This window comes from Myotis yumanensis, unplaced genomic scaffold (genome assembly GCF_028538775.1).
Source record: "Myotis yumanensis isolate MYYU_CA2020_CCGP unplaced genomic scaffold, mMyoYum1.0.hap1 SCAF_7, whole genome shotgun sequence".
NCBI lineage: Eukaryota > Metazoa > Chordata > Mammalia > Chiroptera > Vespertilionidae > Myotis > Myotis yumanensis.
The window spans coordinates 47,546,008-47,618,096 of record NW_027223758.1 but is presented as its reverse complement, the minus strand read 5'-3'; the positions used below and the strand labels follow the sequence as shown (position 1 = coordinate 47,618,096).

Sequence of the window (72,089 nt, the reverse complement as noted above, 5' to 3'; positions counted from 1 at the left end):
GAAAAACTCTAGCTTCCAAAAGATCACAAAGTTAGAGTCAAACTTTGATGCACTCAAGAGTAATAATAATTCAAGTCACGGTGAATCTATATCATTCACTATAGTAGGTATAGATTTTATAGGCAAGATACGTATAAAGTTCATGAGAGAGTCTTAGTGAAGATCAGGAAGCCAACAATACAGCAAGGGCTCAGCCCTTCATGCTGGATTCTCTGAGACAAAGCATGGATTTGTCTATTAAACTACCCTTGCATTTTTTTTTCCTTTTCTAGATGATGCCTACTTTGTTTCAGCCTCGTGCCTTTGGAATTTCCTAGCTCACTTACCTGGAACCTGTTTCATCAGAGATCAACATGACTTGGCCCTCACTACTCAAATCATGTTTTATCAAGAAGGCCTTTCAAAAATTTCATCTATATCATGTCTCCTCCCCAAACTAACCACTATGTTTTCTATGTGCCCTCCATATAATTTATAAAAAATGATATTTATCTATTTAGGTATTAGTTCTCTTGTCTGCTTTCCCCAAACTAGACTTCAAATAATAAGAGAGTGGTCTTTCTGTGAGCTTTGCTCATTTTGTATCCCTGGTCCCTGTGGCAGTTCTGAGACATAGCTGGCATTCAGTGGAGGGTGATTATTCATATTCTTTAGATGGGACTGGACTTGGAATGCTACACTTGCTTTATGGTGACAGGGCTCTGGGTAATGGGGAAAGAGTTTCCAAATATAGGACTGGTCCTCAGTTTGAGACCAGAATGGACTGGGGATACATATAACATAACATGACCCAAAGCAGCAGTGAAGTGGCAGGCTAGTGGCCCAAATAGAGGCACAGATAACAGAGAAAAACTAAGATATGATGAATAAGCTCAGGTGACACCAATACTGGAAACTAATAAGAAAGTGAAATTCTGCAGAAAGAAGTGGCTACACCACAATGTGAGAAATAGAACACAACTAGGTCCAAAACCTACTCACAGAACCAGTCTAGAAAGCAAAATATATTTCCTTTTGTGGTAAATTACAAATCACACTTACTCAACAATCACTTTCATTCACTACCAAACTTTTATTAAAGCATAAAGTGTGTCAAAATAATGTCATTAGGTGCATCATTAGATCCTTGTGTCCTGATGTGGTGTATAGATCACACATACACACAGTCCTTATGTCAGTCATGTGGAAATTACATTTCCTGGTTATATTGCTGATATGTTACCCATTGAAGATCTTGTTTATATTAAATTTTATAAATATCTCCTTTAAAGGGAAGTTGAGGCAAATAGAATATGATAAGATTTAGCAGTATATACTGCTTTGTCTACAAAAACCATAACTACTCTATGTAAGTTTCATATACCCACATATGTGAGGAAGATCAACCTATCCAGGCAGAAGTGGTGCGTAAACTTAGAGTGCCTCTGTACATACTCATCAAAACACTGAATTCTATTTAAAATTTGGAAGTCACATTGTTTATGAGGATGGGAGATAAACATTTGTTTCTAAGAGAGGGTTCTGTAGAGGTTAAGGCACTGTATTAGGTATTCCATCGCTATTGTGTGGGGAGGTGAGAGTGAATGAACTCCTTCCCATTGCCTAAAGGACTTGGTATTCAACAGATGGAGTTATTAGCAAAATTTTTGTGATATGACACAGAAAATGCTAGTGTCCTAGAAAAGTATAGTGCCTATAAATGTAGGGAATACATATAAAAGATATCCCAGAAGCCTGTGGAGAAAGAGGAACATTCAACTCTGGCACTTGGAAGGGGAGGACTAATAATAAGAAGAAAAATCTAAAATTTTCTTAAGGTAGCAGAAACACACCCCTGTATCGAGTTCGGGGTAAATGAAACCAAGGAGAATAAACATTGAGAGAAGTGTTTAAGCTTAAATTTAGCTTTATACTAAAAGCCAAGACATTGTATTTTCTTTCTCAATAATAGATATTTGTTGAATATCAATCACACGCAATTTGCTATTTGAAGATCCCTAATAAATCATTTCTCTACTTTTTTCTCTTTGATATATTTCCTATGAATTCCTCGCTCTAGATGTAAAAGTGAAATACATCCAAAGAATGAAATAAAAAAGTAAAACATGAAACCCCAGGTGATATGTAGCTGATAGGGCAATGGAGGTGATGCATCATTTGTCAACGAGTGCCAAGAAGACTTCATCTACTCTATCCTTGAAAATATATTTAAAGGGCCTTTCTCTTCACTAACATCTGTAGCAATCTGCCAAGATTTCCCTGAGCCTTTCATTATGCTAATGTCATCATGTTGATGCATCTCATATTGAAAAGAACTTAATGACAAAGAAGTTTGGTAGTAATTCTGTGCATAACAATTTAAACTATATAAAACATTGCATTTAAAAAAAGTCTCTATGGTAAACATTTGGTAGCAAGTTCCTACATATATTAGATATGTGTTATATTATACTAGAGGCCCGATGCATGAAATTCCTGCAAGGGGCTCGGCCCCCACTGCTGCGGAAGGTTGTCTGGTCTAATTAGCATATTACACTTTTATTATTATAGATGCGTTGTACACATTTTATATACATGTATTATATATGTTTTGAGCCCGGCCGATGTGGCTAAGTGGTTGAGCGCTGATATGTGAACCAGGAGGGCACTGTTCCATTTCCAGGCAGGGCACATGTCCAGGTTGTGGGCTTGGTCCCCAGCTGGAGGTCTGCAGGAGGCAGCTGATCAATGATTCTTTCTCATCATTGATGTTTCTGTCTCTCTCTCCCTCTCACTTCCTCTCTGAGATAAATAGACATATATTTATATATGTTTTGGGACTTAACATTGTTTAACCATATTTCACTTTCTTTAAAGTTTAGGCTACAAATATACTCTAGTCCAGGAGCTCTAAAACAATAGACTACATTGATCACTTAATGAGCTCATGAAAAACCATTATCCTGGTGCTGCTCCCAGAGATAAGACAACTAAGGGAAGGTGGGGAACCTTAAAGAAACCCTCATGTCATTTTGAGCAGTCAGTACATTTACCAGGTTTTGAGAATTGTTTGTAGTCAATTACATGGAATGTGAAAGGATTAGGCAGGTTATTAGAGGATCTCAGGTAGGGAGTTATTTCCAAGATCAAAAGCAGAAAGAACAAAACTTAGAATCTGATGGTATTTTATCAATATTTAAAATTGGACTGTAATTTCATACGATATCACATTTAATAAAAATCTAGATAAGAGTATTTTGTATGTAGCTAAAGAAAATATGAGATGAGGAAAAATAGTTCGCATCATTGTTGAGAATGAAGGTTTTCATACATTTTTTATATGATGACGAAGCACATCCCCTCAAGTTGACAAGTATTTCAAGAGATGACAATGGCCAAGATTTGGAAGCTGCCCAAGTGCCATTAGTAGATGAATGGATAAAAAATTGGTGTTACATGTACACAATGGAATAATACTCAGCCATAAACAAGAAGGAAATCTTACCTTTTGTGACAGCATGGATAGTCCTAAAGAGCATTATGCTAAGTGAAATAAGCCAGTCAGAGAAAAATAAATACCATATGATTTCACTTATAGTGGAATCCTATGAACAAAATAAACAAACAAATAAAATAGAAACAGACTAAAGTCTATATAGAACAGACTGATGGTTATGGTGTGGAGGGTTGGGGGAATGGATGAAATAGGTAAAGGAATTAAGAAAAACAAAAAAAACACAAATAGACAAGACATCAGTATGATGATTACTAGAGGGAAGGCAGTGGGAGCAGGTTGGTGAGGGTAAAGGGCGGGGGGGGGATAAACTGTAATGATAGGAGACTAGACTATGGGCGGTGATTACACAATACAATCTACAGATAATGTGTTATAGAATAGTACACCTGAAATTATATAATTAACCAATATAACACCAACAAGTTCAATAAAATATATATTTTTAAAAAGAGATGACAATGGTCATTAAAAGCATCTAATTCTCCCTACCTGTATTATTTATTCCCCCAAATAAGTACTTTATAAATACTCCCATCTAGATTTTTCTGTTTAGTAACAATGAACTTTAATAGTTTGTCTAGTTTTCAAATTCAGTTGATATTAACATTTTGATTTCCATATCAGTCTCTTTTGAATACCAATGCAGTAAATTAAGCATGTAAACCAAATCAGCAATGAGTAAAATACCAAACTTTACTTTCTGTTCCTGCAAATCTTTGAACCAGACTCCGGATTTTCATGGCCCTAAAAATGCCCCCAAATTTCTCAAGCTACATTTTCCAGCTCATATTACCAATGTAATTTTTAAGATTTAAAATTCTCATTTATGTATTTCCAAATAGCTTTATTTTCCTATCACTTGACTTATATCTGTGCTTCATAATGATAAAAAATATGTTCTCTTTAAATCAGAATAAACATTTAGGCACATTTCAAATAATCTGATAAATTTAGAGATTGCTTGCTTACCCTAAATCTAGTAACAACATGGAATTGTTCCGTTATTCTCTGAAATTATCTAATGTGCTTTGTTCAGGGAAGTTTAGATTACTGAAGGGATCTCAAACTTAGTCTTACAGCTTAAACTAATTTTTTGACAAATGATAGCATTCATCATGATGGCAAATAACAGCCTCCAAAGGAAAAGCTAGAAAATGATCTGATCTGTCTGATTCTAGACGCACTGTGGCTCGGTCTGCAGCTGATGTCGGGTACCTGTGCTCAGGGGGATAACCTATGACTCCATGCTTTCCCAGGGCTGTGCACTCACTGTGGCTAAGACAGGGACAAGGTAGCATTTTCCACGTTTGTCTGGATGTTTCATTACAGTGTCCACTTGTAGCAGGATTGATGGTTCTGCAAGGGAGTGGAAAGATCAAGCTGCTTTATAATGCTATGTCAGTCAATTCTCAAACTTTAGTAACATTTTAATGGGAGATTTTGCCCTTGGATGGGTGCCCCCTATCAAATACAATAGAGAGAAGAATGCAGTTCTGCATGCAGCCTTCAGGATTCTGAGTAAAAAAAACAGGCATGGGCCATGCCTGCAAAGGCACTGCAAATGCACTGATCATCATTGACCCACTGAGACATTTAAGGCTGACATAATTCTGAAACATTAGATTAGTTGAAAGGATTTGTTCCATTAATTCTTAGACAGTTAACATTTCGTATATAAAAAAGGGTAATTAGCACCAAATTGTCTTGAATCCCACGAGAAGTTTTTGGCCTTAATACTGCCTAAAACTGTGCTACCCAAAGGTTACTGTTATTTATTGCTATGCCTTCCATCTTTAATAGGAATCTATTCAATAAAAACTACCAAGGAGACTTTTCTGCTGCTTTCTTTAACATCCAGAAATCAATGACTTGAAATAAGTCCATCAGTTAAAGGCTAAAATGTCCTTTCTGTAGATATACTTTTGCCCAAAATATAAATTGCCTTTATTTCCCCCCAAGAAGCAACAGTGGTGAATAATGATTTCATTTTAAGGGAAAAAGTTTTTAAGGACTAAGGATGGAATAATTACAGTGGGTTCAACCCATTTGGAATGAAAATAATATATATTAAATAATTGAGATAGAGTTGGAATTCTTAATATGCTGCAGGCTTTGTGACCAAAAATAATAAAAATTTAGTTAGTACATTCAATTTTCATCTGTATGCCTAAAGATTACAAATAACCCAATAAATTATTAAAATTTAAATTATACTGTATCAAGTAACTGTGACTATGTCTTCCTTATTTTAAAATACTGGAAGATAGAAACTTATTTGCTACTAGAGGAACAGTGCACGGGTCCCTTGGCATGGCCTGTGGGGATCGGGCTGAAACCGGCTCTCTGACATCTCCTGAGGAGTCCTGGATTGCAAGAGGATGGTTCTCAGGTGACGCACCCCAGAATTGGGTTCCCTCCTCTCTGGTTCTGGGTGTGACACCTGAGAACCGCAGCAGCCAAGTCTCCCCAGCTTGGCAGCCCCTGCATTGAGCATCTGCCCCCTGGTAGTCATTGCACATCATTGCTACCAGCTGGTCAGCTGGTCACTTAGCCTTTTATATATATAGACTAGAGGCCTGGTGCACAAATTCATGCACGGGTGGGGCCCCTCTGGGTGGCCTGTGGGGATCGGGCTGAAACCTGCAGTCCAACGCTGCCTGAAGCTTCTACCTGCTGTTCCCACTCATCCTGGCCCCACTGCACCTGCCACAGGCTCGCGCCCAATCAGTCCCGATCAGGAGAGGCTCGAATTGCTGCGGCAGCGTTCACCAGCTGTGAGCCCTGCTTCTGGCGCCCTCCAGGGGAGTGGCCTGTGGGATCAGGCTGAAACCAGCTCTCCGACATCCCCTGAGGAGTCCTAGATTGTGAGAGGGTGCAGGCCAGGCCAAAGGACTCCACCAGTACACTTTTGGGCCAGGGAGGGACTGCAGGAAGGCTCCAGGGTGTGTCTGGCCCATCTCGCTCAATCCAGATCAGCCGGACCCCAGCAGCAAGCTAACCTACCAGTCAGAGCGTCTGCCCCCTGGTGGTCAGTGCATGTCATAGTCACTGGTCGACCAGTCAACTGTCTGCCCCCTGGTGGTCTGTGCACAACATAGCGAGCAGTTGAGCAGCCTTAGCATATCATTAGCATGTTATGCTTTGATTGGTTGAATAGTCGACTGGTCACCAGACAACCAGACACTTAGCATATTAGGCTTTCATTATATAGGATTATATCTTTAGCTCTATTATAAATAATTTGTTTAATTCTACAAATTATTTATGAGTACCTACCATATGCTAGCCTGAGAATGTGCCACAATAAAAAATTATTTTAACTTTCATTTTATTTTGACAATGTTCCCTTTTAACAGGTACATAGTTAAAATAAAAATCTACTAAAATAGGTAAGAAATATGTAATACATACAATAACAGACTTTGTATAGACTTTTTCTTTAGAGCCAAATATTTCAGTCTTCCATAAAAAACTAAAGTTGCATAATTCTTATCTAAATATTTTTAAAAAAGGAAATTCAGTACAAAAGTAATGACCACATTACAAATACTAACTTTGATTCTTTGTTCTTCAACAATTTTACGTAATATGCAGTGTTTCAGACTATTGTAATATTTCATTTCGTTTTGTTTTTAGATAACATTAGGAAAAATATCAACTTAATCATAATGAATTTAGATTGTATTAAATTGATTCACCATGTATAGATTTATTTCTGACATAGTTCTCCATTATGATGTACTACTGCTTTCTTTTCTACCCAACACAACTAAGGAAAATGAAAATGATCCATTCCCATCTCTAATAAGTTGTTTCTACAGTAGACATTCAATAATCACGGGCTGAATTTAAAGTGTGTTTTTATCAAGGACAAGTCTCTTGATTTATAGAATATTACAGGTGCAGATACTTTATACATTATTAACTAAATTCTTTCCATTGTTCAGATTATTAAATTGCAGACTGAATGGTTTATAAAATTTGCTGATGGTCACCCATAAGAATAATGTTTTTGAGACTCATCAATGTTTTTCTTATGTCACTTGCTCATTCTTCATTTTGCTGAATGGTATTCCTCTGTGAGGATATTACACAGTTTATCTTTTCAGTTTCAGATAAGCATTTAAATTGTTGCCAGTGTTTGACTTTATGCATAGGTTTGATGCATTAGTTTACTAAGGTTGCTGTGGTAAAGTATCACAAACTATGTGCCTTAAAACCACAGAAATTAGAGTCCTACAATTTGAAATCAAGGTGATGACAGTATAACTGCTACTTTAAATGTAAATATATATTAAAAGTGGTTTCACCATTTTACATCTTCCCTACAAAAGTATAAGCATTTCAGTTGTCCTGTCTCATTGAAACCCTCAGGATGACTAGTCTATTTCAGTGTAGACAGTTTAGTGAGTGGATTGTAGTATCTCATTGTGGATTTAACTTGAGAATGATGATTTTCAACAATTTTATATGTGCTTAATACTAGTCATTCATATATTTTCCTGTGTGAAATTTCTGTTGAAATCATTGATCATTTTAGTTGTCTTATCTTATTACTAAATTGTAAAGGTATTCACGTTTTCAGAATTCATATATTATTATTTCTTTAATTCTGTGTCTTGAATATTCATTTTCTTAACATGCTCTTAGCAGAGTAGAGGTATTTCATGTCAATAAACTTTAATTTATTAAGTTTCTTCCTTTAATGTTTGTGAATTTTGTTTTCTAAGAAGTGTTTATTTACCCTACCTCTTAAGATTCTTATGTGTGTATCCTTTTAGATTTTGATAGATTTAGTGTAGATTAATTTTATTTGTATAGAGTGTGAGGTAAGAGGTAATATTGTCTTTTGTCTCTGTTGTTATATTTTTTTACAATTGAATCATTCTGATACCTGTATCAACACATTTTCATTCTGTGATTAGGGATTTCCTGCTGCACAATCTCTTCTCTTCCATTGATGTATATTGTCCCTGCCATCTTGATTACTATATAGCTTTATAGCAAGCATTGGAATCAGATCATTTATGTCCTCTGGCATTTTTCTTCTTTTTACAAATTATTATTTCTATTCTAAGTCATGTGCTTTGATTGTATCAGGCTTGTCCGGAATTAAACACACACACACACACACACACACACACACACACACACAACATGGAAAGAATTATAGCCTTAATAATATTGAAAGTATTGATCCATTAAGTGGAAAGTATTCCATGAAGTGGAATATTTCTTCACTCACTGCATTCTATAATTTCTCTCAGCAATATTTATAAGTTGCAATGTATAGGCCTTTCATTTAAAAATGAATCTATATTATTAAGTAAGTAGTTTATTTTTTTGATGATTGTGTATATGATATGTTTAGACTGCATTTTAATAAGATGAACTTCACATAACATAAAATTCTTAATTTTAACCATTTTAAGGTATGCAATTCTATGGATTTTTTGACATTCAAAATGTTCTGCAATCCTCAACATTTTCTAGTTCCAGAAAAATTTTATCACGTCATATGGGAATCCCATACTCATGAAATAGTGCTCACCCATTTCCCCTCCCTATAGTTCCTGACAAACTCTAATCTTTCTGACTCCATGACACATTATACACATGAATATGAATATATTTTTTCTTTTATCTAATGTCATTAATTTTCCACATTGTTTTACTATATATAGTCATTAAAAGTCTACTATGATAATGTAAACACATTTTCCTGTTAAAATTTTTCTACAGCAAAATAATAAATCATGATGAACATCAAGTAATTAAAATTATGTTCAAAATGTAATATCCAGCCTCTCTTTGCCTTGTGCTTCTATATATCTGCTAAGGCCCCATAACTTTCAATCACACCAGTTTCTTTGGTATGACGCTTCATTCTAAACATCACACTCTCTGTCTTATTCTTCAAAAAGAATGTTTACAAGTAACATTAGTACCATAGTTTATCTATTCAGTCTCTTATATTTGACATTTGACTAGCAGACAAAAGCTTTTGAAAAGTTTGAAATTTTCACTTTTCAAAACTTCCGTTTTCTATTTGTTTCCTTTTTAAAATATATATATATATATTTATTGATTTCAGAGAGGAAAGGAGAGGAAGAAAGAGATAGAAACATCAGTGATGAGAGGGAATCATCATTTATTGGCTGCCTCCTTCATGCCCCCTACTGGGGATTGAGCTGCAATCCCAGGCATGAACCTTTGACTGGAATGGATCCTGGGACCCTTCAGTCCACAGGCTTATGCTTTATTCATTGAGCCAAACCAGCTAGGGCTCTCTTTGTTTCTTAAATGAAAAAGTCAAAATGGGGAAATTATAAAAGATACCAAAGATGATTTTTTTTGCAGTTTTAGGTTAGTTTTTATATTACAAAACTTTGCTAAGACCATTTCTTTCTATATCTATTAAAACAATTAACTTACATGTCTTGTTTATCAGGTGGGTTTTTTGACAACTACATTATAAAGCACATAGCAAAACTATTTAATTCTGGTTACTAATGATAAACATGAAGCCATTTTTCTAAAATTACACAACAAGTCATCATACTATTGTGAGATGCATAAATTCCCAAATATCAGTTTTATATATAACTTCTGAAGAGATAAACATTTATATTTGAATTACATGTCCGTGTGTTCTTGTTTTTCTAACCCAAAAGAAATACAGCTGTTACATTGTTCTTTTCTATAAAGTCCTGTTCCCAAAATAAACTTGTCTAGAAGCAGCAAAGATCTTTCCCCAGACAGATTGCAACTTTCACCAATCCCCACTAGCATAGAAAATGGTAACATCTGCATTTAAATTACTTACTTATTCAACTCGTTTGTACAAAAGTGTATTAAACTTAAACTTCAGTTCTGGAAACTGCTCTGAACCTAGAGGACAACCCATTTCATATAGTTCCTCCAACAACTCGTCTCCAGTAGCTGTCAAACCAATAATCTACACAGTGTTGCATTGCAGCCTCATTCCAATGCAGCATCTTGGAGAGCCAAATAAGAAACTAGTCCATAAAGTAGGCTTTTCTAAAATGTAAAAAGCAAAATGTTATTACTATTTGAGACTATCTGCCATCCTTTCAAAACATCTTAGCGGAGCTGGTTCCCTCTGGCTCGGATGATTGTTTCACACCATCTGTTTGTTAAAAAGGGGCCTAATCATTAACATTTAGTAGCCACTTTGGAAACAATTTCAAAATATATTTTCCATAATTGCAGGCTCATTCGATCTCACTTCCTCAGTTGAGCAGCTTCTATGATAAATATACCGTATCTTCATGTCTGAAAAAATTGCTAATTACCAATTTAGTTATATTGAGCAAATATTGAGATGCTACTATGTGTGAAGAACTCTGCTATCGTATGAGAGGTTTAAAAAAAAAGAACAAATAAGACTTGGATCTTTATTAAAGAAACTTGCAAAGCAAATATTGTGGAGAGACATGATTATAATCAACAAGGAAGGAGAATGTCCTAACTGACATTGTAAAAAATATTATGCCCTGGCTGGATGGCTCAGTTGGTTGGAGCATGGTCCCGCAAACCAAAAAATATTAAGTTATTGCTATATTCTAGAGAAAAAGTGGTTTTGTAGATATGCAGATATCAAAGGAAACTTCTCATAGAGGAGAGTGTATTTCAGTTGACATGTAGTCAGAAGTATTTTAGTTAGTTTATAAGAAATAGATACCTAAATTTTAGAACACAAAAGCGGTGTAGAAATAGGTTTAGAAAAAAATGAGTTTAGAAAGTAACTGTCATCTACATGTAGAAGTGAAAATTGGGGGACAATGTTGTGAAAATTTTTGAATAAATTATTTTGTTGGATAATGGGAATGTGAAACCCACATAAAGAGACACCTGTATTTTGTTGAAAGTTGGTAAACACCACAGATTACTGTGATTATCCAACCTTTATTTCAAATATTAAAATAAAGATGCGAGAAGAAATCTTTCAGTAGGTGAGAGAAGAAATCTATAAAGAAGTTATAGGAACCAGGAAGACCTTAGTACTAGTGCAGTGGGTCTCAACCTTAGCTGCACATTAGAATCACCTGGGAATCTTTTTAAAATCCTGATTTCTGGGCCTCATCCTCCGGAAATTCTGCTTCTTTGTTATGGGGTGGGGCCACAACATTAATAACAAAGAAACAGAATTTCTGGAGGATGAGGCCCAGAAATCAGGATTTTTTTTTTAATATATTTTATTGATTTTTTACAGAGAGGAAGGGAGAGGGATAGAGAGTTAGAAACATCGATGAGAGAGAAACATCGATCAGCTGCCTCCTGCACACCTCCTACTGGGGATGTGCCCGCAACCCAGGTACATGCCCTTGACCGGAATCGAACCTGGGACCTTTCAGTCCGCAGGCCGACGCTCTATCCACTGAGCCAAACCGGTTTCGGCAGAAATCAGGATTTTAAAAAGATTCCTAGGTGATTCTAATGTGCGGCAAGGTTGAGAACCACTGTACTAGTGAGTTAAATAAAAGTCTGAACTAAAATAGTGATAACAGTAGGAATACATATGCATTATATGCTTTCCACTTATTGGTGTGTGTGTGCATGTGTGAGAGAGAGAGAAAGGGAGAGAGAGAGTTTGTGTGTGTGTGTGTGTGTGTGTGTGTAAATGACAATGTTAATGATTGCTCAGAAGTATCTATATAAACCATAAATACCCCATTTAACCAAAAGTGGTACAGGAATACTAAGAAAATGCTTGTTTTCCTGAAGAAAGTTTATCTTCTTTTATCTCTATGACTCACTTGTAAGAATGGGTTCCATCCATCTTTGAGTCATTCCTCTTATCACTTAAAATCAATATTCTCAGAATTGTAATTATCTCTTTTATTTAATTAAACCAAGTACTTTAGATCATAAAACCATATAATCATCCTTTCCTCTGCCCCTCCCATTCACATAATCTTAGTCATTTATAGCAAAGTTCAATCTATTTTTCTTTAAAAATGTCTCACAAATACAATGTCTTTCTTTTCCTTCATTCCAATGCAACTACCCTAATTCATATCCTCAGGAGTTTAATAGTTTTCCTATCTCTTTGCTCTACTTCTATAAAAATACATCTCACTCAATGTTACCATATCAATCTTCCAAAGCTAGGTCAATATGTGTGTGTTGAGGGGGAAGTGGGTATCAGTGCCACATTGTAATTGACACCCATAAACTTAGGTACCAGAGAAAGCAACCTAGCTCCAACTTCAAGTTCTGCTACTTTATAACTACACAATGACCTAGTAGATTAGTTTATCTTTACATCAGTCAGCATCAGACTGTCATATAAATGCTCCATAACACCAGACATAAACACTCAGTACAATACCTTCCATGCACTATTTCTTATGCAGGTGTTTCCAGAACAGCAACAATTTAGTTATCTTAGACTGGAGTGTCTGCAAACTATATATTTGACCCAGACCTGCTCCACATGTGTCTTTTGTTTTCTACTGCTGCCAATAATTTCAACGAATTTAGAGGCTTAAAAATAACACAAAGTTTTTACCTTACAGTTCTATAGATGAGAAGTCTTGTCCCTCTGGACTAAAAAGGTGTTGGCAGGCTCTGTGTTTCTCCAGAGGAGAATAACACTGTTGATCCTTCTGACTGCTGGCAGAATTTAGTTACTTGTAGTGGTAGGACTGAGATGCCCATTTCCTTCATGACTATGAGCTGACGGCCATTTCAAGCCCAATGTCAATGGAGAGAAGCAGTATATGCTCTTCATGAAGACAGAGGGAAGACAGTGGGTATTTGCTAACCAATTATATATTCTATATATTCTATCATACCGTTTGAAATATTCAGCAGATAATCTGTGTTAAGGGTTTAGCATTTTCCCTGATATATAGTGCACCAGTCAGAGTTCTCCAGAGACATAAAATCAACGGAATGTATGTAAATTACAGACATATTATTAAAAAAAAAATCTTCTATTTCTCTTCTAACATCCAATGAGGCACTTCTGACACCAGATGTGTGGGGGTTTATCCACAACAAGCAATTCTCTGACACCGGCTGGATGTCCTATAATTTAACACAATTCCAACACTATCTACCTGAGCAACCATCGGATTCTGTAGGTTAAGGCCCGGTTCTACAAGACAGCCCTCACTTAAGATGCTAATCCCAAATCCATATTGTCACCTTTGTTTCTGACTGACCAGTTATAAGTCAGAGCTTCCCACAACCCCTTCGTCTGGTTTGATCATTGGTGAGAACAGCTCACAGAACTAAGGAAACGTGTTTACTTGCTAACTTACAGGTTTGTTACAAAGGATATGAATCAAGCCAGATGAAGAGATAAAGGTTGAGTTTCAGAAGGGTTTGAGTACAGGACCCTCTGTCACCACAGAGTTGAAGGTTTGCTACCCTCCCAGCACAAGGATTTGTTCTTGCTCACCAACTCAGAAGCTCTCCAAACCTTATTCTTTTTTGGGATTTGATGGAGGCTCCATTAAATAAAAATGTTTGATTAAATTATTGGCAAGTGGTGATTAATACAACCTCCAGCCCTCTTCCTTCCCAGAGGTAGGAGGGTGGGCCTAAAAGTCCCAACCCTCTATAATTATATCTTTAGTTCCCTTGGCAAACAGCCCCCATTCTGTGCTTCTCTAGGGGCTTTCCAAAAAGTACCTCCTTAACATAAACTCAGGTGTGGTTGAAGGAAACCTGATAAGAATAACAAGACACCCATTTCACCTTTATCACTCTAAAGTTATTTCAAGGATGTAATTGTTTCTATACAGTTGATATTAATTACTTATTGGATAATACTTTATTCTATATAGAGTAACTGAGATAACTCAAACCAAATTTAGTCTTGGAAACAACTCACAGGTACCTAGCAAAATGTGGAGGTTTAATGTCAAGCATAAATTGGTATGTGCGTGACCCTGCTGTTAGGAGACTTCCCACAATGTGCCCTTTGCACTTCTATAGACCTGGCTTAGTGCACTCAAATAACAAGGTCTTCATTATTGTTTTCATCCAGATAGCTCTCAGGATCATTTTATGCTGCTGGAAATTTTGAAAATAAGATAATGCAGAAATCGAGTAGGTCTTCCTATTCCACCTGGTTGCCCCTTAGTAACAAAAAAGTTGTTCTTATACTTACTATAGAAAGCAAATTCCTTAAGCTTCAGGTTCCTCAGCTGCAGTGCTGCCTACTGCACATGGAGCCTCTATCTAGATTCATCACATTACTCCATGGGGCCGGGACATCAAGTACAAATACCAGTATCCTGCCGCTTCTGCTGCCAGCTATGCTGGGACTAGTACGGTTTTAATCTCAAACACAGGAATTCTGGTCTTTGTCAGCATCCATGGATCTGTGGCAGGTTAATTTACTAGAATTTATGGTTATTTTGTTGAGTGTTTGTTGATTTAGGAATTCTCTTCAGTGTCCAATTTATATAAGTTAGGTAAACATAAACATCCCCATAGCAGGCCATATAGATACCATTGTTACAAAATGTTTTTGCAAAAGTAATCTTTGTTTTGTAGCATAATAATCTGGTGACTGGACAAAATGTTGGACTGCGGGTGAAGAAAACAGAATTCTCGTTCCTGCTTGGCCAATAATTAGCTGTTAGACCTCAAGTAAAAGGAAATGTAGTTATTATTCATTGAGCATCTGCTAAGTTAATGTGTAATTTCAGTCTCATGTATACTACCCATATGAAAGGTGTAGAAACTGAGGCAGAGAATGCTAACCAGTTCACTTGAGTATATAGGGCTAATGTGGAGCAGATAAAAGATTGGGTTGAGGAAGTCAGCTCTGGAGCTATACTTTTAACCAATGCTTTTTTGTTTGTTTTGTAAAATAAAAAGATTGTGAATGCTGGAAACAGACATACCTGTGTTAATATATGATTCTGCCACTATTCTCTTTGTGGATCAAATCACATAAGCCTCTAAGCCTCATTTCCTATCATAGAATGTGGAATCTACTTTGAAGGGTATTTATGTGAATTAAATCAGATCATAGAGTGTGCTGGGCACACTATTGGCTTTCAGGAAATTTTAAGGTTCTTTCTCCAAGTGGTTCTATAATATGTACGTGGCTTCAACTGTTTTATGTTTAACCTTGTATATTTTACTTTAAAGTGTTAAGTAAATGTTCTCATTTTGTATAACAGCTTTTTCAAAATTATTTTGCATTTCAAAAACTTTTTTCACTACTTAGTTCAATGATAAAAGTCAGAAAGTTTATATTACCACATTCTGTGCTTTTTGAAATAATACCCCAAATCAAGGATTAAATAAAAATTCCCTGACACTCAAATGTACATAAAAAATGTTAGATGTGGTCATATAATTTAATGTTTGAAAAATGACACTTTCTGAAATAATTTACTTAGGAGGTCAACTAATTCTTAGAAGATAGGTATTATAATTCTTCACTATGAATGATTATAAATTTGATTTTTATAACATATATAAAACCCTGACTTAGTAATGGTGTATCCATCAGTTAACAATGTGTTTGTTATAAAATAAGCTATAATGCTTGATGAAAACACTGAGTAGTTCATAAAATCTATGCAGCTTGAATTGGTCTCATAATCTCTTTGCAGTTAGAGAACAAAGCGGTTTATGTTATTGCATGTAGTATTACTAATTTTGATCATTTAATTATCAGTTATGTTTAATCCACTTACAAACTTTGAGAGCTCATACATATTTTAAAACAAATGAAAACAAAAAGACACCTTGGGGAATGGTTTATTATATTGATATAATTAAACTGCAGGCTGCCAATTAAGAACACATGTATTATTGTGAATTTTTAAGCTTAAAGACAGAAAAAGGAAATTACATAAATTCAAAGAAAATTGCCTAACTAAAAACTGAAAGAAAAAAACTTTAAAGTGATTGTTTATAAGCAAAAAAAGGATTGATTTTTTTCCTGTATAGAAAGAATGTAGTCTTAGACCATTACATGATAAACAATTTAATTTAATAATGTATTATTAAATAAAATCGTCTATTTTTAAATTTTTTTTAATATATTTTATTGATTTTTTTACAGAGAGGAAGAGAGAGGGATAGAGAGTTAGAAACATTGATGAGAGAGAAACATCGATCAGCTGTCTCCTGCACCTCCTACTGGGGATGTGCCTACAAACAAGGTTTATGCTACTAACCAGAATTGAACCTGGGACCCTACAGTGTCCAGGCTAACACTCTATCCACTGAGCCAAGCCGGTTAGGGCTAGAAATGGTAATAACACACCAGCATATCCATTTCAGCAAGCAAGAGTAGGGAGGGCGGGATATTTATGTCTCTGGGTGGGTCGGATGGAGGTGCAGGCGGTTGCAGGAAGCTGGGTCTAGAGCTGCTTTTCTCAGCTGCTTAGTTATCTCCTGTGACACCTGAAATGAGAATAACAGGAAAACAGCAGAGAGGACAGGAGCCTCCAGTGGGGACAATAGAAAGTACTGAGTGAAGGGCAGAAACTGAGGGCAAGGGAAAAGTACAGAATCTGCCTAACTGTTAGGTCCTAAACAGGGTTTGGCTGGCCTGCGACCCAATGTGCTGCTGGATCTGCTGCTGCTGCATGGCTGCGGGAGGCATCAGCGTCCCTGAGGCTGCTGGAACTGGGCGTGTCCTGCCAGGCCTGCAGCCATGCCAGCGCTGCCTTCCTGCTGCTGCTGCTGCTGCTGCTGCTCCTCCGCGGCATCTCTCTGTGCTGTGGTTCATTCTCGCCACGCTGGGGTTGCGCCCCGGGTTCATGATGTTCAAGGCCTGGCCCTGGGGGTTCAGGCCTCCCATTGTTGCTGCTGCGGAGGGACAGCAGGTCGTGGCCCGCTGGCTTGCATGACGTTCAGGTTCTGCAGGCTGGGCTGGAGCTGAAGGTTAGTGGGCTTCCCCGTGGACACTGATGGGGGCGAAGTTCTGGCCGAGCTGAAGAAGCCAGCTAGTGACATGCTTACAGGCCAGGGCTGGGACTGAGTCGGAGGCTGTGGTGTCTGGGGTGTGTTGGGCTGCTGTGGGGGTGTCCAGGGTGGTGCTCAAGGAGGGGATGGAGGACTGCTGAGGCACGTTACGGGTGTTCATGGTGGCATCCGCTGGCGCATGAGCTACCCCTGCAGCAGGCGGTTCCCAATCCGCTGCTGGCGGAGCCGGAGGCGCTCCTGGCGGAGCCGGAGGCGTTGCTCGCGGAGCTGCTGTTTGATGTCGAGGCAGAAGGGAACGGGGCATGGGTTTCCTTGGCATTGTTTGGCATGGTAGCAGCAAAGGGCGATTAGCTGCTTGCACACTGGGCAGCCTCCACTGGCCTTACGCTGGCAGCGCGTGGCGTGCCGCACAACATGCTTCATCTTCTGGCAGTTGGCCCGAGAGCAGTTGGCGTCGCGGCACTGGCGGGCATGCCTCAGGGTCTGGATGCAGCGCAGGAGGCTCAGGCGCCGAGCCTCCTGGATGCTCCTGAACTGCATCGCCCCCTGGTTGCCGCCCTCACCGCCCTCCTCGGCCTCTTCATCCGGGCCCAGCCCCACCTTCACCATCTCGTGGGTGTGGCCCTTGGTGTTGTAGCAGCTGATGCAAAGGTCGTAGTCCTGGCACCCGGGGCAGTGCCAGCCTGTCTCCGCCCGCGGCTTGCACTCAGTGCAGGTGAGGACACAGCGGTCCTGGCCCTGGTTGTGCGACTCCACCAGCATCGCTAGGCAGCTCTCTCTGTCCTCGTGCAGTTCCTCCTTCGCTCCTTCGGCGACCCTCACAAATTCCTGAAAGCAGCCTCGTTGCTCGTCCCCAGGCTCCTCCAAACCTCGGCTCCTGGGTGCTCGCGCCTGTGGGAACTGCACTTCCGGTAAGATGGCCGCTCCCATGGTGCTCCGCGGCAAGGCCCATGGGCACCGCCATCTTTCCAGTCACGGCGAGTGGGGGAGGGGCGGACGGAGAGACAAAATAAAACACAACCAGCTCCGCGTTGGCTTTCGATAGGCTCCGGCCTCTCTATTTTTAAATTTTGAGCTAAATTTATGTGATGGTTCAGTATAAATTTGAGAATTCAAAACATAGTGATTAACTTTCAACTTGTTTTCGTATTGGAGGCATATTTCAGATAGAGGCTGCCTGGTTTCATAGAAATTATTGAAGAACATGATAGCAGAAGTTTAAAGCACATCACGAGAGGACAGAGTCTTATTTTCTTTCTTTATGACAACCTTCCAAACTTTTGACTCTTCACCAAGAATCCCAAGATTTAGTCTAGAAGATTTTATTTTTACAAAATAATTCAACTTGCTTTACTCATTTTTAATATTGCCTGAATAGATTTCCTAAATGTGTTAATTCCTACCTTAATGATTTGCTGTGTAATTATTTTTATCTACATGTGGTTAACATTTAGCTCACATGTAAATTTGTCTTTCTAGGTTGAATATCCTTACAATGACTTTTCTTTTACTATCATATCATGGTAGAGAAGACCCCATGGCCAGAGACTTGGAGTTGAAAATTGATCTACCTATTGTCTGTATCACATTTTAAATGACTTACTTTCATTGAGATACAGTTTACTTATGAATTTAAAGGTTATGTTGTATGGATTAAATTATTACGTTAACTATGTGGCATAGCAATTAATCAAGTGATAAACTCTCAGCTTAACTGATTCTTTATAGAAAAGTACCTTTGGTTGTTTCAGTATTTTAACTTTTTTTTTTATTAAATCTTTATTGTTCAGATTATTACAGTTGTTCCTCTTTTTCCCCCCCATAGCTCCCCTCCACCTGGTTCCCACCCCATGCCCTTACCACCCCCCCCACTGTTCTCGTCCATAGGTGTAAGATTTTTGTCCAATTTCTTCCCACACCCCCCACACCCCCTCCCTGCCAAGAATTGTCAGTCCACTCCCTTTCTATGCCTCTGATTGTATTACATTCACCAGTTTAGTCTGTTCATCAGATTAGTTATTCACTTGGTTTTTAGAATCACTTGTTGATAGATATGTATTTGTTGTCACTTTGTTGTTCACAATTTTTATCTTTAATTTTTTCTTCTTCCTCCTCTTCTTAAAGAATACCGCTCAGCATTTCATATGATTCTGGTTTGGTGGTGACGAACTCCTTTAGCTTTTTCTTGTCTGTGAAGCTTTTTATCTGACCTTCAATTCTAAATGATAGTTTTGCTGGGTAGAGTAATCTTGGTCGTAGGTTCTTGCTATTCATCACTTTAAATATTACTTGGCACTCCCTTCTGGCCTGCATAGTTTCTGTTGAGAAATCAGCTGACAGTCTTATGGGTACTCCCTTGTAGGTAACTGACTGTTTTTCTCTTGCTGCTTTTAAGATTCTCTCTTTGTCTTTTGCTCTTGGCATTTTAATTATGATGTGTCTTGGAATCCTCTTTGGATTCCTCTTGTTTGGGGTTCTCTGTGCTTCCTGGACTTGTAAGTCTATTTTCTTCACCAGGTAGGGGAAGTTTTCTGTCATTATTTCTTCAAATAGGTTTTCAATATCCTGCTCTCTCTCTTCTGGCACCCCTATAATTCGGATGTTGGTACACTTGCAGTTGTCCCAGAGGCTCCTTACACTATCTTCATATTTTTGGATTCTTTTTGCTTTTCCGGTTGGGTGTTTTTGTTTCAGTATTTTTCAAAGCTTGATCTAATGCCTGACAAAGATTTGGAATTTTCCATAACAATGAATAATTATCAGTGGCCAAAAGTTGTGTTGATTTGCTCTAATGGAGTATCTTAAGAAGAACATGTGTGATCAGGGACACCATTGTCATACTCTTAGATGGATTTTCATTGAATAGCAAGCTACTTATTGTGATAAAAATAGAACTATATACCTCTAACCTTTAGAAACTTTAATAGCAACACTAATCTGCAACATTTCCTCATGGATACCACTTAGCTTTTTATTTTAGTAGGAAAGGAGAATTACAAAAACTTCTACTTGAACTTTTCTAACATTAAGTTTCTCATTTAGTGACAAAGGAAGAGAACTTCACCTGTTCAACAAATTGCTGAATTCCACTTCAATTGTGCTTCCAAAAACCATAATATAATTATTGGCTATATTCGCAGACCAGAACCACCCATTGATTGTGAGATGGATTTTGGACACAGTTTTACATGTCTTATATCATTGTATGCAGTGTTTTTTCATGAAATTCAGACCAATCACTGAGTTAAGCCCCTGCCCTCCCCCTACGCCCTCACCCCCCGTACACATAAATATTCTTTTCTATTTGTCTCCATATCATGTTCTTTACTGGAGAGCAATTGCTAGGTGACAGGTGAACACAGAAAAAGCTAATTTTTGTTTTCAATTTTATTGCTTACTAGAGGCCTGATGCACGGATTTGTGCACTGGTGGGGTCCCTCAGCGTGGCCTGCGGGGATGGGGCCAAAACCTGCAGTCCAATGCCACCTGCCACTCCTGCCTGCCACTCCCGCTCATCCCGGCCCTGCTGTGCCTGCCACAGGCTTGCACCCAGTCAGTCCTGATAGGGAAATGCTCATGCTGACGCAGTGGTGCTCACCAACCATGAGCCCCGCCTTTGGGGCCCATCAGTCAGCTGAGCGGAGCTCCCACTGTGGGAGCACACTGACCACCAGGGGGCAGCTCCTGCATTGAGCGTCTTTCCCTGGTGGTCAGTGTGTGTCATAGTGACCAGTCTACTGGTCATTCGGTCGTTTGGTCATTCGGTCGCTTAGGCTTTTATATAGAGAGATTATTTGCTATTTTATTTTTCCCAAGATGTCACTAGCCTTGCTTTGACTGTTGACTAATGTCAGCCTGTTTCCTCCCTACTTCTGAGGTGTTTGTTATCTGCCAGCACTCATTAGGAACCTTAGCAAGTAATCCTCACATCTTGATGTCTAGACTCTTCACCACTATATTTCTTATATTATTATGTATATATGTATGTATGTATTTGTTTGTTTATTTATTTATTTATTCATTTATTTATTCATTCTAGAGTAAAGAAAGAAGCAAGGGTGAGAAGAAGACTTATTCTCCAGGTGTCCTCATTTCAGATCTATCCTGTTTGACAACCAAATAAACATAGAATTAAAATGAGGCATTTAATGGAAGGTTGTTCAAATGGTGTGACAGGAAAGAACACATTAATTAATATTTTGAATGCTATGCTGCCAAAACTCAATACTTACCTTACCATCCTTCTCTATATAATTCACAGTACTAAGACTATGTTTTTTTATAAAAGTATTTTCCTGATTTATGATTATACTAGAGGCCCAGTGCACAAAAATTTGTGCACTCGGGGGGGGGGGGGGTCCCCCCAGCCCGGCCTGTGCCCTCTCGCAGTCTGGGACCCCTCGGGAGATAACGATCTGCTGGCTTAGGCCTGCTCCCAGGTGGCAGAGGGCAGGCCCAATCCCTAAGTGCAGCCCCTGGTCAGGCTCAAGCAGGGCCGATTGGGGAGTTGGGGCGCCACCCCGTCATGCACAGAGCAGGGCGGATCGGGAGGTTGCAATGCCACCCTCAGTCATGCTCAGGGTAGGGCCGATTGGGGGGTTGGGGCACCGCCCCCTGTTACACTCAAGGCAGGGTCGATGGGGAGGTTGCGGCGCCACCCCCTGTCACACACAGAGCAGGGCTGATCAGGGGGTTGGGGCGCTGCCCCCTGTCACTCACAGAGCAGGGCCGATCAGGGGGTTGGGGCGCTGCCCCCTGTCACTCACAGAGCAGGGCCCATCAGGGGGGTTGGGGCACTGCCCCCTGTCACTCACAGAGCAGGGTCCATCAGGGGGTTGAGGAGCTCCCCCCTGTCACTCACAGAGTAGGGCCGATAGGGGAGTTGGGGCACTGCCCCCTATCACACACAGAGCAGGGCGGATCAGGGTGTTGGGGCGCTGCACCCTGTCACACTCAGGGCAGGGCCAATGGGGAGGTTATGGCTCTACCCTGTCACACACAGAGCAAGGCCCGTGGAGGGGGGTTGGGGCGCCACCCTCTATCACCCACAGAGCAGGGCCAATCAGGGGGATGGGGCGCAGCCACTGTCACACTCAGGGCAGGGCCGATGGAGAGGTTATGGTTCTACCCTGTCACACACAGAGCAGGGCCCGTGGGGGCGGGGGGTTGGGGCACCGCACCCTGTCACACACAGAGCAGGGCCGATCAGGGGGTTTGGGCGCTGCCCCCTGTCACGCTGATCCCCGTGCCGGGAGGCATAATTACCCTTTTACTATATAGGATAGAGGCCTGGTACATGGGTAGGGGCTGGCTGGTTTGCCCTGAAGGGTGTCCTGGATCAGGGTGGGGGTCCCCACTGGGGTGCCTGGCCAGGCTGGCTGAGGGGCTGAGGGCTGTTTTCCCACTGGCAGTTGACTAAAAGCTCCCAACCGCTCCTTGTTTCCTTTTTTTTTTTTTTTTATTCTGGGCCAGCTTTAGCTCTGAGGCCTCGCTGCTGAAAACATGGATACAATGTTGCAGACTGGGGCTGACTGAAAGCTGGTTTTGTTTAGCTTCTTATTTGCAACATAGTATATAGTTGCTTAGAGTTGCAATTGAGAGTCCGGTAAGTGAGGCGGGGGAACGTTGGAGTCTGCAGTCCCTGGAGGAAGCAAACCTCATGTTTGCTTCCAGCTGCCTGGCTGCCGGCCGCCATCTTGGCTGACAGTTAATTTGCATAAGGATACGCTGATTAGCCAATGGGAAGGGTAGCGGTCGTACGCCAATTACCATGTTTCTCTTTTATTAGTGTAGACTAGAGGCCCAGTGCACAAAAATTTGTGCACTCGGGGGGGAAGGGGGGGTCCCTCAGCCCGGCCTGTGCCCTCTCGCAGTCTGGGACCCCTCAGGAGATAATGACCTGCTGGCTTATGCCTGCTCCTGGGTGGCAGAGGGCAGGCCCAATTCCTAGGTGCAGCCCCTGGTCAGGCTCAGAGCAGGGCTGATTGGGGAGTTGGGGTGCCACCCCCTGTCATGCACAGAGCAGGGCGGATTGGGAGGTTGTGATGCCACCCTCAGTCACGCTCAGGGTAGGGCCGATTGGGGGGTTTGGGCACTGCCCCCTGTCACACTCAAGGCAGGGTCAATGGGGAGGTTGCAGCACCACCCCCTGTGATGCACAGAGCAGGGCCCATCAGGGGGTTGTGGAGCTCCCCCGTCACGCACAGAGTAGGGCTGATAGGGGAGTTAGGGCACCGCCCCCTGTCACACACAGAGCAGGGCGGATCAGGGGGTTGGGGCGCCACCACTGTCACACTCAGGGCAGGGCCGATGGGGAGGTTATGGCTCTACCCCGTCACACACAGAGCAAGGCCGATCAGGGGGTTGGGATGCCACACCCTGTCACACACAGAGCCGCAGGGTGATCAGGGGGTTTGGGCATTCACCCCTGTCATGCTGATCTGGTGCCAGGAGACCTCTCGGCTCCGCTGATCCCGGTGTTGGGAGGCATATTACCCTTTTACTATATAGGATAGAGGCCTGGGGGCCGGCTGGTTTGCCCTGAAGGGTGTCCTGGATCAGGGTGGGGGTCCCCACTGGGGTGCCTGGCCAGTCTGGGTGAGGGGCTGAGGGCTGCTTTCAGGCTTATGTTTTGATTGAAGCTCCCAACCGCTCCTTTTTTTCTTTTTTTTTTTTCTTCTGGGCCAGCTTTAGCTCTGGCTCTAGCTCTGAGGCTTCCGCTGCTGGTTTGTTTGCCGTTCTGTAATCGAAACAATGTATAACTTCAGCTCTGAGATCCCAGCCGGCTATATTTGTTAGAATGTTTCAAACTGCCAGCTCAGAGGCCGGAAAGTGAGGCGGGGAACGTTGGAATCTGCAGTCACGGGAGCAAGCAAGCCTCATGTTCGCTTCCAGCTGCCTGGCTGCCGGCCGCCATCTTGGCTGACAGTTAATTTGCATAAGGATATGCTGATTAGCCAATGGGAAGGGTAGCAGTCGTACGCCAATTACCATGTTTCTCTTTTATTAGTGTAGATGACTATAAGTTCATCAAGAAGGGTTGTCACTAAAATCTACCTTGGCAATCACTTTGTTTATGACAATTTATATTAACATCTAGAAATTTGAGATTATGACTTTTTTCCCCTTCAATTAGACACTGCACACGAGGAGGTGTTATTTATTGCACATGAAAACATCCATGATGAAATTTTTCTCAGGCAAGCATTTCTTACATATTTTAAATGAAAATACTTTTTCTTTTTGGTTAATCCTCAGGGAAGGACATTTTTTCCATTGATTTTTAGAGAGAGAGAGAAACATCAATGTGAGAAAGACACATCAACCACTGGCATGTGCCCCAAACAGACTGGGATAAAACCTGCAACCCAGGTACCTACCCTTGACCAGAAATCAAACCTGTGACCCTTTGATGCATGGGCTGATGCTCTACCCACTGAAAAACACTGGCCATAGCTCAAAATACATTTTAGATCTTACTAAATATTACATAATTTATTCATATTGATATGTTTAATGAGTTTGATGTCACACTTGCTCATGTAATTCTCTCTCTCTCTTTCTCTTATTTACATGTTTAGTTTTCACTACATTTTTATGACTCTGGAAGTGACTGTGCTTTTGCTGAAAATAAAACCACTTTGTGAAATAAAAAGAAACAAGCATTAATACTTATTCTACTATGTCCTACCATATGCTCTTGGACAAGTTATTGACCTGCCTCAGTAACTTATTTCAAAAAGTATAATGTTAGCAAAAATTATATTAATTATTTTCTAGAAAATAATCCTGATACTCATTTATGTAAATGAAAAAGTATATATAATCACACATAACCTATGATCTTCAGTATATTCAGATATATGGTATTTACAGGGAAATGACATCAATAATGATTATAAATCACCAGTGGTGAATTATAATAGATGCATTACAATGGGTATAGATATTTAACCATATAAAATATTTCATTAATTTTTAAAAAACAGGAGAATAATCATAGTTAAGGCAAGATGAAAAATGCATCTGTATATACTTCATAAGTTTTAAAGAGTAATGTAAGTATACCAGTAGAGAGGTTTAGTGAAATAAATTAGAAGCTGTGTCTTATGACTAAATGTAGCTGATTTAGGTTGATAAGCAATATTAAAGCATGGTTAGGTGAAAATTAGCAATGCATAGTGTTTTAATTTTATACTATCTTTTGGCATGTATGCTTCATTAAAATTGTGGCCATATGTGGACACATAGATACAGATTGTAATATTTTTCTTCCTCCATAAACAGAGGTATTGACTATAAGTATTTAAATTATTTACAAAAGACCTGCGAATAAATCATTTTATTATCCCAGGGAACTTGGATGAAAGAACAGTTTCAGGGAGAGAAGGAGTGGGGGAGGCAAACAAGTGGGGTGTGATGTAGTTAAGGCTGTATGAAATTGGACTCTAAAAGTCAGGGTTAGAAGAAGTAACCAGTTGTTTATTTCAGATGAGTCAATAGTTTGTTCATACATCATTATATTGTTTACCAAATAAGTTTTTATGTTTTTAGTATGTCTTCTTAAAGTTAGTATATTCAGCCTATCAAAATTGTATCACTATTACTTTCCTTCATTTTGACTGCTATAAATGTATTCTCAAAATTTAAAATTAACAAATGAACAAATTAAATGCTAAATATCTATAAATATATTTGAGAAGAGGGATCATTTTAATGGGAAAAATATGAGAAAGATGCTATAAAGCTCTAGGCCAGCCGTGGGCAAACTACGGCCTGCGGGCCGGATCCGGCCCGTTTGAAATGAATAAAACTAAAAAAAAAAAAAGACCGTACCCTTTTATGTAATGATGTTTACTTTGAATTTATATTAGTTCACACAAACACTCCATCCATGCTTTTGTTCCGGCCCTCCGGTCCAGTTTAAGAACCCATTGTGGCCCTCGAGTCAAAAAGTTTGCCCACCCCAGCTCTAGGCCCTTTCAAAGGTATAATGTTATATAGTTTTTCATTATTTAAACACGTTGATTTAGGTAACATGTATTTACAAGAGCAATTGGCTTCAATTTGTTTTAGAGTCAAGTATTAGGTATTAGGTGAGTTTATCCAAATACATTATTAATAACTAGAGGCCCATTGCAGGAAGATTCCTGCAAGAATAGGGCTTCCTGTGGCCAGAGCGAAGCAGAGAAGGAAGCGAAACCCGCTGAAGCAGGCTTCGCTCCGGCCTCTACAACCCCGCTTGCTTCCCTCCCGCCTCCACCACCCCGCTTGCTTCCCCCTCACCTCCGCCGCCCCGCTTGCTTCCCTCCCGCCTCCACCGCCCCGCTTGCTTCTCCGCAGCTTCACTCCCTTCTGCAGCGATTGGCTTCCTTCTACATTGTCTTCAGTCTTTGCTCCACGCCTGTGTATGCAAATTAACAGCCATCTTTGTTGGGTTAATTTGCATATTCATCTGATTGGCAGGTGGATGTAGCAGAGTGACACTAATTTGCATGTTTCTCTTTTATTAGTGATTATAATAAAGTACTTTATTAAACTAAATTGTTATTTATATACAGGTTTGGCAAAACGAGATTTACAGTTATGAGTATATAAAACAGTTTACTTTCATATTATTATTTACTAGAGGTCCAGTGCACAAATTCATGCACAGGTGGGGTCTCTAAGCTTGGCCTCCCCACCTTCCCCCTCCTCTTTCCCTTGCAGCCCATGTCTGCAACCACCCACTCCAGGTTCTCCATCCCAGCCAAGGCCCTGGCCCTGCCAGCTGGGGGGAGGGGCCAACCACCACCCCAGTGGGTGGGCAGCAGGCTGATTGGAGCCTGTCAGCTGGGGGAAGGGACGAGGGGAGGGACCCAGGTTGCTGGCCACTGGCCCCGAGGAGGGAACTGGCCCTTGGCCCCCCGGGAAAGTGGCCACGTCTGCCGCCACCCACGTCTGGTTCCCCATCCCAGCCCGGGGACCCGGCACCAATCGGGTGATCAGGGCCTGCCGACCAGGAGGAGGGACCAGGAGGTTGGCCTGAAGGCCCCATTGGCAATCAGGGCCTGCAGGCTGGGAGCAGCTCCTGTGTTGAGCATCTGCCCCCTGATGGTCAGTGTGCGTCATAGCGACCGGTTGTTCTGGTTGTTCCATCATAATGGTCATTTAGGCTTATATATATATATTAATTATTGTATTATTTTACATATGAACCACTGTAAACCTACTTTTTTCTCACCCTGTATGTAATATTTAATTTCTTCCACTAAGATATTCAATTCAATCCATAAAATATTTTATCATAATTTTACTTATGAACATATTAAATATCTACATTTGTTTAATTTCCTTTTACTTGATAACACAAGGAAATTCTATAAATTTATTTGTAAAAATAACTTATTCACTTCTAAGCCCTTAAAACAGCATCTATTGGGGCATTAATTTTAAAAACATTATATTTGCCTATTTATGCACCATGTGTATTAGATATTTTCTTCCTATATCCAAAATTGAGGTGTGGCACAATAGTACTAAAACTGACCTCACAGTATCTGAAACAGTGACTATGGCACCCAATGGAATAACTTATTGTTTAAAGTTTTAAGATATCTGAATTTAGAAGCAAAATTTTAGTTCTATGCTATGTTACTATATCACAAATTATACTACAACTTAGCTAATCATTTAAAAAAATTTAAATATAAAATTCTAAAGTCTGTGTAATAATCCTAAAATATTAGATCTTATTTTTTTTAAATAAATGTCAAATGTGAATACCTTCCCTGAAAGAATTTAATTGGCTAAACAAATTTGAGAAAAGCCAGGTAAACCTTAGGTTTAATTCCCATGCATTCATTAAACATTCCAAATTCTGTGGTCATTATAAAGTGATAGACTAAATACGAATGTAACTAATTGGTAGAAATCTCTTAATTAACAAAAGTTTTATTACAACAGATGCAAATACAAAGGTCAGTGTGTCCAGCTGGGTGAAAGCTTACATAACCCATGATTTTGGCAAATGCAAAGTGCAAGAGAATTAAAGGACCAGAAACAGATGTGTGGAAGAAGACAGTGCATAAAAGCATGATTGGAAAGTGTGCTCAGGATGTCCTATACACTTATTCACATGACAATGCAAGACAACAAAGTGACAACAAATACATATCTATCAAGAAGTGAATCTAAAAATCAAGTGAATAAAAAATCTGAACAGAATAAACTGGTGAATATAATAGAATCAGGGGCATAGAAAGGTAGTGAACTGACAGTTCTCGGGGAGAGGCCGGTATGGAGGGTGTGGGAAGAGATTGGACAAAAATCTTATATGTATGGACGAGGAAAATGGGGGGGTAAGGGAATGGGGTGGGGTGGGAACCAGGTGGAGGGGAGCTATGGGGGGAAAAAGAGGAACAACTGCAATAATCTGAACAATAAAGATTTATTCAAAAATAAAAAGAATGCAAATGGTCTATTTTAACAAGTGACAATAAAAGGTCAGAAAGACTAGATCAGATTTGTTGGTCCACACTCAAATATGCATGTATCATCACATTCCAGGGCCACATAACCCGAGCATTCACTTGATCTTCTCCTAATCTGGTCTTCAAAGCTAACCTAGGCCTCCTGGCACATTTGCCAATATGCCTATATAGCTATTGAGGGTCCAGGGAATTCTGTGAACCCCTCAGGTCCATTATGGAGCATCTCAGCTCATTGTAGATCCCTCTAGGATTCTGACAGTCTTCCTGGAGACTATCTTTGTAAGTAGTCAATAGCTCATCTACTCTGGGATTCCCCGCCCGCCCCACCCCAGCTCAAAAAAAAAATGGATGTTTCATTTTTTTTTCCTTCATCAACTTGGGAACTAAAAATTTAATACATATGTTTAAGTTCAGGTTAAGCCCCATCCAATTCTCATAGACTGGATGAAATTTAAGCATTTTTAGGATGGGATTTCTTTTCTTACTTTATTCTGCTTTATCCTCTTTTCTACACTATGAATTTCTTTTTTTTTTTTTTTTTTAAATTAAATCTTTATTGTTCAGATTATTACATTTGTTCCTCTTTTTTCCCCCCATAACTCCCCTCCTTCCAGCTCCCACCCCACCCTCCACCCTCACTCCCCACCCACTGTGTTCATCCATAGGTGCATGATTTTTGTCCAGTCACTTCCCGCATCTCCCACACCCCTTTTTCCCCCAAGAATAGTCAGTCTATTCCCTTTCTATGTCCCTGATTCTATTATAATCACCAGTTCATTCTGTACATCAGGTTATTTATTCACTTGATTCTTAGATTCATTTGTTGATAGATGCATGTTTGTTGTTCATAATTTGAATCTTTACCTTTTTCTTCTTCTTCCTCTTCTTAAAGGATACCTTTCAGCATTTCATATAATACTGGTTTGGCGGTGATGAACTCCTTTAGCTTTTCCTTATCTGTGAAGCTCTTTATCTGACCTTCAATTCTGAATGATAGCTTTGCTGGATAAAGTAATCTTGGTTGTAGGTTCTTGGTATTCAGCACTTTGAATATTTCTTGCCATTCCCTTCTGGCCTGCAAAGTTTCTGTTGAGAAATCAGCTGACAGTCGTATGGGTATTCCCTTGTAGGTAATTGAGCCTCTTTCTCTTGCTGCTTTTAAGATTTTCTCTTTGTCTTTTGCTCTTGGCATTTTAATGATGATGTGTCTTGGTGTGGTCCTCTTTGGATTCCTTTTGTTTGGGGTTCTCTGCGCTTCTTGGACCTGTAAGTCCATTTCTTTCACCAGGTGGGGGAAGTTTTCTGCCATTATTTCTTGAAATAGGTTTTCAATATCTTGCTGTCTCTCATCTTCTGGGACTCCAATGACTCTGATATTAGACCGCTTAAAACTGTCCCTGAGGCTCCTTACACTATCTTCACACTTTCGGATTCTTTTTTCATTTTGCTTTTCCAATTGGGTGTTTTTTGTCGAATCTTTGGTTTGATTATTGTACTCCTCTGGTCTGCTATTGGGTATAATATTCTTTATTTCAGTCCGTGTATGCTTACTTTCTAATTTCTTTATCGTAGCATCGAGGGTCTCATTAGTTTTCGTGAGGCTCTGCACAAATTTATGGCAAGCCCTCAAAATTGCGATTCTTAGCTCCATATCCTCCATTTCTGTCATGTTTTTTTGTCTCCGCATCTTTTATGCTTTCTTGGTGCACCCCCTTGTGGTCTCTGTGCGCAGTCTTGTTCTAGCCAAGCCTTAATTGTTGTAGTTAACACTAGAGGGATTTGACCCCCAGGTCGACTGGCTGTGGAAATCAGCTGTGTGGAAAACGTCTGCCTTCTGGGGAGGCGCTAATCCAGCCTTTGCCTGAGGTGATCGGCAAATGGCTGTGCGCAGAGTTTGGGCGGGGCGGGATCAACAGGGCGGGCGGAGGGAGCAGTTATGGCCACGCTCAGTCCCGTTCCCAGAGGCTCAGCTTCTCAGAACCCCGGCAGCCGCTGCAAACCTCGGAGAGAAAGCTGCCCTCAGGTTCCAACTGATGCCGGATAATCCCGCTTCTCCCGTTTGAGTCTGGGTCCCTAGAGACTCGCCCGGATCTGGAGCCCAGAGTCTGAGACTCACTCCCGACCGAAAACGACAACCGCGCCCTCAGCCACCAGCCCGCTTTGCGCGCGCACCTCGGTACCTTTGTATTTTCCACACTGCGCCGCCTCTGAGCCTCGATTTGCTGTTCTCTTTCCTTCTAGTTGTAGAGTCTCTCTTCAGCCAGCCTTCCTGTGGTTCTGGGTGATGTCCGTTCAGTCTTTTAGTTGTATTTTTGAAATGGTTGTTTGCGGCAGTGGTCTCCGGTGTTTACCTACGCCGCCATCTTGGTCTCCCTCCTACACTATGAATTTCTTGATGTAATTGTTTTCATAATTATCAACCCATGGGATTAAACATTATTTGATAACAGTAGATCTTACAATTGAAACTCATCTTTAGTTATCGTACTTTTTACCCACTGCAAGAACCTCTCCTAGAATCCAGAATTAAGAAATAGATTCTTTGTTTTCAATTATATCAGTCTTCACTCGACAGTATATACAAAAATATGCTGATTCAATAAGGGGGGAGGGCAGTGTCATGAGCATAGGGAGGTAAAGACAAATGAATCTTGATTTCACTGAAAATAGTAATAGATCCTGCCTCTACAGAAGGTGTGTGTGTTTTTTTTTAACAAAGATACAGTGTCTTATGTTACTGTTATCAGCCTAATAATCAAGTCACCAGGCATACTTAGAGCCTCCAATATGTTTTATCTATTTAATTCTCACTCTTACCCCCAAATGTCACTAGCTTTTTTTGTACAAGTGCAATTACAGGAAATTGCTCTAGCAGAAAGATTTTTGGCAACCACAGTAAAAACCGATCAATAGTACATCAGACTCATGGTGGTGTAAACTTTAATGGAACGAGTGAACCTGTTTGCTATAAATGCTTCTCACCAGAAATGTTGGTAATTATACAAAGTATGAAAACCTCAGTTGTCACTTGGGGGAAGGTTATAGGAAGTAAGGCTGACAGATTTAAGTCCCAGAACCTCAGTGTAGCAATACAGTAGCCTCTCCTTAGTTCCGGTGTGGCTTTCTGTGGTTTCACTTACCCTCAGTCAACTGCGGTCAGAAAATATTAAATGGCAAATTCCAGAAGTAAACAATTCATACATCTTAAATTACATGCTGCTCTCAGTGGCATGATGAAATCTCTGGTAGTCCTGCCCCATTCTGCCTGGGACATGAGTCACCCCTTTGTCTAGCAACCCCACACTATGTGCTCCCTGCCCTTAAGCAGTGGTGCCGGGAGCCGGTCCATCCTTGCTGCTTGACACAGTCGCTGCAGGAAAGAAACATCTGCACAGCATATGTTTCAAGGGACCTGGCATATATAGCATATTGTTCTTAATATGTTTGCTCTCTTTAGCGCCATGTGTTTTAACCAAGGTCACCTCTCCGAGAAAGGTTGTTTCCCCAGGTGGGGATCTTTCCCTGAGGTTAGGGAGGGGATACAACCCCTTAATTAAGTGCCAGGCGGGTAGTTAAGCTACATAAACTTTACTCCCTGGAATGGAGATAAGAAACGCCCTAACCTTTGTAATAGAAATTGACAGGATTAAAATCGGCTGGTGTAAATATGGATGTAACAAGACAATAAACATCAGATCCACATCAGATCCTCATCAGCTCCTCATCAGATCCACATCAGATACACATCAGATCCTCGTCAGATCCTAACCAGAACCTAGCCAGAGAACATGGCAAAAGATCCTGGACAGAACCTGGCTACAGAACTTCACTGGAGAACCTAGACAGAACATGGCAAAAGAACCTGGATAGAACCTTGCTAAAGAACCTGGTGACTGAACCTGGCTGGAGAACCTGGAGAACCTGGCTGGAGAACTTAGCGACAGAACTTGGCTACAGAACTTGGCTGGAGATCCTGGCTAGAGAACCCAACTCTGCTGATGAACTGAACACTGCCTTCATGTCATTCCTTTTCGCCGACTCCGTCCACACCTTTGGGGATCCCTGGACCTGTTGGGGTTGGACCCCAACACAGTGGTTCTCAACCTTCCTAATGCCGCGACCCTTTAATACAGTTCCGCATGTTGTGGTGACCCCCAACCATAAAATTATTTTCATTGCTACTTCATAACTGTAATTTTGCTACTGTTATGAATCGTAATGTAAATATCTGATATGCAGGATGTATTTTCATTGTTACAAATTGAACATAATTAAAGCAGAGTTATTAATCACAAAACAATATGTAATTATATATGTGTTTTCCGATGGTCTTAGGCAACCCCTGTGAAAGGGTCGTTCGACCTCCAAAGGGGTCTCGACCCACAGGTTGAGAACCACTGCCTTAAGGCAATTAGTAGCCATCTTGTTTTATCTTGGTTATCGGGTCAACTGTTAAGTATTATAGTGTTCATGTTCTTATTTTACTGAATAACGGTCCCAAAGCACAGGAGCGGTGATGCTGGCAAGGTAGATGTGCCATAGAGAAGCTGTAAAGTGCTTCCTTTAAGTGTAAAGGTATGTCTGTGTAGGGAAAAAAGAGATAACATATATAGGGTTTACCACTATCTGTAGTTTCAGATATCCCATGGGGGTCTTGGAACATAACCCTTGAGGATAAGGAAGCACTACATATTCAGAATAATATTTTGTGAAAATGAGCTATTTCTACAGCCCATAGTCTATAAAATCTCTCCTTTCTATAGTTTTTAAAAAGGCTCTTTGCTTTAGTAAGTAGGAACAATAGAAACTAAGTTTTCTCCCATAATTTGGGAGGCATTTGACAAATGGAGGCAGCACTTTTGCAGTTCTTCCAGAGATAGTACTTAACCAAGAACAGTAAGGTGAAGGTCACTTGCAAGAGGAATTGCATCTATATGTACATTGTTTGAATTTCCTTTGTTTGCCCCTCTCTATCTCTGCCCTCACTAATCCCTAATTTTTATACTTTCTGTACTCCATTTAAGACATCTAATCTCTGGTGCTGCTTTAACTAAGCATTTATTAATTGAAAAATATGATACTGCAGTGTGAACCAACTGGCTAGTATCCTAAGATAAATTTGTTGCTAAAAAAAAAAAAAAAAGGCAACTCTAATATATGTGATGCCCTGAAGATACATTTGTGTTTTGAAGAATTCTCCTAGACAATTGATGGCTACTTCCAGAGGGGGGGAAATACAATATATGAATATTCTGTGTTCCAATATTTGCTTATAATCAGATGTTAAAAATGTAGAACACATATTCTTAGAGAAATAATAGCATCCACAGATGTTTGAAAGCACGTTTGTCCAGAGTGTGTCAGAAGTGTTCAACATCCCTATTGGACCAATGATTCCTAAGCACCAAATAGCAGCCCTGAATCAATGTAAAGATACTTGCCTGTGTCAGAATAAAGTTCCTAATTCAGAGGAGATACAGAAATGTTTTTATAAAATTTTACTAAATACCCATTTTTAAATCAGCAGCCAACATGAGGCTCAATAATGAAGTCTTAAATATATTTTCCATTACTTTTGTTTTTGAAAGCAGGAATATTTGAATAATCAGAAGAGATATAATATTCATTTATTTAGGAACAATGGATATTGTATCTCTTCTGTTCAGTGTCTTAGTTTGGGAGTGGTTAGAGCATTGTTTTTTGTTTCTTGTTTTCTTTTTTTTAATTTATCTTTACTATTGAAAATATTACAGATGTCCCTTTTCCCCTTTTGGGCCCACCTCTACCCAACTCCCGACCCTTCAAACAAGCCAATTTATGTCATTCAAGAAAACATTTCCATCGGTTCTCCAAAACATTTTTCTGATTGAAATTATGGCTCATTTAAATTGTTAAATATTTTCACTCAGAAAAAAAATATTACTTTATCAATCTATATTAGTAATATAGACAAGCAAATTCATTTTATTGGTGTCATCCTTTTTTGCTTAAGCATCTTCATAGAAATAAAATTGATAGCCTGATCCACTTTCCCCAAAAGTGTAAATTTAAAGGCTGGGTGACTAAAGAAAATAATCTAATTTCAACCTTTATGACAATGTTTTCCTGTCCATTTTTCTCAATTACTATGGAGAATGAATAAAAAACTACTAGAGGACACTATTAAAATACAAAAGGATATTAAAAATTAAGAGCAGATTTCTGTTTCATCTCAGAGACAGCGAGTTGGAAAGAAGTCACCCCCACCCTCACAAGAGAAAAAGCTAGGAAAGACTGCAAAAAATAGATTTGTTGTAAACCCAGGAAAAAACTGAGATCTAAGGACAAATGACCATATCAACATTGGGAGGCTGAAGGGAGACACAAAATTTAGGCATTTGCTTACCTGGATAAAAGCAGAAAAGGCCAAATAAGCCTGCAGAGAGCATGTAAATTTGACAAGAAGTTGTGATAAACTGCTGCAGGCAAGTGAGAATAATCCTGAGAGTGTGGTTTCCTAGGGGCCACAGGCACAGAGAAGTTCCCATCCTCCTATTCTGTTTTTTCCTCCAGAATCTCATCAGACTCTCAGTGGGAGTTCCTAGGTTTAGGAGTCAGTCACCCCACACTCCTTATGGTCCAAGCTGGTGAATTGGAAGAGCAGTCACTTGTAAAACCACCCAGCCCTATTTACCCTATATCCTTAGGCCACTGGAAAAAGAGGCTGTGCATTTAGATAAAGAAAATAATGATACAACGTACATTATCACAATGGGATTAAATGAGATGTTAATTTAAAGACACCTGGAAAATCTGCCTATATTTGGAAATTTAAAAATACACTTAGAAACAACTATGAGATAAAGGGGAAGTCCCAGGTAAATTAAAAAAAAATCTTTTGGAATAAATAAAATGACAATTTATAGAATTTTGTAGGATGCAGCTGAATGAAGCATGGTTAAAAAGGGACCTAGTTTTCACATATTGACACAATAGAAAAGAAGACAGACGCAAAATGAAAAATCTCCCACCTTTAGGACACTTAAAGGAAAATATGCATATTAAAACCTAAAAGGCAAAGGAAGAATTAAAATAATGAAAGAGGAGAAAATAAAGTTGAAAACGGGAACATAGTAGAATGGAGAAACCAAAAAGTGTTTATTTGAAAATATGTTTAAAAATTGATTTGAAACAAGAACCATAGCACATATCTCACAACTTAAATACAAATTAAATCAAAATCCATCATTGACCTAAATGCAAATTTATAAATTATAACACTTGTGAAAGAAAATACAAGATATCAATGCACTTTAATATTATATTGTTTGGTTGGAAATATTAACTGTTAGGCATAGCCTTGTACTCCATTATGCTCTGCTTGGGGCTCTTACCCCTCCCTGGGATCTTAGGTATATTCTTACATTCCATTATGTCCTGCCAGGGGCACTTGCCCCGCCCTGCGATGTTCCTGTTATTCTCATTGTAGGTTTCATGATTAACAGTCTTTGGCTTCCAGTAAACCTTCTCGCCCAGTTTCCAGGAGACCGCCTACACCTGGCCCCCAGCGGCACCTAGTCTGACTGGTTACTCTGACTGACCTTTACAAGAGACATAAATATCCCGCTCCCCCTACTCTGCCCCTGACACTGAAACCGACACACTGGTCTCAGCCCGTTGTGAGAGAATGTAATAAAATTTTTTAAACTCTCACAAGGTCTCTTGGCCTGGCTCCTTTCCGCACAGGCCTAACATTAACAGATTGGTCTTTAGCAAAATTCAATATACTTTGCTCTGTGAAACTTGTGCAAATGAAAAGCCACAACTTAGAGAAAAGCCTTACATATCACATATGTGATAACAAACTTATTCCTAGAATGTATAAAGAACCATTAAAGAACAGATTAGGAAAAACATCCATTTAAAATAAAAGATCTAAAGGAACTCGTTACTAAAAATATATGAATGGCAAATAAAAATGTGGAAGGAGGTTTACTTCCTTATTAACGAGGGAGGTGCAAATTACAGGCAGGATGGGATAACAGTACACACCTATGTGATTGGCTAATATTTTTAAAAAGCCTAATGATACCAAATGTTAGCAAGGATGTGAAGCAATAGTAACAATGATAGGGATCGATTTTAAATGCATTTTGATAAGTAAAAGGAGCCAGATCCAAAAAGCTACATATGTATGATTCCATCCATATGCCAATTTGGGAAAGGCAAAACTGTGGGTCTAGAAAACTGGTAAGGGGACAGACTGGGAGGGGAGGCTATGGCAATAACGATGACACTGAAAATGTGTTCCTTCCTGTGCTTTTATCAAGTATTAAATAAAGAGTAATAGGGCAGTATAATGGGATTCTTTTGGCTTGAAATCAATAGAATTGTTGCCAGCAGTACTCCCTGGGTCCAAAGACAAATGCCCTCTCTCCGCTGTCAGATGAGGCCAGGGGTATATATTAAGAGAAGAATATGGAATCACCAGATTGAACTTTTCCGTGTCTATGAAATAGTGGCTTTTAGAAAAACACTTCTCAAGAGTTTGCTGTGGGATTTCAGTAGCAAATGCAGTGGTTAAGCTCTTGAATGCTGTGATACAAATGACTAGATTCAAACCCTAACTCTGCCACTTCCTAGAATTATTTCTTCAGAGTAACTCATTCATTCTGGACAAATCTCTGCTTCTTCATCTATAAAGTGGAGCTAAAAATAGGCCTGCATCATAGGATTGTAATATATTTAGACAATTCTTTTAAAATGATTAGCACAGTACCTGAGATATAGCAGTGCTTGATAAAAACTAGGTGTGCTTAATATCATAAAAGCCAGTATCATATAGTAGGTACCCAATAATCTATTTAATTTTATTAGAATAATTTTAAAAGTATAAACAAGAGAATTATAGAAATAAAAAAATAATAAAAACTGAGCATCATTTTATTAAATGCATGACCTATTATGACATATTACTATCTTGTCTTTCATAGCCACACCACCACATTACAATAGTCCCATAAATAAATAAATAAAACTATTGCTGTTGGGGATTTAGCATTAAAGATTTAAGTAAATAAAGATATTGACTTTTGACAGTTATTCTACCTGTATGTAAATATATCTGCAGTGTAGCAACATTCTCCATGAAACATTTTCTAAAGCATTTAACATTTGCAGAAGATATTAAATTTCTTGGTAGAAATTAATCCAATATGCATTGCCTATACTTCAAGCAACATTTTCAGTAGTTGAGATAAAAATAATTTGACAGCAGCTGAGGCTTATATTTTAGAATTTTTGCTAAATTGTGGGGCCCTGGAAGTATTGTGAGACATGGCAGAGGTAATGATCTGGGCAAATTGAAAAGTGTGATACTGAGTAGGCAAATAAAGAAAGGTATCACTGCTCTGCATGAATTATTTCCAAACTATTTAATAATGTTCTTAGGCATTATCCACTGACAGACTTTTATCAATGGGTAATTAGAGTAATACAAATAAAGTAACAAGCAGAGCTTCTAATTGGGCCAATCCTATATAATAAAAGCCTAATATGCAAATCAACTGAAAGGCGGGACAACCATTGGAATGACCAGTCACTATGATGTGCACAGACCACCAGAGGGCAGACACTCAACGCAGGAAATGCCCTCTAGTGGTTAGTGCTCTCCCACAGAGAGAGCACCACTCAGCCAGAACCCTGGCTCACGGCTGGCAAGCACAGCAGCGGTGGCGAGAGCCTCTCCTGCCTCTGTGGCAGTCCTAAGGAGCAGCGAGCTGAGCAGTAAGGAGCAGCAAGCAGGAGGGATGTAAGGAGTGAAGGGTCCCAGACTATGAGACGGCGCAGGCTGGGCTGAGGGACTCCCTCCCAGTGCATGAATTTCATGCACCGGGCCTCTAGTACAATAATTTCTTTTCAGAAGAAACCAAATATGAAAATATTTTATAAAATTGAAAATACGTATTTATATATTTTTCATAATGAAGATACATTTCTGGGAATGTTACAAAGACTTAGAAAAGTCTGTAACATTTTGTGACTTCAGGATTTGAAATAAGACCTCACTGTCTGCTCATCCTTTCAGATAAGCCCTTGATTCTACTTTATTTGTCAGAGCCATTCTATATAACCTGGCTATTATCATTACATCTAGTATCCAAAGGAAATAATAGCCATAGTCTCTTCTAGTCCTTCAGTCAATGAGCTGTAAAATAACAAGAGAAATAGGAACTGAAGTATAGGAAGGTGTACCATAGTAGAGAATTGAAAATTAAAGTTTCTAAAATAATGATTTGGATTCTAGTTAAATATTTATTTGATACATTGAACAGATTAATCCTACAAAGTGATATTTCTAGACCATTTTTAGAAACCATCTAATATCAAGTAAATCTGATTTTTAGAAATTTATTTATCAAACTGTCAAATTAGTCAATATGCATTTGTTATCACAATGACTTGTTTGTGGAAAATATCTGGCATTATATTCACTATTTATTTATTTTTTGCTTGATGTGGATAAAGTGAAGACAGAAATTAGTTCTACCGCTTTTTAAAAATTCAAATGACAAGACATTACAATAGATAAAACAGAAAAATCATAGTAGAGAAATGGAGAGAGACAAAATAAGAGACAGGAATAAATGTAAGAGATAAAACACATTAAGACTAAAACAGGGGTAAGAGAGATCTTTAATATTAAAATGATTTTAAGAATTCATTATGTAAAACTTTAAGCCAAACTTTCAAAAAGATCAATGAAATGAATAAATAGGAGGCAGCCGATCAATGATTCTCTCTCATCATTGATGTTTCTTTCTCTCTCACTCTCTCTCTCTCTCTCCCTCTCCCTATCCTTTATCTCTTTCAAATCAATAAAAATATATTTTTAAAAAAGAGTAAGACCTAGATGAGATACAGAATAAATAACAAGTGAGAAGATAATGTGGATATACTTACATCATGTTTTACCATTAAAGATTTGGGTAGACAACCTAGTGAGAATACAATTTCTGCTATTTTTATTTTCAATTTGACCTTGAACTGGTTAATCACTGTCTTTAAATTATAATTTGACCATTTAAAAGAGTTAATCTATTTATCATCTTAAAACAGACTAATTAAAAATGAACTTCATGAATTTATTGTGAAGAATATATGACATAATGCATTCGGGTGGTTATCACAGTGTCAAAAAATAATAAATCCTCATTAAGCCATTACTAAGAACAAGGAAAGTCATTAAATCAAATGTCTTTAAAGAGAAGTAAAGTATGGATTTTTTCATAAGAAAAAACATAAGAATATAAATAACAAATGCATTCAAATTAGTATTATTGCCTAGTTATGACTATATAGACTATACCTGGATATAAAATATAAACAACAATACCCAAATAATGATTCAATTTATCTCATTTTCATTACTTGACAACAAAACAAAACAAAACAAGAAAAAGAAAAGAAAAGAAAAACAAGAGAAAGGAAAGTACTAAGGCAAAACTTAGCAAAATGTTTGGAGAGAGAATACATATAATAGAAAATATGAAAACCATAGCCAAAGCTGATCACAGCATTAATGAACCAAAGGAAGAACAGCTCAAACAGATGAAAGATATAAAAGAAACATATTAGTCATTTCCAATACACAAGTATTAGGGGGGCAAAGAAAGAAAGGAATATAGGGAAAGTAAGATAGGTATGGGTATAACAACGACATTATTAATAAAAATATCTAATTATCATGGTGGAAACATTTATGTAATGTATGCTTCCAGAATGTGGGAATTTGAATTGAAAATTGCAACACATTTTGTTATGTATTGTCAATTATATTTTGTTATTTGTCTATGCATAGCACTTGGTATTTTCATAAAAATAAAACACATCATGAAAGCATTAGTAACCATAATTACCCACATAAAGGGATGGGTTGTGATGCAGCTTCTATATTCCTGATTAAGAACATAGTGTTATCTCTTTTGTGTGCTTTATTTCACTTTTTGCTAAAGAAAAGATGAAATACTGCTTTTGGCAGGAAATATTCACTCTGTCTGCCAAAATTACTCTTGGTAGACAGCAATTCAAGTAGTAAATATATTTTTATGGATAATTAGTTGATTGAATGTCTGTGTGAATTTGAGTTTTTTTAATATTCATGGCTAATTTATATCTATGAATATTTTATTAATTTCTGTTTTGTTTGAAATAATGATGCTGCAATAACACAGAAGCCAAATATTTAACATTAGTAAACTCTAAATACTAAGTCAATGGCATTTCTATGATTAAGTATCACCCCAAGCTTCTGTGACAGAACAATTGAATATGCAAAATACAAACACTGTGGCTCAGGTAGAGAGACCTGTAATCCATTATTTTCCTTAAAAGTATAAAACTTAGATACTGAGCCAAATTCATTTTTTCAACACTTTTGATGAAATCACTTGATTACAGGAAATGAAGTCTGCTTTATAGTAACCAAGCCCTCATCCACAGAATGGGTTTCATCACATGCCTGAGATGGATATACACACATTTTTGAGGTAGACAATCATTTATTGGACAAATATTGTCCAATTTAGATTTGTATTTAAGCACATACACCAAAATACCATCATTGTTTACTTTTGTGTGTTTTTTTCTTAAATGATATGTAAGCTTTTAAGGATAGACATATTACATTATATTTGGTTCTTGCTTATATCTTGGTTTCCTGGCTCTAATACAATAAAAGTTTTATATAAATGAACAAATAAATAGAAATTCAAAATGTGCTCCCAAAGAATCATAAGAGAGAGACTTGATATTTAATTCTAATCAGTGTACTGTAGGAGCTCCAACCCAGGGAGCATCATGCTGTTCTTTGCTAGTCGGCAAAAACCACTCAGAGGACCTGAGGGGAAAGACATGGTCTTTATTACTTAAACAATGGGGAAGACCTTGGATGGCCAGTGGGGTGAGTTTCTCAACAGGCCAAGGCCCTTCAGGGGCTTGTCTAGCAGCGGGGGAGGGTGTGGGAGTGTGGATGGGAATGGCCTGGTTGCAGGACTAGGACAAACAGAGAGCCTGGTGAGGCTCATTAGCCATCAAAACTTGAGAAACACGTGGGTGTGAGCTGCTCTGCTCCTTGTGCCCATTGGCCAAGAGGATACATTCCACTGACTGGGAGGGGGACTGGGCTAAATCCTTGCTTGACTCTACTCTAAGCATGGGATGATAAAATAGTATCATAATTTTCTGATTTCTTCCAAAGTCCTGAAAAAGAATGTTGTATACTGTGGGATTTGCCTTTCAGATTATTGGCTCTGTTTATGTGATGATAGGTATAGCTTCTCTGCCTATGACCCCTGACACATTTTCACTATCACCCAAATCTGAAACAACCACAAAGGCAATCCAAGCAGGTGCATGCAGTTGTCCCCCATGGAGATCGAATCTCTAGTCCTTCCAGCTGAGCAATCAGAAACAAATTTGAAAGATTTGAGGAGCTAAAAAGCCTTACTTTCAGTTTTACTAGAAAACTGGTTCTCTGTATGTCACCATTCTGCCCCTTGTCAGTATCTATAGCAGGAATATCTATGTAACAGTTTGGGGCCTTACTGAAGCTACCAAAACCACATTTTTCAAAACCCCTTCTCATATTTCTTCCCGTGCGCTTCCCCTATTGACCATACTCATTTCATTACTAGTCAATCAAGAAGAAAGAACCAGCCCTAACTGGTTTGGCTCAGTGGATAGAGCCGCGAACTAAAGGATTCCGGGTTCGATTCTGGTCAAGGCCACATGCCCAGGTTGCAGGCTCGATCCCCAGTAGGAGGCATGCAGGAGGCAACCAATCAATGATTCATCATTGATGTTTCTATCTCCCTCTTCCTTCCTCTCTGAAATCAATAAAAATATATTTTAAGAAAAAAAAAAAAGGAAACCAGCATGGTGGCCAAAAACTAACATTAAATTTCTGTCTTAGATCTTGTGAAAGAGACTAGACCCCTCTGCGAGATATGTAAATAATTCTTCAGCTTTTGAAATCATTTATATTACAAAACGAGAGATGCCCCATTACTCAAGTCAAATTCCATATCCACTGTTTATGTCTCATGTTCTGGAAAGTTTTATATACAAATACAGAAATAAGAATAATACAGGACCTCTTATAGTGACTCTATATTGATACAGAATTCTGTCTGAATACTATAGAACCTTAGTGATTCAAACTTCTAATCTGTTTTACTAGTAAATTATAGTACAGATGTTATAATTTAAGAAGTGGAAATCTAAGATACCTCAGTTTGAGTCCCTATTATTCCATTAATGTGTGGACAAATGCTTGCTGCACTAATAAAAATAGTATGATACCGGCATAAAAACAGACACACAGACCAATGAAACAGGACACACACCCCAGAAATAAACTCACATATATACAGAAAACTCATCTTTGATAAGAGCATTAAGCATATGCATTGGGCAAAAGATAGTCTCTTCAACAATTGGTATTGGAAAAACTAGATAACAGCCCCAGACAAAAGACTAAAATTCACCCTTATACACCATACACAAAAATGAACTCAAAATGGATTAAAGACCTAGATGTAAGATCTTATACTGTAAAATTCCTAGAAGGAAACAGGGGAAAGCTTCCTGACATTGGTTTTAACAATTATTTTTTTTTAAAAAAAATATGTCAGCAAGCACAGGCAATAAAATAAAAATAAATCAACAGGATTATGTCAAATTAAAAAGCTTCTGTACAATAAAAGAAGCAATCAACAGAATGAAAAGGCAACCTATTAAACGGGGGAAAAAATTGCAGACCATGTATCTGATCAGGGGTTTAATCCCCCAAATATACAAAACTCTTATAACCGTCCAATTAATTAAACAAAGAGCTATGTGGCTCCCATACCTTGGCAGGCTAAGTAAGCAAACCTAACCCTGTCAATGCCTCCAGATTGGGAAGTCAAAACACTACAGACAACCAGTCACAAACAGCCATTTGGGCTTTAAGCCCTTCCCGGTCAATCATTTCCTTACTTGGCTTTACTTTTCCTGGTGAAAGCCCCTCCCCCGCTCCTGTCTGCTGAATGCCCACAGCCACTTCCAAATTGGTGCTGCCAATTCAAAATACATTTGCTCAAATAAACTCTTAAAGTGTTTGACATACCTTAGTTTATGTTTTCACAGTTCTGGTGTCCGAAGAGGGAACCCAAGGAGAGCCCCCAGCCGCCCCGGAGCGGAGGTACCTGGGGAGCCCCTGTGCTCTGGCTGCCTGAGGGCCCTGAGCTCAAGGGTAAGTCCTCCTGGTCCTGGATCGCAGCTCTCAGCTTCTGCGTGACGGGCTGTTAGAAGTCATTTGAGCATTTCTTTTTATATTCTGGGTCCAGAAACCACCTAGAGTCGGACTGGGCGGAACTTCCGGGCTCAGACTGGGTCTGCCTGAGGTCCAGCTGGATGCACCAGCAGGTGAATCTAAACAAAGATCATCTTGAACTACAGTGGCACAGTGGAAACCTTTTAAACCGGATACACTCAACCATTTAGGAGGTGCCCTAGAGAAGAAAGGGCCTCGGCCCGGCACTCGCCATAGAGGAAAATTATTTTCCTCCTCTAGTTTCTCGTGTCCAGGATGAAGCCCACGGGGACAGGCCACTCGTTCAGGGCGCTGTAGACCGGACTCTGGGAAAATTGGCAGCCGGGCAGGAGGTAAGAATTCTCCCCAACCCCAGCTCTCTCAGAGCTGTATCTGGGGCCTGGGCAAGAGAGGATGGTAGAAAATAAATTTTTATTGTTGTTGTTTTCCAAAGTCAGATTGGTAGAAAACAATGGTTAGCGATCCGTCCTCTCCCTGGGACAGTTGTTGCCTCTTCTCCGTCTCATTTGATGTCCTGAGAACTTGGCTGGGCACAGGTAGGGGGACTGCAAATATGGAAAATAGTGCTGTTCAGTCCTGCGGGGGTGGGCTTTCAGGATGACCTAAATTGGTTGTTACTTCTACAAGTATGTAGTGGTGAGGGTGTCTGTCCCTGTCATAAATCGTAGTAAATAATCCTATTTCAGGGGCCCTGTCAGAAATAGGGGGAACATGCTCTGGTCCAAAGGGCTTGCAGGGAGGGACCACCTGAGGCCCAAATGGGAGAGTGAACTGGGCATGTGCAGGCCGAATATTTTCCAGCAGTTTAAAGTCTGTGTGACTTTGGCTTCTGGCACAGAATGCTGTAGTGCCAAAATTTGAGGTCTATCAAGGTCTAAGGCTGTAGAAACCCAAATGTGTCTGTGTATTTGCACACCCTTGCAGCCAGGTATTCCAGCAACTCAAGGTACATACATATAGTATGTCTGTATAGTGGAATAGTAGTAGACCATAAAAAAGGAAATCCTGCCATTTATGATAATTGGATGAACTATGAACCTGGTGCAGTATGCTAAGTGGGATAATAGGGCAGACACAGAATGACAAATACTGTATGATCTCATTTATATGTGGAATCTAAAAAAGAGGAAAACCAGAGAGGAAAACAATAGTTTCCAAGGGATGGAAATAAAGAGAGATGTGGGGCAAATGGTACAATCGTTCAGTTATAAGATGAAAAAGTTCTCCAGAGCTAATGAACAGCATGGTGATTGTAAGTAATGACATGTTGTGTACTTGAAAATTTCTAAGAGAGTAAATCTCAAGTTTTCTCACCACACATACACACAGACAAATATAGGTAATTATGTGAGGTTATGGATTGTTAGTTAACTTGATTGTTGTAATAATTTCACAATGTGGATGTAAATTAACACATTGTGCAACCTAAATATATACACATGTTGTAAATCATGCTTCAATAAAACTGGAAAAAAATAACAAAAACAGATCCAGAGACAGAGAAGCATTGATCAGACCATCAAACCACAGAGGGAAGGTATGGGAGGGTGGGGGTAAGGGGGAGAGATCAACCAAAGGACTTGTATGCATGCATATAAGCATAACCAATAAACACAGACACTAGCGGGGTGAGGGCATGAGTGGGGGGATGAGAGGGGGATAAGGACACATATATAATACCTTAATCACTAAATAAAAAAAAAACTGGAAAAAATAAAGGAACTACTTCAGTTTTAGTTACTGCTCTTCCATATATTAGCATATAAAGGAATGAGATTTAAATAATTTTGAACTTCAGTTTTCTTCTTTCAGCCATACACTTATGAATATTTAATATGTATTTGAGATCAAATAGTTAATAGATGAGGCAAATAGAACAATTTTTAGGAATGATGTTTCCCATGAGCCACAGTCTTAAACCAAAATCCAATGGCAGCACTTAATTTCTTTCAAAATATCTGGCAAAGTTTAACTTTATGAATTGCTAATTCTGTTTTAGTTTAGAATTATTTACATATATTACGAATTTTATCAAATATCTTATGCTGCTTCTAAAGAGAGTTACACATAGCTAAGGGTATAGTCTTTTCCCCATTACTTCATTGACAATCAGGGAAAAGCATGTATGTTGTGAAAATATTATCCCCTTTTAAAGTCTTCTAATGCTTTGCATAATTGTAAAAAAAAAGCATATCCCATGTACTTCCTTGGAGTTAAAATTTTAGACACAGTAGAAAAATGCTAAAATATTCTATGTAGATATTTAAATTTTTAGAGAATAATTGAAATCAATATTAGAACTATTTACACTTGAATTTCTTGTTATCTTGATCAACTCTATAGAAGTAAAAACTATTGACATGAATTCCTAATTAATTTATCTTAAATTACACAGGTAATTCGTAGATTTTTAAGAACAGTTTATTAAACATATTGCATAAACATTTTCTCCTAGGTAAATGAGGCTTTATAAATTGCCAACCAATATTTAACATACATATTATAAATTTCTTAAAAGAGGCATGTATAACATTTATAAAGGTTGAGAAGGGAAATTGCCTACCTGTACTTGAAAACCAGGGAAATTTCTTATTGTATTAAGGACATTAATGAGCTGACCTTTGGAGATACATGCCTACCTTGTTTGCTCATCATGGGGCTTTAACTGTTCGCATTTGCTGTCTGTATGGTATTGAGAACCTTGGTAACCGTGCATGGCCCCAAGATGACTCTGTACTGACTTGTATCCAGATAATTGTTTTGTCATCCAATCAGACTCAATGGTATGGCTTAATCTTTACCCCCACATGGACCCAAGCAATTTTGATCAGTGTGTTGCCTTTCTATCAGGACTTAACCAAAATTTAAATATTCTCATTTTCTGCCTGCAAAGCTCTCAGAGCACAGCATTTTTATAAAAAGGTGAACTCAATACTTCATTTTTCTATTTGTTTTAACATTAATCCATGCAAATGCTGGTATTTCAACATGTGAAACTCTCCTATAGCTCTGCTTTGTAAAATACTGGAGATAAACAACCCTCTTGTTTGGGCAGGAATAAAAGAGCCTTGTCTATGTCAAGGGCTATCTTAGTTGTTCTCAGTTTCTCAAAAAAAAATATTTTCTCTCTAACTTTGTTTTTTTCAAAAACTATTAAATATTGCTATAAAGCTGTGGTTGAATTTAAAAAGTTTCCAGTGGATTTCTTGACAACTTAAATGCTTATCAAAAGCCTCAGATCAAACCAACCTCTAACTCCAGTAGTACAATTATTTTTGGTACCAAAAATCATGCTCCACTGTAAATCTTATATTCTCTTGGAAGACATCTGTAACCTCCTTGGTTTTTACCTTCCAATAATACTGAAATCTTCTTAAAACAATTAGAAATGAGCAAAACATTCAATGCTTGTGAAAATAATTATGGAACTCTGTGTTGAAATATTGTAATCAATTAGGGTCAAAATCTTCTGCATCAACAGCTTAGTTACTCTACAGCTTGATAAGGGCAATGTCTTATTGATAAAATTAGTCACTATGCTTTAGATAATAGAGTTACAATACTCTCTTTTCTTTACATATTTATTTATTTATTTCATTATTTATTTTACTGACTTCAGAGAGAGAGGAAGAGAAAGGGAGAGAGACAGAAACATCAATGATGAGAGAGAATCATTGATCAGCTGCCTCCTGCATGCCCTTACTGGGGATCATGCCCACAACCTGTGCATGTGCCCTGATGGGGAATCTAGCTGTGACCTCCTGGTTCATGAGTACATGCTCAACCACTGAGCCATATGGGCCTGGGATACTCTTAAAATGCTTCCTAATTGTAAATTACAACAGAAAAGGTATTTCTGTGTACATAGTCATGTGGTGTACTGTGTATGTGAGTATATGTGTATGTTCATATGTGGTTATTTCTATTTTTATGAACTTGATAAATAACCTGGCTAGGATAGTGCTTCCAGAAATAGCTTGTTTATTTTAAGATTACTTTAGGAGCAATATTTATCTACTTAATTATATTCTGCATTCTTAACATTTGTAATCAGTTTCCTTTGGAAATTGATTATAGATACTGAGAAAAAGGGAGAATGCTACACTTGTGATTTTTTTTCTCCCTTTACTGGGGTCAATGGCTGTGAAAAGCCTTTCCCCCCCACCCCCATAATGATTGATTACAATATTTCAACATAGAGTTCCATAATTATTTTCACAAGCATTGAATGTTTTGCTCACTTCTAATTGTTTTAATAAGATTGATCTTTTCTGATTGTTTTATTGTAAGGTATTTATTTTAAAATAAAATGCATTGTAGGAAATTGATTTCTGTTTCAAGGGAAGAAAAGTCCTCAATAGATATTAGACTGAGAAAAAGAAAATTAAATTAAAAGATCAATTTTGAAGCCCAGGTCTTTGAATTTCCATTTATAATCCATTATTTTTGTACCCCTACATCTCTTTAATGATTCTGAGTAACAGTCTCTGAGTTTTGCCTGAAATCTGGTTTAAATGCTTTTCACATGCCAGGCATACTTTAAAACTGAAGGACTTGGTTAAACATATTTAACCACTAATCTATATGACAATGTACATTGACCATTAAATAGATCTTAGGTAAAATCTGGGGCTGATTTTACTTTAGTTGGAGATCCTGTAAAACCATGTATTAAATCAAATTAGATTAAACATAACACATTATTAATAAGGAACAAGAACAAGTAAAAATAAATTATTAATAAAAGAGAGATACAGAGATAGCGAGATAAAGAAAAAGAGGTATTTTACATTCCATGGAAAGAGTCTGAATTTCAATAAAGGTGAGTAAAGTGTAATGTAGCAAGAATTCTTCACAGACCTTTAGCATCCAAATTATGGCATGCATATTGAATGGTGCAATTTTACAAGCCTACAAAATAGTAACATTAATGGCCCAGCATCTTTAAAATCATAAGTCTGCAAAATGATTCACTTGCCATGCATATTGAATATTAATAACATCAAGTAGTTGCATTTATTAACCTTTTACATTAATGGTCAGAAATGAAACATGCTGAGAACAATTGCACAACAGAGGGGAAAATGTTTCTGATGACTATTGGGTTTAATTTGACAGTTAATAAAAACCATCAAGTACATAGTATGTTAGATTAACTGATCTGGATTCCATATGACAAGTCATTATTATTAAAGGCAAATAGAGGGTATTTTCAAATACGCCCTGGAGTGAGGTAGACTAAAATATGATGGTGCACTCTTGAATGTCAAGGACATTTTGTGCAGTGTGTAATTGAAAACTACATGTAATGTGCAGTTTGGGGACCATTTAATGTTCCTCTGCAGACCTCAAAGCATCACACTGAATATTTTATTGGAATCTGTCAAACTCAGCTCTAGGTTCAAATGCATAACAAATATTTATGGACAATCACCATTTTGATGACAGAGAGAGTGTGTGTCAAAGCTAACTACACCATTATAGTTAGCAAATGAGTAAGTGTATAAGTGTCTTAACCGTTTCTATTTCCCCTTCAATTTCTTTTACTTAAAAATTAGTCAAATTTTACATAATCTATAAGTTAGCCCTTATTAGAAAATCAGAGTCATGGGCAACTGGGTGATTTTTCAATAATGTAGTGAGTGATAAGGTATGATTCTGACTAATTATGCCTTCCTAAATGTCATCCACACTCATTAAGAAGTATGTAGATCATCAGAAGTAGGACAGTTTTGTTTTAAGAATATTGAAAGTTTAAAGTATGCAAATACTGGTAACCTAATAAATAAGTGCTTTACAATACAGGATATCTAAAATATTGACAAATAAATGTCATTGTTTACTATAAGAATTTCGGTACGCTTATCACTCACTATACATACACCTATATATGCATTACCAATGGACACAGACAATAGGGTGGTGCAGACCTGTGACAAGCACGAACCTGGTGGAGGGGAGCAATGGGGGGAATAAAAGGGACATCTGCAATATGCTCAACAATAAAGATTAAAAAAAAAATCTTCCCTGTGAAGTATTTCACTGTACCATCCCTACTGGGATGGTGGTGTATGTCCACCTCTGGTTGTACAAATGTACACTGTATACACTGCAAAGTATTGCATTTACCGCACACTTTTGTAAGGATTAAAGTGTCAGGAGACTGAGCAACTTGAGAACAGGGACTATGTCGTCACAAGTTTTGTATCTATGGTGTTAAGCATTTGCCTTGGCACGTAGAAGATACTCTACAAACCCTTCTTGTCTAAAGGAACACCACATGGGTGAATGTTTGTTTATGACTCATTGTACATTGGATTTTTAACTTTTTCTAAAGCAAAACTTTAAAACTTTATTCACAGACAGTATTAAAGAATGAGATTCAGCTTTTAAAAGAGGAGTGGCGTTTAGTTCTGTAACCTGTAGGACTATAATCTCCACAAAGCAAGGTATACACAAAGCATCTCCCTGGAAGGGGCTGAAGGCAAACCACCAAGATTCAACTCAGTCCTCCAGGGCGCCTAGAGAGACTCCGGAAATACCTGGGAGGGTGGGTACTGCAGAGAGTCGGTGACGCACTTCCAGCCTGGGTTACTAGTTTTTGTTGATTTTCTTGTCACCGGAAGGGTGGGTACTAGGTGGCATAGCTGAGGGTAGGAGGACTCTGCACAGGGCCCGGCGGGGTGCACCTCTTTTTAAGGAAGGACGAGGAGTTCCCTGGCTTTTTGCAGGGTTTGCTCTCTACTCACCTGAAGGCAAAACCCCGGAAAAGTGGGCACGCGCAGAAGAAAGATGAGTTCGCGCTTGATGGCAAGTGGAAGCAGTGGCGCTGTGGCGGGGGGCCTGGATGGTGGCTGCAGGGGCCCGGGTCGCCGCCCTGCTCCTGCGTGATGGACTTGTGATAGTGAAAGGGGAAGGAGACTCACCGGGAGTTCGGGAGTCTGACCGTCCCTGCACTGTCTGGATCCGAAACTTGTCGACAGTATTGTAGTCGGTTCTGTTTTCAGGAGATGGCTGGACCCGAAGAGGCACTGCGCTGGCCCAGGGAACTTTGTTGTCGGTGGCTGAGGTATGAGATGCACTCGAAGGAGCAGTTCCTGACCATCCTGCCCCCAGAGCTGCAGGACTGGGTGCAGACGCACTACCCCAAGAGCGGGAACCAGGCTGTGGGCATAGCACGGGCTCCTCAGAGAGCGCCTGGTGGAACCTCACCCAGAGACTGGTGAAGGTCAGGGATGTACCTGTAACCTGGGGGGAGTGGGAGCATCTGGACCCAGTTCAGAGAAACTTCTGCAGGGATAGGGCACTGAAGGGTTGTGGGAACACAGCCCTACCAAGTTTGGGAACCAGAACAGAGAACAAAGAGTTGATTCCAAAGCAAGAAATTCTAGAAGTAGAGCCACAAATGCAGCTACAAGAAGGGTGCCAGGGGAAGGCTCCCCTGTTGTCCAAATGTGGTGATGTGGGAGGAGATGGTAGGAAAGCACTCAGGAAACCCCTTATTCCTGAAACTTGAAAATTCTCCTGAGGAGCAAGGACTCACCAGCATCTCAGGTCTAAAAATTGTCCCACAGAAGAGGTAGACTCCAAAAATAATGAAATTGGAAATAGTGCCAGAAGTTCAAACTTAATTTTTGTCAGCGTGGCCTGACAGCAGAGAGGTCTGTTAATGGTGCGGAACGTGGCAACAAGTGCAAACAGAGTGTAGATACGGTGAAACATCAAGTGGTGAAACCTCACAAATCTGTTGACAGTGTGGGAAATTTCCATACTTCAGGCCTTTTTGAGCCCAGAGGCAGCTCCATGAAGAAAGACCTTATAAATGTGGTAACTGTGAGAAGGGTTTCAAACAGCGTTCTGACCTCCTGAAGTACCACAGAATCCACACTGGGGAGAAACCCTATGAATGCCAGGAATGCGGGAAGAACTTCAGTCAGAGCGCTGGCCTGATTGGACATCAGAGGACACATACAGGGGAAAAGACATACACATGTCCCAAATGTGGCAACAGCTTCAGACAGAGCTCACATCCCAGTCAGCATCAACAAATCCATAAAGGAGAGAAACATTATACATGTACCCAATGTGAGGAGACCTGTTGTATTTCCAACCATTTTAGTCATCAGAGAATCCATAAAGGGGAGAGACCCTATACATGTGAAGAATGTGAGAAAAAGCTTTAAACGATGCTCTGACCTCGCTAAACATCAGAATCCTAACTGGGGAGAAGCCTTATGAACTGTCTGTGGGAAATGCTTCCGTCAGAGTGTGACCCTCATTATACACAAGAGAACTCACACTGGAGAAAGACCTTATAAATGTCTTGAATGTGGGAAAAGCTTTAGACAGAGTCCACACCTTATCCGACACCAAAGGATCCACAGAAATAAAGTCCCATAATTTTGACATGGTTCTACATGAAACACACACACACACACACAAAAACAAATGTTGATGTCATCCTAAAACAACTACACAAACACCCAGAAATAATGTTTAACCAAATATCTGAGCACCCAAACATCTTGGCACCAACTGTCTGGGAAAAAGATGAGTCAAATTGACACAAAGAATTAACTATCACAGTCGATAAGGGCAAAGGGTCAGAAGAATTTAAGATACAGCATTGAGAATGCCATAAAAGCTGTCCAAAGCTCAAGAAAATGCATATAATGACCAAAACTGAATCAAACCAACAGGTGTATGCTTTAGTGTCTCCAGTTGTGAATTCTGAAGACCTTGGATCTTTCTTAATCTCTTCTTCAGAACCATACCAATTTCATCACCAGGCCTGCACCTACTTAAATATTGCTGAATCCTTGTGATTTTATTTCTGCTACCAAAAATCTAATTCAATTTGTCATCATTTATTAATTGGACCTGGTGCCTATGCCCCTGACCCAGTTTTCCTGTGTGGCTCTTGCTGGTGCAATCCATTTCCCACTTATCAGCCAGATTGATTTTTGTGACACATATATTGGATCAGTCAATTAAAGTAATTAGTATAGGTTTTCCATTGTACTTAGAATAAAATCCCAGAGTCTTGAAATGACCTACAGAACCCTGCATGGACTGTTTGGTCCCTACCTTCCTCTCAAACCCTGTATTACACTCAATAACTTGTTCTCTCCATCGCATTTGGGGAATTCTGCAAAGTAATCCTTGACTTAGAACAGTCACTCACACAAGCTGCGCTTTCCATAGAAAGCTCTTGCCTCATTGATCCATAAACTGCCTCCTTCACATCATTAAAGGCTCAGCTTAAATGTTACCTTTTCAGAGACTGTCTTTGTCAACCATTTCTCAAGGAAGCTGATAGCTTACAGTTTTGATTGATCACTATATGTTATATACTATCATAAGTAGTATAAATTGTGCCAAAGTATCACTTGCTTCCATTGGCAGTATTTCTAAATCTATATGGAGCCAATTTGGGCTGGTAAAACTAGGTGGAAAAAAATATAGGGATACCTGAACTGTGTATAATCTTTCCTCTCTCTGTACTAAGCTAGCACTAACAGTAGTAGTCTAATATGTCATTACTAATATGAATATTTTGATGATAGCATGGTCATGAATAAGATTTTAATTTTTTTCATTTTATTATATAAGCTTTGAAATTTTATAAATATTTTACTGGTTACCAAAACAAATTTATTGACATTATTTTATTCCATAATTGAAATGCTATAAATTAGCTGTGATATATGGCATTCAAATAATTTTTCAGATGAAATGAAATACAAGTGGGTGAAAATAGCTGAAAAATGATTGTATAATTATTTTCTATGTGTCTAATGGAACTATGCATGGGAAGTACCTCTCTAAAGCTGCTTCTTTACAAATGTAGAAAAGAGTAGGAGGTGGATATTAATTGAGACATCACCCCCCCTACACACACACACACACACAGTTAAGACACTGCAAATTCAGGGATTTCCTTAATTCTCCACACAAAACTATGCACGCATTTGAGGCTTCCTGGTAGAAATTTTGAATTAGAAAAATAAGTGGATGGTTTATGTAAAGGATATACATAAAGACAAAAATGATATGTAGTTATTTGTATGGAAAATAATACAATAATTAATAAATAATAATACAAGAAAAAACTGTTTTGTGTATTCAAAACTATACACTTCCTTTTGCCCCACCCTGTCTAAGGGACTAGTTATTTAGTGGATCAGTGAGTCAATATGAAAGAGAAAAAGGACTCTTTAGAAAAGGTGAGTTAGGGTAAAATAATATACATAGAGAGAAAAACATATACATAGAATTAGGTATACATATAATATACATGGTAGAGTGAGACTTATTCTGACACTGATTATATGTCTATATTGTGGAAAGTACTTGAGTGATTAAAAAATCAGTTGCCCTTAATTGTATATTTCAATTAAGACAAGGTAATACATAGGAAAGGGTAAAGATTATAGTATATTCAGGTTTATAATGACAAGATATAAAAGATTTATTCTGAAAGACAGGAAAACTATGGAGGCTAGACTAGCTGAGAGAATAGGAATACCTGAAGTGAAAGTTTGGAAGCCCAAGAAGTTACATTGCTTTGTTGCTCATATCAGGAGATAATTCAGTGGTTTACTTATAAAAATGTTCTGTCAATTAGAGCATAACAGCCTTTTATGTTATTTATCTCATTGTGGTGCAGAAACAATTTGGGTTTTTGATCTCACAATTCCCATGTATTTTTATATATTGCTGCTACAAGTCATCTATTTTGTAACATTCCATTTAATAATAAGCTGTAACTTTAAATTCATTGTCTCCCATTCTTGCATTACAAGTTATTTTAATTTGTTGATGAAAATTGATGGATCAAAATGGAAATTTTGATGGTGAAGCCTCAGGTCATAAAATGCTTCATTTATATACCACAAAGAAGAGCACTTTCAATTTTTGCATTATTCTAAAATGTAACTGGGTTTATAACAACATTAGTCTTTGCTGCAATGAAAGTAGCACAGTACATTGATTAGCATGATGGTGGATTGATTAGATTTCATTCTACATTGATGAGTCAACGGAGACAAGCAAAGGAAACTGCTGACTTTGGATTTATGAAATGGCAGGTGGAACACACTGCTAACCAAGCAGCATTTAGCGTTATTTCCTATTCCCTGACAACCCATTCTAAACTCTGTATTACAAACACCATAGAACAGTGAGCCCCAAGTAAAATAAAAAAACCTGTATATATCAAGTAGAGTGACGGGGGGGGGGGGGGGGGGGGGGAAGAATTATCTCAAAGAAAAAATTTGTTATCATTCCTCAATGGGAAAACAAAAAAAGGTCACCTTTACCATGTGACATCAGAAACTTTGCCAGGAATGATATGGAAATCAAAACATCAGAATTGTAATTGATATTTTGATGATAATGATATCACCAGCATATCTATATGAATATAAGGCACTCTACTTACATTTATGCATTTGGCAGCAAATTTTTGTATACTAATGTATATCAGGCATCATGTTAGGCTTGGAAAATAAAATAAAATAAAATAAAATAAAAACAAGCTTTTTTCTTCAGAACATTTTTTTATTGTCCCACATGACTTCTCAGCAACAATTGACAATTTTGTCACATCTTTATTCTATGCCCTTAATCTCCTTTTGTTTCAAGGTTGTAGAGATATCTTGCTTTTCCTTTCAACTATCTGACTTTATGTTACCATCTCAGGAAATATTTTCTTTTTTTATTAATTTTTAGACTTTCCCAAATTTCTGCCTCAGACTGGCTCCCAACAGTCATATATAGAAAAAAGGAATCCTGATCTGTGTCTCAGGACTGATTTACTCTTTATGTCTTTACTCAGGTGTAGTAAGTGGCATTTAAAATTATATACATACTAGAGGCCCGGTGCACAAAAATTTGTGCACTCGGGTTGGGGGGGGTCCCTCAGCCTGGCCTGTGCCCTCTCGCAGTCTGGGACCCCTCAGGAGATAATGACCTGCTGGCTTAGGCCTGCTCCTGGGTGGCAGAGGGCAGGCCCAATCCCTAGGTGCAGCCCCTGGTTGGGCTCAGAGCAGGGCTGATTGGGGAGTTGGGGCACCGCCCCCTGTCATGCACAGAGCAGGGCAGATTGGGAGGTTACGATGCCACCCTCAGTCACGCTCAGGGTAGGGCTGATTGGGGGCTTGGGGCACCGCCCCCTATTACACTCAAGGCAGGGTCGATGGGGAGGTTGCAGCGCCACCCCCTGAGACGCAGAGAGCAGGGCCCATCAGGGGGGTTGGGGCTCTGTACCCTGTCACGCACAGAGCAGGGCCAATCAGGGGGTTGGGGAGCTCCCCCCTGTCATGCACAGAGCAGGGCCGATCAGGGGGTTGAGGAGCTCCCCCCTGCCACACACAGAGCAGGGCCCATCAGGGGGTTGAGGAGCTCCCCCCGTCACTCACAGAGCAGGGTCGATAGGGGAGTTAGGGCACCGCCCCCTGTCATACACACAGCAGGGCGGACCAGGGGGTTGGGGCGCCGCCACTGTCACACTCAGGGCAGGGCCCATGGGGAGGTTATGGCTCTACCCCGTCACACACAGAGCAGGGCCCGTGTGTGTGTGTGGGGGGGGGGGGGTTGGGGCGCCGCCACTCTCACACTCAGGGCAGGGCCGATGGGAGGTTATGGCTCTACCCTGTCACACACAGAGCAGAGCCTGTGGGGGTGGGGGGTGGGGGCGCCGCACCCTGTCACAAACAGAGCAGGGCCGATCAGGGGGTTTGGGCGCTGCCCCCTGTCACACTGATCCGGTGCCAGGAGGCCTCGCAGCTCCGCTGATCCCGGTGCTGGGAGGCATATTACCCTTTTACTATATAGGATAGAGGCCTGAAGGCTGGCTGGTTTGCCCTGAAGGGTGTCCTGGATCAGGGTGGGGGTCCCCACTGGGGTGCCTGGCCAGTCTGGGTGAGGGACTGAGGGCTGCTTTCAGGCTGGCAATTGACTGAAGCTCCCAACCACTCCTTTTTTTCTTTTTCTTTTTTTTTTAATTCTGGGCCAGCTTTAGCTCTGGCTCTAGCTCTGAGGCTTCCGCTGCTATAATCGAAACAATGTATAACTCTAGCTCTGAGATCCTGGCTGGCTGAAAGCTTTTTTCTGGGGTTTTGTTTAGCTTCTATATTTGCAACATAGTTTCTTAGAGTTGTAGCTCAGAGGCCGGCAAGTCAGTCGGGGAATGTTGGAGTCTGCAGTCACTGGAGCAAGCAAGCCTCATGTTAGCTTCCAGCTGCCTGGCTGCCGGCCGCCATCTTGGCTGACAGTTAATTTGCATAAGGATATGCTGATTAGCCAATGGGAAGGGTAGCGGTCGTACGCTAATTACCATGTTTCTCTTTTATTAGTGTAGATTATTTTTCCATATAAACTTGCCCTTTTTGATTCTATAACTGACACTAATTACTTTATTTTCACTAGTTTTAAATCTTTAGAATTAATTTTGAATCACCCCTCCCCTTTATTATTTATAATGAATCACCATGCAAGGTAAATACCATCTAATGTCCATTCCCAGGAACTCTATTATAATCAGATCTTAAATATTCCTGCTTCAATATATCATATGATAAATGTTAGTATTTCATTACATGTATTTTCTCATCCCACTTTAATGCAAACATTGCAACTGTCATGTTGCTTCCACATATTTCTAAAATACACAGAAAAATAATAAAACTCTTAATATCTCACTATCTCTTGAAATATGTGCTGTTTTTATTATTGCATTTGAGGCCCTATATTATGTAATTACTTAATGTTATCTTACATTATCAAGAACAGTGATGAGTTTGAAATTGTACCCTGATTTCTAGTAGCTAGTTAGCCTTCCACAAGTGCATGGATGCTTGAAGAAAATGAGAAATTCCTGGTTCAGAGACAAAAAATGTTTATTACTCATGGCACAGCAGGCAGCATGAGATCCATGTTCCCTTTGACCTTCAAACCCAAGGGCAACATGGAGCAGCCCAGTGGGTGTTGTGCAGAGAGGGCTTTGTCACAGCGGAGAAACTCTTGAGTTTAGGACACCTTGAGCTTTTATTTATTTATTTTTATTTTTTAAAATATATTTTCATTGATTTCAGAGAGGAAGGGAGAGGGAGAAAGAGATAGAAACATCAATGATGAGAGAGGATCATTGATCGGTTGGCTCCTGCACACCCCTTACTGGGGACCGAGCCTGCAACTTGGGCATGTGCTCTTGATGGGAATTGAACCTGGGACCCTTCAGTCCATAGGCCGATGCTCTAGCCACTGAGCCAAACCGGCTAGGGCTGCACTTTGAGCTTTTAAAAGGCATATGCTAAACTTGCCAAAACATTGCCTCAGCATGAGCTAGTGTCTTTTTTTTTTAAATATATTTTTATTGATTTCAGAGAGCAAGGGAGAGAGAGATAGAAACATCAGTGATGACAGAGAATCACTGATCAGCTGCCTTCTGCACAACCCCCACTGAGGATTGAGCCCTCAAGCTGGGCATGTGCCCTTGACCAGAATCGAACCTGGGTCCCTTCAGTCCACAGGCCGACACTCTAGCCACTGAGTCAAACTGGTTAGGGCGAGCTAATGTCTTTTATATCCCAGAGAGAAAACAAATCAGTTCTCTGTCCCCCAAAGGAGGCAATATTCCTGTCTTTAATGTATGTTTGCTATACAAATTTTCTTAAAGAGATAGTACAGAAGAGAAGAAATTAAAAGGCATAAAGAGATACAATGACCTGCTGAGAATTGTCTCTTAACACACATATTCTACTCCCTAACCTCCTTGTCTATGAACTTTCATTGTATATTAGCAGGGAGGCTTGTTAAGACAGAGATTAAATGTGGTGACCAGTGAATTGTTGGTTTGACAAATTTAATAACTAGCGCTTGTTATTGTCCTCAGTCACTGGTTTTATTTTTCTATTTTCTTCATAAAAAGCTTAAAAACAAACAACCGATCAACTATAAATGTATCATTCATGCTTAAAACTGCATATAGATGATATACACACATTATCTGTATTGAATTACAGAGATGTTGCAGGGATAAGGGAAGAACATGGTAAAATGCAGAAACTTGAGGCTGCCTGAAACCTCATCAAAAGGTTATGTGAATTTTATTCTGAAAAGAAATTCAAGTAGAACTAGATGGTTACCTTAAGAAGAGCAGTGGCAATAGTCAGCTTGAAGGAATCTCTACAATAGGGGAAAAGGATATAAATCTGCAATTCTTATTATTTACTCTTTTCTCATATATTTAGCTGGGGATACTTATACTCTAAATCTAACAAAAACAATAACCAAAAACAAACAAAAAACAACAGAGGAACAGAGGATATGGGAGTCTGTTGATGCAAACCACATAAATCAGTCTTCCAATAAACCCATATAACATAAAAGGCAATACATATGCAAAATAATTTCCTGCTACCAACCAGATGAGCCGCTCATACACTTAGGAGATGGTAACATAGCAATAATTCAGCTGTTGGTAGTTGAGTAGACAGACCAGCATTGGCAAGAAGGCCAGTTTTTAGTCAGTCCATGCATAGCCATGAATAGTCTTCATTTCTGCTGCTATTTTGTAAGCAGACACATAAGTGTTAGGGATATTTGGCAAATCTGCTGACTTAAGTTCACAGTGATGGTCACTGTTTCCCTGATTATGGTCAGTATCCACTGCTGCTGATGCCCTCTGGCGGTATTTGTGTGAAACACAACTGTTTTCTCATTCCACGTTGTTCCAATCCCCAGTGTTCCCAGTTCCCAACTTCCCTGCCAAACATTAGTCTTTATCAGTCAGTCTGCTGTTGACCTGTGACTTAGATTGTCCTTTCACATAAACAGCACAGTCAGATGTGCTGGTCAAAATTCTGGTCATTGGAAGAACCTGTGCCTACATCACTGATGTTCAAGGCTACTTCTTATTAAAATAAAATGCAGTGCTCTCTACTTCAGCCCTTACCAACATTCAGTGTAGACCCTTTTGTGAAGCACATTGATGTTTTTATTTTTTTCTTAACTTGTTATAAGTGCTCAAAATAAGGTTATAGATTTTGATGAAACAGATATGTTGAAGTAGTAAGGAAGCACCATCCATCTGCTCATGCAATTTGTGGCACCATATGGATGCACTCAATCCTCTGAGTTTATATAACATTTCTGTTTTATAATGCAGTTTTGGTGCTGTTCATGCCCACATTTGTGTTTCAGTGGATCGGGTAATATCCAATACATTATTGAAGTTTAAATTACACAGTTAATTTTTGTCCCATAATCAAGTGTTCCATCTTCACTAGGTTTTAGCATAAGGCCAAGAATTGCTTTAAAAACAAATATTCATCAAGGATAGAATAGACTTTCTGAAAAACCTTGGAACATATTTTATGATTCCATTGGAACTTCCTGTCAGAACTTTATTCTGCACGTCTGTCTGGCCCAAACTGTTGGAACTGATTGTTCCTAAGTTCCAAATCTCTGGGAAGCTCACACCAGTTTAGACTGCTATAGAGCCTATTCATGCTTTGGTTCCAATTTAAACCTGGCAACCTTACAGATTATCTTACAAGTGATTTCTAGAAGCACGTTCAAATATGATATATGTTGGCTCTAAAACCCAGAGATCAACTAAGAGTTTTGCTTTCCATCATAATAGGTAGGTGCAGCAACTTGTCTTATTTTAGAAGGGTAAGTCAATATTCACCATACCAGTAATCTCCCTGGAATTTCACTAGGCTTATCTTCTACCTTTGGGCAAACATATGCATTCATAAGGTCCCTAATGTGCTTGCTACTCTTTGATTATCAGGTTTAAATAACATAATGTTGTCAATATTATGAACCAGTGTAATTTTTTGTTTTCTGTGAGGAGGATGGATGCTTCTATGAACTATGTAGTAGGATGATGAGCAGGGGGTCGACACAGTATTGCAATAAAATATTAAAAGTACATATGCTCTAATGCCTATCATGAAAATGAAAATGGGTTGTGATTTTACTGTTTGAAATGGAAAAGAAAATATAGTTACCTGGTCAAAGAAAGTCTTTAAACCAGCCATCAGAAGTTGTGTTGATTTTACTCCAGTAAAATATCACATCTGAAATCAAAGTTGTGATTGAAAATACCACTTGAATAAGTTTACAATAATCTAATGTCATTTTCCACAACCCTTTTTCATTCCTACAGTCACATAGAAAAAAGTTAGAGAGATGTGGTAGAAGTTACTAGTTTTAATTTTCTTAGTTTTTACTAGTTTTGCTAGTCTCTACAATTGTCCCAGGGGTTTAGAATTGCTTTTTGTTTAATATTTTCAGGATTTCCACATGGTTCCACATTAACACAGCTCATTTTGGAATTAAAAAATATGGTTCTAACAGCTACAAATCGGTCTATTCCTACTATATATTCTCTACTAAGGCAAACAATTATAGAATAGGTCTACAGTCCCATTTATCTACTGGTAGGTATATTCAGAACAAGACACATAAAACCCTGACCTCCTCATCAATCATCTGCCTGTATTAATTGTCCTTATTCTAAGAGATGAGCTTAAGGGTCAACTTAATTTTAGTTACCCCCAGAAGGTCTGTGTATTTCTGTTTTCTTAGGAAACAATCACTGTTTAGAAAACGTCAGCGGAGATTCGTGTTCTGTATCTTTCTCCCAAATAACTCAGCCTTCCAATCAATAGAGAGTGTAGTAATTTCCAAAGTGCTTACATCTGAGAACCGAGTAAGAAGCAGTGTATCCCCGTTAAAATGATTTTAGTTGCATACTTGCCCAGCAGTCTTAGATTTTTTTTCTTGTAAGTATATCATAGAAAACCTTAGGAGGTTTCCAATAAGTTAAATTTCTAAGTGATTCATAGATAAATTAGCCAAAACAGCTATCTCTACATCTGAAGGCTTTGATTGCTATTTTAATCTGTGCTCATTGTGGAAACCTTATCTCTGTGACTCTGATGCATAAGTACCACCACTATGGGATGCCTTCATGCCCACTGAGATCAGGCTTGAATCTAATACATGTAATTAGAACCTAGGCTTGCCCTCAGACATATTTGTCTTATGACTTAAGATAAGGCTTTCTTGATAAGCTCTTTTTCTTTAATGCTTTTTTTAACAAGTCATTTTTTATATATCTGACACCTAGGACTCTAATGGGAAACTTGACTATTGCCCTAAAAACTTAGTAATACCACCACTTTATGTCACACTTTTTTGCTTTCAAGTGCTCTCCATCCCATGTTATAACCAGTAATATGCTTTAAAAAATATTTTTATTGATTTCAGAGAAGAAGAAGAGGTAGAGAGAGAGATAGAAACATCAATAATGAGAGAGGATCATTGATCAGTTGTCTCCTGCATGTCCCACACTGGGGATTGAGCCAGCAACCCGGGCATGTGCCCTGACCAAGAATCGAACCATGACCTCCTGGTTCATAGGTCGACACTCAACCACTGACCCATGGCAGGTGGGTACCAGTAATATTCTTTAATAATTTTGTCGGCATTTTATGGAATGGAATGTATATGTCTTACCCAACCACAGAAGTTACTTTTTCTTTTTCTTAGAGCATTAAGTTAGAATTTTTTAAAGTACTCTCTCTGCCTCCTTGAAATGTACCAGTATATAAATATTTTAAAAGCTAAATAAGTCTCTTGCCAGGTTAAAACCCTGGGAATACCTTTCTCAAGGACCTAGGAGTTGTCTCTTTGAAATACTAGTATATTCATCAAGGGAGAGAATTTAAGTGCTTCTTCCCAGTTGCTGTGAGAAGGTAGAAGGCAATTTCAGTGACCACCTTGCTCCAAAACTACCTCCTGGTATAAAGATTTAGAAGTTTATTTTTACTTTGGATAAAGCCATTTTGCTAACAAATCTGGTCACCCCACTTATCATGTAAATGTAGGATAAACGCCAAAACCGGTTTGGCTCAGTGGATAAAGCGTCAGCCTGCGGACTGAAAGGTCCCAGGTTCGATTCCGGTCAAGGGCATGTACCTGGGTTGCGGGCACATCCCCAGTGGGAGATGTGCAGGAGGCAGCTGACCGATGTTTCTCTCTCATCGATGTTTCTAACTCTCTATTCCTCTCCCTTTCTCTCTGTAAAAAATCAATAAAATATATTTAAAAAAATGTAGGATAAACTATGTGTGACCAATGGTGCTGTTCAGGTTTCTTTGTGGGGACTATTTATCATTTATCTTGAGAACATGTACATAATGGGCTGTATCTGCTGGGCTCTACAAAGGGTGAGAGGTCTTTCAGTCTTTGCGCTCTCTTAGCAGGTTGCCTATACATCACACTCTGGATTAATGTATATTCAACAATAAAATGGTTTTCTTTCTCCTCTATCTTTGTAGAAAAGTGTTACAGTTTGAGAGATTTGTTTTAAATTACATTTCCCCAACAGCCTTCACACTTGGTTGTCCTTTGGAGAATAAGTGCTGGCAATAATGGTATAAACTAAAGAGGCAAAACTTTGAGAAGAGTGAAGCATCTTTAGCAAACTTAATCATCTCTGCTGAAGACCTGTGCCCACACAGGAATCTAAACACCCACCCCCCACCCCCGGCCCCTCACCACCACCACCCATCACAGTCTTGCTCACAGGCACAGGGACAGGTGCAGTTTCACAGCGACACATGAGAGTGGTAAAGAAATAGACTGTGGAATTCTCTGGAAGTAGTTTTTTTCCTGGCCTTTGGGCATAAAAAAGAAAAAAAAGGCAGAATTTCATCAGCCTCAATAAGCCAATTCTTGGACATTTGTTGAATTAGAAGTCAGCACAAGACTATTTTCTAACAGTAGGTGTGTGCACCAGATCATTTATGATAATTGGGAAAACAAAAGAGATGTGGATTTTTTTATATACAGAGTTTGTAAGGTGATTCCTACTGGATAATCCTAAAAACATTGCATTTCTTTTCCACTTTGGGTCTTTAGTTATATCTGTCCTGGACCAGGAATACACTTATATCTCTAGGTGTTTTTGTTTATTTTTGTAATATTAACATTATTTTATTGATGACCATCTTAAATAAATACAACCCTATGAGGCTTTCTCTGGTTGCCCACCCATTTGTGGTAATTTTACAAGACCTAATCATTTAATAAAAAAAAAAACTATCTGCATGCTGCATTCCATAGTTAAGTAAAGTGGGTTTATTAAGCTTGTTATAGGACAGGGGAAGCTGCCCTTAGAGGAGCCCTGCTAGTGCCATAGAGAGGGGATCTGTGCTAGGGGCTTGGGTTTGTGCAGGTGAGCTAAGAAGCAGGAAGCTGTTCTTGATTGGATAATGCCCGGAGGGAAAGCAATATATGCTTGTGTATGTTAGTGTATATTCAGAAGGCAGGAGGGTTAAAGTGAAACTACAGTTGTTAGTCAGAAGAGGGCATATTTGGTCATTTTTGTGGAATTGGTGGAAAGGCCCTGTCTATATGTTGTTCTGGGCCTTGCTTATGTTCTGTTGCAAGTAGGAGGGTCTGGTATTCAACCAGGCTTATTTTCACTTTCTTTGATTGTCAATAAGATCTTTTTTTTTTTTTACCTCATTAATTATAAACCTATTTTTGAAATAAGATACTGAAGGTCTTAGAAAAAATAATTATTGATTCAAGGTCACACAATTATAATTGGCAGTGTTAATGCAGAGTCAAGAATTCTGGCTCCTAACCATTACTCTCTGTAGAATTACTCTCTGCTAGTTCTACACCCACATGTCTCTGGGGGCTTGCTTTTCACTTGCCTGCTTTAACTAACCAATGCCTGTATTGACATGGTGAAATTGTCCAGATACATTCAAGAATCAAGTCTCTGTCTTTAAAATATTAAAAATATACAGAAATTGTCTCCTGATTGCTTGGGTAAAGATTTTACTTTTGTCATGATTATTTGGGTATTCTACAAGTATAGTATAAGAAGGATTCACTACAATTGACATATGATATAGACCCTACATTTGTCTAATCCTGATGTAGACAAGAAACAAAAGATACATGTTCCCTGTTTCTACTACGCATCTCCAACATCTTGATTAGTATAATGGTCTGGTGGTTGACAACTTGATTAATCTGAGCTTTCTCTAATCAGAAACACATTCTAACTCTTTTTACTCTGAAGGATTTTCTGTCTCTTTTGCTGATAAGATCAATCAAGACCTGGATAAATTTAGTAGCCTTCTAGTGGAAGAGCCATATCTTGGTACTGAAATATACTTTGTCTTTTCTGGCTCTCTTAGACAGCTTTTCTTAGAGAATGAAAGGTAAAAAAGATACATTTTATAATACCTAAGAACAGAATCTATATTCTGTTCTTTTATACTAGAGGCCTGGTGCATGAATTCATGCACCAGTGGGGACCCTTGGCCTGGCCTGTGGGATCGGGCCAAAACTGGCTCTCCAACAACCCCCGAGGGCTCCCAGATTGCGAGAGGGCACAGGCCAGGCTGAGGGACCACACCAATGCATGATCAGGGCCGGGGAGGTTGGCCAACCAGGGAGGGACTACAGAAGGGCTCCAGGGCATTTCCAGCCCATCTCGCTCAGTCCCAATCATCCGGACCCCAGCAGCAAGCTCACCTACCAGTCAGAGTGTCTGCCCCCTGGTGGTCAGTGCACATCATAGCGAGCGGTTGAGCGGCCTTAATATATCATTAGCATATTACACTTTGATTGGTTGAACGGCCGACCGGACACTTAACATATCAGGCTTTTATTATATAGTATAGTCAGCAAAAAAATATCTGGAATAATTGCTGATACATTTCTTATTAATACTTATATGCTGGAGAATAGCATAATAAATATATTTTTATAATATTATTATATACAATATTAAAAGTAAAGATTTACTCAATTTTTTCTTTCAAATAATTTATTTTATCCTTTTTGTTTTTAATTCTCTTTACAAATTATATCTAATTAACCATGAATTCCTGATGGTCTAGAACAGTGATAGCAAACCTATGACATGCATGTCAGAGGTGACATGCGAACTCATTTTTTTGGTTGATTTTTCTTTGTTAAATGGCATTAAAATATATAAAATAAATATCAAAAATATAAGTCTTTGTTTTACTATGGTTGCAAATATCAAAAAATTTCTATATGTGACATGGCACCAGAGTTAAGTTAGGGTTTTTCAAAATGCTGATATGCTAAGCTCAAAAGGTTCGCCATCACTGGTCTAGAAGCATATATGTCCCACATATGTTCTAGAATCTAACATGTTCCTAAGATGATGTCTCTAGGCACACTCATTTTAGTGATTTAGCCTCTGCTTTCTTTCTCTGCCACAACCTCACATCAGTCCATCTCAAGGAATACATTCCCTGCCTTAAAAAGTCTGCATCATCCCTCTCTCTTCCGCTTAGGCTCCATTCCTGGGAATGTTATGACCTCCAAGACTCTATCTCCACTTTATATGTAGCCCCCATTCTTTCTGCACTTCACAGCACTGCTCTAGAGTTTCCAATCACACTCTACAATCTTATACCTCTTCATTTTTCTCATTATTCCTCTGTCCAGAGAACTCCTTCTTTCATCAGCAAAATTCTACTCATCTTTAAAAATACAAGTCTGACATTATTGTTTCAAATGTGCAGTTCATGTTGCATCTGGAGGTGGCTCTTTTCCTACTGCTATGAATGCATTCAGAATAATTGCCCTGGCATGTGTTGCTGTCATGCCTGTTGCTATGCTGCATGTTACTTAGCATGTCTGAATAATTTAATCTCTAGGGAGAGGCACAATACCTGCAAGAGAGGAGTCACTCAGATATTTACTGAAATCAACCATGATCATAGCATGTTTAGGATGCATCTTTGTGTACTTATCATTTTTGCTATTACTAATATACTAGAGGCCAGGTGCATGAAGTTCATGCACTGGAGGGCGTGGCCCTTAAGCCTAGCCTGTGCCCTCTTATAGTCTGGGATCTCTTGGGGGATGTTTAACTGCCAGCTTAGGCCAATCCCTCTCGCAGTCCAGGACCCCTCAGGGGATATAGCAGTGCACCAGGTGGCAGGTGGCCAGGTAGGAGCCCGAATTGGGGCCGGGTGCTGCGCCACTCACACTCATCCCAGCCCACTGCGCCTACTGCTGCCGCTTGGTAGTGCTACGTGGAGTCAAGAGAGGCTCCTGCCATGGAAGCTGCACTCGCCAGCCATGAGCCCAGCTTCTGGCTGAGCGGTGCTGCCCCTGTGGGAACGCACTGACCACCAGGGGGCAGCTCCTGCGTTGAGTGTCTGGTGGTCAGTGCGCATCATAGCATACAGTTGTTCCACTGTAATGGTCACTTAGGCTTTTATTATATAGATTGAAATGTATGTTTTATAATAAATTCTAGTCCTTTTTTAAAAGTCAGGAGCAATTTTTTCAGCACAGTGCCTGCACATAGCATGTACTCAATAAATACATGTTGCATGAACTACTGAGAAAAAGATTAGCAATACCAGAATCATTGAAATAATGTGTAATTATAGAATTAAAGGCTAAATGAGCTATTTTAGAATTCAAAGTTAGGAAAGAGCCAACACTCAGGACTACTGAAGGCATTTTCATGTAGAAAATCAGAATAGAAACACATTTTTTGTTTTGTTTTATTTACAGTGTTTCTATTTCATTTCTTGTTTGTTTTCTCTCTGTTTTTATAATAAAAGTATTGGAGGCACTCAGGAATCGAGCTGTTTGAGCTCAAAAAAGGAATATAGTTCCTATGGACCTCAGTTTATTTACCATCTGAATGAAAGAACAGAAAGAAATTGTGTCTTAGGTCCCTTGCTGCTCAGTCTTCCATCTGCCTTTATCCAGCTCACCTCACCAGGAGCAGCTTTGTCACTGCCAGTAGGGGTTACTCTTTCTTTGGGATAAAGGAGAAGAGGAAACAGATAAAAACTGTATGAAAAAAATTGGGGAGGACATTGAGCGAGAGACAAAAAAGAGACAAATGGTTTCTAGGTTTATTTACAATTCATGTATTGATGATCAGAATCTGCACATGGTACTGCTTGACAATAAGATCCTTAATAACAAAATCCAAACCCTTCTTTCATTGGTCAGTTTAGATGCTAGTCAGTGTCTCTGGGCCTATCTCTGGGCCTGATCAAAGAGGCAGGGCTGATCAGCAGCCCTGAGGAGCCTGGAGAGAAACAGAGGCATGGCTGCTGGTGAAGTCTGGAGAGAAAGAAAGAGGCAACAGCTGGTCAACAGCTGCCATTAAGGCTGCAGATCAGACCCTGCCTCTCTCTCTGCAGGCCTCTCTCCCGGCCTGATATGCAGCCCCCTTGCCAGTGGCGACCCAGCACTGACTTCCAGTGTTAGGTCGAGCCTTCAGTCCTTAAGGACCCTGACTCTTTATATATATATAGATCTTAGGCAAAAAATAAAAATTAATCACAGTGATTATATATAAAATATCAAATATATTAACATTATACAACATGTAGAATTCATATTAAATTTCATGTTAATGCTCACAACTATTACATGCACACTTGATGAATGAATATAATATTATGAACATTTTATGGACTAATAAAATACAAGTAAAGTTGGTGACATATTATCTGCATACAAGTAATGTTTTCTCTGAAATAATTAGAAACACCTGTTTTAACATGTTCTTTATAGAGGAGCTTTCTTTTTTCTTAATCTAGATAAAATAAAAATCTGTTTGTTACTGATCAGAAATGATCAATATTTTATAAAGACCATGTATGTAGTCATATCAATGATACTTTAAAAACCACCACTATTTTTTCAATTCAGACAGTTTTATGTAGCATGAAAGATTATAAACTTGAGAGACTAAAACTTCCTCATCTTGTCCTTTAAATACTCCTGACTACTTTCTTTACTTTTAGAGTTCACTGATTGCTTCAAACTGTCAGCAAAATTTATTAAAGATATGCAATTTTTTAGGAGTAATAAAATTCTTATAATGAGAAATATATATTTTAATTTAATTAGTGTGTTTTATTTATCACACTTCACATATTATATATTCAAAATATAGGTTATAGTTATTAAAATGGTTTTAGATAATTACATACTAGATGCATGATGCCCAAAATTTGTGCAAGAGTAGGCCTTCACAGTCCCAGTGGCTGCCTTGGTCCCTTGCAGCCGCAGCAACTGCAGCACCAGCTTTGTCTGGAAGGTTGTCTGGAAGGTCATCTGGACAGTAGTTCTGCTGTTCGGCCATTTGGTCGATTTGCATATTATGCTTTTATTACTATAGATTGAGTATTACTAGGACTGTAACAGTAAGCTTAAGAAATGGAATATGTGTTATCTACTTTTTTATATGTTCAGATAGGGAGAATTTCTTGATTTACTCTGATATAGGTATTATAAATTAAGTAATCACTGAAAAGAAAAAAATTGCCACTTAAAATCAGATATATAATATTAATAGTAAATTATAACTTATAAATGTAGGGTGTCCCAAAAAATGTATGCACACATTTTGAATAATTATAAAGGCAATGGTTATTAAAATACATTTTATTTTCAAAATTGAGCTATCAGTTGTTAAAGTGTATACAAAAGGTATAAAGTTGTTGAAATGTGTATACATTTTTTGAGGACACTCTGTATAAAAGTACAATATAAGATACCCCTCATTTTTTGCTTTAGTTCATCTCAAGAGTTTTGTAATTGGTTATTAATATCTATTTTAATAGGTGAGCCAATGCGGTATATTGCAGATATTTTTGATATCTTTAAACATCAACTGATAACATTGTTCTTGCACTTCTCCCCATTCTTTAAAAATAGCCTGTAATATGAATACTCTGCATACTATAATCAGTATCTCTAAATGATTTAGGATTTCAAGAATATATAAAATAGTAGAGGCCCGATGCATGAAATTCATGCAATCAGGGGGGTGTCCATTAGCCCGCCCTGCACCCTCTCACAGACCGGGAGCCCTTGGAGGATGTCCGACTGATGACTTAGGCCCACTCTTTGCAGTCGGACATCCTTAGTGCTGCCCTGGAGGCGGGAGAGGCTCCTGCCCTCGCCCCTACACTCACCAGCCATGAGCCTGGCTTCATGCTGAGTGGCACTCCCCCTGTGGGAGTGCACTGACCACCAGGGGGAAGTTCCTGCTTGAGTATCTGCCCCCTGGTTGTCAGTGCACGTCATAGTGACCAGTTGTTCCACCATTTGGTCGATTTGCCTATTAGCCTTTTATTATATAGGATAAGAAATCAGAACCAAGATAATCTGGACTGAGAAATAACTTTCAAACATGATGTATATTTCTAAACTGTGTACCCCAAAACTAATGCCTTTATAATCCTACTAGTGGCCCCTTAGCATGAATTTGTGCACTTTGAATGGAAATTAATGAGAAGAAATATTTTAATATTATATTCGCCTTTTCTCTATAATACAAATGTCAACCAAATTCATGATGGACAATGACAGATTGAAACACACATGCGATTGGCGCCAGTGAGAGCTTTATAAGTATCATGCGTGCATGAATCAACTTAGTCTTTTATAGATATAGAATAAGCTTGCTGAATTAGACCTGCTTTCTGATTTAGCTAAACTTTTTCCAGCCCAGTGAAGCACCCCAACTTCTTTTTCAGGTAATTATAAGCAACACAGCAGTATATATCAACACGAAGCACATTATTATTGTAGATCACACAGGGAGAACAAAGGGTAAAAAACTGCAGCAATGTTTGACTATATTCTGCGCAGTGAGAAAACCTGAAGTCATTTTCAAGGTCCACCATTTCTTACTTCTTTTCAGTCAGATCAAATTTCTAAGCTTTCTAAAAATGTTTTTCCAGCTAATGAAAAGAAAATAGGATTCCATCGAGTCTCCTATCTACCTACTCCAGGATTTCTGTGAGGATCAAATGAGATGAAGCATGGGAAAATGCTTCACCAGGGGTCCTCAAACTATGGCCCGCAGGCCACATGCAAATACAAATATCGTATTTGTTCCCATTTTGGTTTTTTTACTTCAAAATAAGATGTGAAGTGTGCATAGGAATTTGTTCATACTTTTTTTTTAAACTATAGTCGGGCCCTCCAACGGTCTGAGGGACAGTGAACTGGCCCCCTGTTTAAAAAGTTTGAGGACCCCTGTGCTTCACAGACATTTGGTTACAGTGTAAAGTGTTTGCATCTGGCTATAAAGCAAGTCATGTTCCTGGGCTGAAGAAACTGTAAGGAGGCTAGTCGCTAGGGAGAGGAAGCCAGGCATTGCTACATGACATCATAACCTGGCATCCACAGAGACTATTTCTGGGCTGGGCTGGGCTGTGGGCTGCATTTTTGCTATGGGGTCTTGGCAGCATCAACTGCGATTTGGTGGGCTGTCTCTCCAGGATGGTGGTGGGGCCTGTGTCCCACTTGGGGGAAGCTGAGTGCTGTTTTGTGGGCTCCAGGTCCATGGTGACATTTCTGTGTGCATCACAGCAGCTCCTACATTGAGCACCTGCCCCCTGGTGGTCAGTGTGCGTCATAGTGACCCGTTGGGTGGAGGGAAGGACACTTAGTATATTAGCCTTTTATATATAGACTAGAGGCCCGGTGCACAAAAATTTGTGCACTGGGGGGGGGGGGGGGGGAGGTCCCCCAGCCTGGCCTGTGCCCTCTCGCAGTCTGGGACCCCTCGGGAGATAACGACCTGCTGGCTTAGGCCTGCTCCCGGGTGGCAGAGGGCATGCCCAATCCCTAGGTGCAGCCCCTGGTCAGGCTCAGAGCAGGGCCGATTGGGGAGTTGGGGTGCCGCCCCCTGTCATGCACAGAGCAGGGCGGATAGGGAGGTTGCGATGCCACCCATAGTCACGCTCAGGGTAGGGCCGATTGG

At 39.2% G+C, this 72,089-nt stretch overlaps 2 pseudogenes; one reads left to right on the top strand and one right to left on the bottom strand.

Moving 5' to 3' along the window:
• Nucleotides 1-17,290: 17,290 nt before the first annotated feature.
• On the bottom strand, nt 17,291-18,358 carry LOC139013485 (histone lysine acetyltransferase CREBBP pseudogene; annotated as a pseudogene).
• A 32,688-nt stretch (nt 18,359-51,046) lies between these two features.
• On the top strand, nt 51,047-52,654 carry LOC139014581 (zinc finger protein 394 pseudogene; annotated as a pseudogene).
• The last annotated feature ends 19,435 nt before the right edge of the window (nt 52,655-72,089 follow it).